At 42.4% G+C, this 72,089-nt stretch overlaps 2 protein-coding genes across 2 annotated transcripts; both read left to right on the top strand.

The window, feature by feature from the left end:
- Window positions 1-15,921: 15,921 nt before the first annotated feature.
- On the top strand, window positions 15,922-30,168 carry COX7A2L (cytochrome c oxidase subunit 7A2 like). Its single transcript, XM_075595751.1, has 3 exons — window positions 15,922-16,079; window positions 24,128-24,262; window positions 28,565-30,168. The coding sequence occupies exons 1-3, from the start codon at window positions 16,008-16,010 to the stop codon at window positions 28,706-28,708; spliced, it is 351 nt and encodes a 116-aa protein (XP_075451866.1). The 5' UTR covers window positions 15,922-16,007; the 3' UTR covers window positions 28,709-30,168.
- A 22,969-nt stretch (window positions 30,169-53,137) lies between these two features.
- Window positions 53,138-56,994, top strand: LOC142491936 (uncharacterized). Its single transcript, XM_075594730.1, is given in 2 exon segments — window positions 53,138-53,579; window positions 53,581-56,994. Coding segments are annotated over 2 exon segments (2,343 nt in total). The 5' UTR covers window positions 53,138-53,394; the 3' UTR covers window positions 55,739-56,994.
- Window positions 56,995-72,089: the final 15,095 nt, after the last annotated feature.

The raw sequence follows: 72,089 nt of genomic DNA, 5'->3' as shown, positions 1-72,089 counted from the left end.
TACACATATTTCTCTCTGTCAGCCTTATATATTCAACTAGTCTTCAATAGAGGGTGATGTCCAGACTGACACTGGGGTGTATTATACCTGCACTAATTGGAAAATTAGTCCCCACTGACTCGTATGGAATGCCTAATGCACCCGTTGCTGATGCCCATGTTTCTGATGTCCATGCTCCTGCGATTGAGTTGAATGTACCTATTGGGAAGTTCCTTCAACGCCCAATGTACCAGTTACTGGTCCCTGCGCCATCGTGGTAGGGACAAGTTTTTTCCCCATCAACATATCACCAGAGGTGGGTCACCCGGAGTCTGCTTTTTATCAAGGTCTCCAGAAAGAGCCTGGAGGATCATCCGGAGACCGCTCTGGAGAGGGGGGAGTAAGGTCAGGGTCTCCCTGAAATCCTGCTCCCAGCCATAGTTCCTTTCTCTGTCTACCGGGTGTTCTGCTGCTTTCTGGCTACTTTGGTGTTTTTGTTGCTCCGTTCTCTGTCCTTATAGTTCCTGTTCCTCCCTTGCCTTTGTTTTATGTCCAGACTCCAATGCTCATGCTTCTGCCTCTGATCAATTCCTGTACCAGTCCTGCTCTGTATTTGAGTCATGTTCATATTAAAGGCCCTTGCTATTTAACTAGATTGCCCTAGTCTATTTCCTGCTAGCATGTCCCAGACCTGTCCTACCCACCCCAGGAGTCTCCCCCTTGACAAAAGGCTATGTTAGAGCAGCATAAGGTTCTGTTCACGGACATGCTGGGCAGAACACATATCACAGATCATCCAGTGGAGACTAGAGATCAAAGACCTCTGCATAAGCATGCCTATCGTGTATCAGCAGAGGTTAAGGGCAGTATAGAGAGGGAAGTAGAGGAGATGCTGGCCCTAGGGGTAATTTGACCGTCTCAGAGCCCTTGGGCTTGTCCGGTAGTCCTCGTACCTAAGAAGGATTGAACCACTCAGTTCTGTGTGGACTACTGGCAGCTCAATGCTCAGACGGTGTCAGGTGCCTATCCCATGCCCCGCATGGATGGGCTGCTAGATGAGCTCGCAGGGGCAAGATATCTGGCAACCATGGATTTGTCCAAAGGGTATTGGCAAATCCCACTGACCAAGGAGGCACAGGAGAAGTCAGCATTTATCACTGCAAGTGGCCTGTATGAATTTTTATTGATGCCATTTGATATGAAATAGGCCCCAGCTACCTTCAAATGCCAGGTCAGTAGGTCACTGGAAGGGATGCAGGGTTATGCAAGGGCATACCTGTACGACATTGCGGTATTTAGCAGTTCGTGGGAGACTCACTTAGTTCATATAGCAGCAGTGCTAACAGAATTAGGGAAGCAGGGCTGACATTGAAGCCCACAAAGTGTCTAGTAGGTATGGTGGAGGTATTGTACTTAGGGCACAGAGTGGGTGGTGGGCACCTTAAGCCAGAACCAGCTAAGGTAGAAGCCAAAGTTCAGTGACCTGCTCCCAAAAATAAGAAGCAAGTCATGGCTTTTTTAGGCACCGCTGTCAATTACAGAAAGTTTGTCCCGCAGTGTAGTGCCATTGCGAAACCCCTGACTGACTTGACTAAGAAATGACTCTCGGTTCTGGTAGCCTGTTCTCCTGCTTGTGAAGGTACTTTCCAGGCATTGAAAATGGCACTGGCTAGTGCCCCTATCTTGACAGCACCAGATTATTCAAAGAAGTTTCTGGTACAGACCGATGCCTCTGACTATGGTATCGGTCTGTACTCAGCCATGTAGGGGAGGAGGGGGGTGAACATCCTGTGGTATACCTAAGCAGGAAACTGCTCCCCAGGGAAGTGGCTTATGCCACAATTGAAAACGAATGCCTGGCCATTGTTTGGGATTTAAGAAAACTGCAGCCCTATTTGTATGGTAGAACATTCACAGTAATCACGGACAACAACCCACTAAGTTGGCTACAGAGGGTATCGGGGGAGAACGGCAAATTGCTTCGCTGGAGTCTTGCATTGCAGGAATTTGACTTTTCCATCCAACACAAGAAAGGCAGCTAGCACGGCAATACTGAAGGACTCTCCCGGTAGGACCTGCCTTGTGAGACAGGAGCCTCAAGGAGGCGTCAGGCCATTGGAGCCACTGGACGTGGTGACTGCCATAGAGCCTTTATCTTGAGGGGGGAGGTGTGACGGTGAAGGGGTAACAAGGCCACCAATAAAGGTATTATGCCCGGTTGGTTACCTGTGAACCATATTTGTGAGTTTAGAGTGTCAGCTCTTGGACCCATTGGTTGTACATGAAATGTATGTGATTGTGCAGCAATAAAGAATTTATGTGTGTTTTACCTTTCCAGGTGTGCTAACCAGTGAAGATTCACGGGCTATGAGTTTCAAGTGTGGGGGGGGGGGTTTGCGCTAAAAGTGTTGTCACATTGTTTCTAGGTAGATGGGGCTCAGAGTTGCTGGTCACCTCAAAATGTATCCGGGAATCAAGTCAGATTCCCGGGGACATATAGGCACAGACCTCTAGTCAAAATCCTCCCTTGAAAACAGTTACATGACTCACAACCAAGTTCCCTACTTCAGCACAACCCAGGAATGTAAACAGGGCTTAGGGATGTGAGGTGTCCCTGAAACAGTCAAGGGGTCCCTAGGTTAATGGGGATACCCAGTAAACGCCCAGGTCACCCAGAACCGGTATAAAAATTCTGGGGGGTACTCCAATCAGCTACAAGATTGTGAGGGGACGTTTAAAAGTCCAGTCCTAAATTTATTGTATAGCATGTGGGGAATATGGCTAGTAAGAAATAATGTGCAGCAACTTATTCTATTTCCCATAACCAAAAGACTTAGGATATTTTTAAAGTGTATATTTTAGGGAACAGTGTGTTTTAAAACATATGTTTGTGCACAGTATAATGGGCTTGGACTCTCAGACAGTGCCACTGTGTCTACTCATACAGTGCGGATCAAAAGCCAGAGAGGAAGTCTAAGGCGTCAAAACCATTCAGACAGTAGGAAAAAAGTCAAGTACCCACGTCCTCAGATTAATGGACGCTCTTTGAATTTCCATTTGGCCCACCAGACTGGCCGGGGCCTGTCACCGTGGGTGGCATTGAGGGAATCAAGGGCCAGAAGTGACAAATTGCAGCACAACTTGGAATTCAGATTTCCAGGTAACCCTGTGCATCCTACCAGCTTGTCTCTGATTAGCTCCAGAGATTTTTCTCACGCTCCTGATAGGGGAGACAGTAATCTGTTTGGTGAGAGGTATTATAACCCCTTGACGCCATGAGATAGTTAAGTTCTCCAAGGTTTTCCAAAGTGTTCTCCAGAGTTTTTCAGTTGTAAGTCTCCAGAAAGAAAAAGGCTGCTTCAGCAAAAAGCTGCCTGGAATATTTTCTGTCCTGTTTTGCAACTGTTATCAGAGATAGGATTCCCTGCAGCTAGGAGAGTCTAGGTTGTTACCCCATTTCCCAAGTAAGTGGTCTTTTTGCTGTATTTTGTGTAACATTGTGTGTTTGCCTATTCCTGTGAATACATTTACAATTTATTTCATTAACTCGTTTTGCTCAATGCATGATCTCGTTAAAAAAAAAAGTGTAAATTGCCTGGTCTCCGTTACAGAAGCTTAATATATTAGCCAGTTTATTGTGGATTATTATCTCTGAAATATGTGAAAAATATTCAAGGACAATACACAGGCAGTGAATCAACGTTAGTCCGTTACTAACCCCTTTTTATATGTATTGCTGTAAGAGATGTGTGCCGGGGTTCTTATAATGGAGACCGATTTGGTGAAATTATATCTTGGCTTTATTGAGCCTGTTCCTTTATCCAGGCAAAACATACAAAAACAACAAAATAACAAACCCTTATCCCTTTGTAAGGGCTAACATACTTTCCCAGACCCTATCTGCGGGACTGGAGGGATATTCCCATTACCAGCATATCACCCCAAAGTCTCAGGAAGTACCTTAAGCAGGTGGCCCTCCATGTCAGTCTCTGGTAGGTTCCTGGGTCCTCTGTATCCTCTGTGTCCAAGAAATATAGGTCTCTGGGTGTCTGGGTATCTTGATCAGCACAGCATTTGTGCTCAAGACAGTGTCTGTGTGCAGACTTCTCTGCTATCCTTCTGTCAGCCCAAAAGTGAGCCAAGGAATCTCTCCCGTGTCTCACATTAGGCTTTTTCTAAGAGCTCTCATTAGTCCAGGTGGAGACTAGTTAATTGAGTGGCTGCACTTAACTATCTCTCTGCTGGATTCTCAGAGCTCTGGGCTGCTTTATTTAAACTGGGATATGTCCTGTTACAATAGCAAAGTGGTTTATAGGTACCAGTGAGACAACTGCTTAATGAGCTACAAGTGCTAACCTTTACTGAAAATGCCACTTGTCAATTAGTAAAGGGATGGTGGCAGATTACTGAGCCTTTCATCTTGTTCCGGGATCTCAGTATGTACAGAACAAAGAGTTGAAACCCTTTTCTTGTTGCACATCCAGGCACCATCTAAACTGCCACAGAGAGCATGCATTCTTTTGATGTTATTTTTGAAAAAGAGAATGTTGAGTAAAGTAATCTATATTGCTTTCCTATGACTTTTAATGCCTAGTAGGTATTATAAAATGTCTGGGAAATTCCAGGCACAAAGCTATAATTTCTGCATTATCTCATGAATATTTACATGGATGATTGTACGGACTGTTATTTTAATTGATCAACTTAGGCTGTCATGCTATAATTTAATTGAATAAATATGCATTAAACACTGTAGAAAATGTTAAGCGCTAAGCACCGATAAGCCACTTATCGATGCCTTATCGCCAAAAAGGCTTACAGCGATTCAGTAAGCCCCGATAAGTCAATGATAAGAGACCTTTTCGACAATTTTTTTTTCCACAAGAAAAAAAAAACGCCAAACAAGCGACAATAATCCACTTATCGGCAGGTTTTCAAACTGGTGCAATTCTAGTAGCCCCGATTAGCTTATCTAGGCTAATTGCGGCTCTAGAATAGAGATTTCCTCCCAAAATCCACCCGCCAGGAAAAGTTGGCAGGAAGGTGGTGAGATGCTGATGAGAAGTGGCGAGACAGGACTTAGAAAATAAAATTTATTTTTCCTGCATCGGATTGATGCCGGGAGCCTCCTGAGCTGATATCCATTAATATCAGCACTGGAGATACCAGGCATCAATCTGGTGCAATAAAAATGCATTTACAGGCAACTTCATTACCTTAGAGACTAACCGCTAAGGCAATGAAGGGGTTAAAGAACAACAGCAGCTTTATTGGGAGCAGAGGGGTTGAGTGAAGCGGGTACTTGGCCCTTCATTCACCCCCTCTGCCCCCAATAAACATTACAATATGTACTAACCACCAATACATAACTCACCCACCACCTGAGCCCCCACATAAAACCATAATTTATTTTTTTATACACAGGATTGATACCAGGGGTCCCCGGGTGGTCCACGCAGGTGTCTATGGTTCTCAGGTGGTCTCCGTGGGTGTCCGGGGGTCCTTGGGTGGTCCCCGTGGGTGTCTAGGGGTCCCAGCTGGCCTGCGGTACTAATCCGTGTGCAAAAAAAATTAAAAATTGGAATATATTGCAATAAATACACCTCCCCTCCCCCTGAATTCCCCCCCCCCTTTCCCACAACACATACAGTACAGTAATGGGCAAAATAACTATTATCCAGATATTGATAATAGCTAATTTGCCCTTTTTTTTAAATCAAACATTAGCCAGCCAGCACAAATAAAGTAAATAAACCTTTTTACCTACCCCTGCCATCATGAAAGGTGTCCTCATCAGCATACTGCAGGTCCATGTCCTCCGATGCCAGCAAGAATACATAACAAAATAAAATCTAATGGTCCCTAACCCCTTAATCACCTTAGCGGAAATAACCACTAAAGTAATTAAGGAGTTAACCCACTCTCCCTGCTACCCTCCCTGTAGGCCTAACCATTCACCCTGGGTCCACTATACCCACCAGGTACCCATTTATTGGCAGTGGTACTTCATACCTATATATATATGGACATGTGAAGCTACTATAGTAGTCAATAGTCACCCTAATAAAAAAACACAAAGGCCAAAATTACACAATAAAAAAAACATATACACAAGCACCTAAACACCACAATTCAATAAATAAAACCACTAGGCAACAAATTAAATAAATAGAAGCACTAATCAACCAATTAAATAAAAGCATTAACCAACAAAAGAATTCATTAATTTTAACCAGTAGACAAAAGAATCTATTAATTAATAAAACCACTTGCCAACACATCAATTAAAACCAGGAGCCAGCAAAAGAAATAATAAATTAAGAACGCTAAACAATCAGAAAAAAAATAAAAACAAGCCATCAAAATTACAAACAATTTAATCCATTAAACAATAAACAGAAATAGAAAATATAACACTCAATAGAAAACAAGTATAACAGGTCTTCACCCACCCTCTGGGAGATTACTCTATTACAGGGTGTCAAGTGCTGGTTACCTGGTGGTTCACAGAAGCTCTGAGGTTCCGCCGTTGGTAGTGGGGAAGACAGGACAGGCTTTTGGGGGGATGGTTGTTCATTTCTCAATGGTACGGCGCCTCCATCTCTTGCAGGCTCCAGGAGTGCTGGAGACAATCCCTGCAGTAGAACCCTCTGATACTCCCCCTGATAGATTGCAGTCTCAGGCAGGAGTATATTTTATAAAACAGGAACGCTTTATTGTCCAAACTCACAGGATAAAACCTTTAACTGATTCCCTGGTCTCTTCCTTCCTCCGGATGGTCCATGGACTCAACCCTAGGGCTTGAGGCCTCCAGAGTCTATCCTGATCTCTTCTGTCACCCCCTGGAGGGATGAGGGGTTTAGTCCCCACTCCCCTAAGGAAGGGGATGGAAGGTGGTCAGAGCCCTGCACACATGCTTCCTGGGACAGTCTCTCTCAGGGGAGAGAGCACTGACAAAACTTGCATGTGCAGGCCATTAAGTACCCTGGGGGAGGGTCCCAGATCTAAACCCCTGAATGGACAGGACGTAGACCCTAGGCCCACCTCTCCCTGTCACTCAAGGGAGCTGCTTACTGCAGGGGAAACCCCGACTTGAGCCTAACACTTCCTGCATTGTGCCAAGACTTACATGTTAGGCAGGACGGATTAGTAACCAAAAAAAGAAGACCTGGCTACACAAGCATTTGCCAAAAAATGCTTTGGCTATCACTGTATTTATCTGTACCCTAAAAAAGGTACAGTTTAAGACAGTCAATGGGCAAAGAAAAACATTAAATCAAAGCGTTTCAGGTCAGGAGACACCCTGCTCCCGCACACTATTAATAAAAATTACATTAAAGCAGGTTCATTACCATAGCAGATAGCCACTACGGTAAAAAATTTGTTTAATTTTTTATTTGGGTTTTAATTCTCTCCAGTCTTGATTACTGTAATCTCCTGCTGTCCGGCCATCCTGCCTCTCACCTATCTCCCCTACAATCTATCCTAAACGCTGCTGCCAGAATCTCTGTTCTTTCCTAAATCTGTCTCTCCTCCTGAAATCCCTCTCCTGGCTTCCGATCAAATCCCGCATCTCACACTTGATTCTCCTCCTCACTTTTAAAGCTTTACACTCTTCTGCCCCTCCTTACATCTCAGCCCTAATTTCTCATTATGCACCATCCCGACTCTTACGTTCTTCTCAAGGGTGTCTTCTTTCTACCCCCTTTGTATCTAAAGCCCTCTCCCGCCTTAAACCTTTTTCACTGACTGCCCCACACCTCTGGAATACCCTTCCCCTCAGTACCCGACTAGCACCCTCTCTATCCACCTTAAAGACCCACCTTAAGACACACTTGCTTAAAGAAGTATATGAATAGCACTGTGGATATTCTGAACACAAGATACAAAAAGCTTGGCCCCCTGCAGACGCACCTACCAGAAATCCCTGCTACTGTCTCTGTACGTTCTCTATACCTACCAATTAGACTGTAAGCTCCTCGGGGCAGGGACTCCTCTTCCTAAATGTTACCTTTATGTCTGAAGCACTTATTCCCATGATCTGTTATTTATATTATCTGTTATTTATTTGATTACCACATGTATTACTACTGTGAAGCGCTATGTACATTAATGGCGCTATATAAATAAAGACATACAATACAATACTAGTGTATATTGTAGCAGGGGGTCTCCGGAGCAGAACCTCGTTGCTTTGAGATCCGAGGATCCTCTGCTTCCCGAGATACAGGCCCTGTTATGGGATGCCGGTGTCCCCTATGAAATGTATTCCCACGGTCTAGAGAGGGGGGTGGGGGTAGGGGGTGGGTGAAGGGGGTAGCTTCACCGGGGAGGATGGTTAGGCCTTCTGGGAGGTGGCGGGAAGGGTTAACCCCTACATTACCTTAGCGGTTAGTAACGCATTGCATGGCAATACTTTACTAGCCACTAAGGTGGGCATGTAGTGTAGTTTAATGTTATTTATTCATACGCCTGAGGAAGTGACGAAATGAAACGCCTAGGTCGTGGCGACTTTGGAAAAGCATATGCGCAGTGTTCTATGCGTGAGGTTATTTCCAACTACTAAGCGACTAGGCGAACAGCCGCTCCTCCCCCCGGTCTAACAAACTCAGTCATTGATATACTGTACATCAAAGAGTGCACCGGTGATAGTGGGACAATCTGCAGAACCCCCCTCCCCAGCAACGGCGGAAAAAGCAGGAGCTGTTTGCCACAGTTGGACTACCGCAGTTATTATTACTGCTGTGTTGTAAGTAGGATTCTGGTTTTACCACCGGACCGCCTACAATAAGCCTTCTCCATTTTTTATTGATTGATTTTTATTGTAGCTGTATTTTATCAAATCAGTTTAATTGTTCCTATTAGCTTGTTGTTGTTTGTGTTTTGTATGTTGATTATTGCTCTTGTCTAATGTGTGTATGTTTGTTGTTGCTCATTGACTATGTTTAGGAATTTTCAGTAGCAGTATACATTATGAATCTTTTCTGTGTTTGATTTCACAGATCACATGAAGCCATCCACAGAACTTTCAAGCTGGTCTAGAATCTCCCTATAAGGATTCAATACTGTTCATCTATCAGCTCATTTGGACATTCACTTGGACTTTATCTTTAAGGTGCCGGTTTGCATGTTTCTCCGCATCTGTTTTCTGATCTGATTTGGTCAGTTTTTCCTGGCAGCCTTGGCTCATTAGCATGCGTTTACATTGCACTATTGTATCACTTGAGTGTAATTAATATTGTTTTAACTGTTTAATTAGCTTGGGCGCTTTTCCAACACCTCCTTTTTTTCGTTGTAGTTTTGTTTATCTTAACCCCTTTGTAGTTAGCTAGTCATGGAAACCCATGACTAGTTGACTCGTGGGCAACTAAGGGGTTAATATGTAATTTAATGTATTGTAATAACTATTTTATCATCTATTTCAGTTGGTTTAGAGTATTTTGCCTATTTATATAATGGCCTTTATATACACAGGTGTAACCCATATTCCCCCCCCCCCAATCGCAGATAAGGTGCATATGAGGAGAATCTATATGTATTACCGGTGTGGTGCTTTACCTGTTAGGCACGCCAGTAAGAGCCTGGGGTGTATCCTCTGGAACAATACTATATGGTACAGCGCCTCCACCTGCGATGGCTCCCAGCAGAGCGGGAGTTGTTCCTCGCAGGACACATTCAAATGAACACATACACTAGACATATATATATATATATATATATATATATATATATATAACTGTTTACTATATGGGCAAAACAATAACATCACATCACTTCACATAATAGCAACACAGCCGTGTCACCCTCTGCCACTAGCTGGCAGCTATAACCCTGCCCCTAACTGGGCTATACCCTTACACCTTACTCCTCCCCAACACCGTGTACCCAGAGTCCCACGAGTCCTTTAAGAAACCCAAAACCTATAGGCGGGATCAGCACCTGATGTAGCGGTAGGTTGGTGCACTTAAAATATGATACCTACCCCAGTGCTCCAGCACCTGGGGCTGCAGACACGTCACATAGGATCCGCCGCTCTGCGATCTCCTCAGCGATGTCCTGTAACTCTGCCTCGCGGTGGGTGGCTCCCGCATGGAGTGATCCACCTTTAGAAAGTCTCTTATCTCTGCAGCCGCAGAGAGTGATTCACATTCAAAGCAATACCAGGAGATCCACGCTTCCTGGTTGTACCCTCACTTGTCTGGGTTCTACAGGACCCTGTCCTTGTCTAAGGGGAGTCCCTGTAGTAACCACAAGCTGAGGTGATTGGGACCTAGCTAGGGCCTAAGGGGGAATGTCTGGCCTAGTGTATGAGCCACTTGCTCTCTACACTTACCCACCCTCCCCTGTCTGTGTCCCAGCTTTTTCTGCTTCCTCACTGCAGCACACAACAATGTATCTTTCCTCTCAGGGAAAACTGTAAACCTTATTGGTTCCCTGGTGTCAGGTGGCCTGTCTGCCTCTAAGCACTCTGGGGGCTGTAGTCCTCCATGGCTCTCTTTTCTATTGGGGCCGCGTGCGCGATCTGTAATGGCTGCCGCTACTCTCTGCTGAGCCTGCGCAACATTGTAATGGCCGCCGCATCGCCCTAACTGCACATGCGCGACTGTGGGCCATCCCTGCCTCCGCTGCCACTTCTCCTTTACCAACATGGCCGCCGCGTCGCTACTGCGCGAACCTCCGCGACACAACCAAGATGGCGGCACCCTGCCTCCGACGCCGCCGGGAGCCCCCGCAGCAGCGAGGGTAAGGGGGACCAGGGGGGACCCTTCTACATAGGTAAGACAGGGCCTGGACTAGGTGCTAAAATATTTGCGGTATTTTTGCCGTTCTTCCCTTTCCGATGTATGGCAGTTTTTATCGAAAAATGTGGTATGTCTGTTTTTTTATCCGATCCAATTACTGTAATGGATCTGATAAAAAGTGCTTTATTTTTGGCAATGCAACGTCAACACAACATTTATTGCACAATAAAAATAAGGCACTTTTTTGGTGCTAATGCCGCATTTTCAGGTTACTGCAGCTTGAAGTATCCGGTCCGGTGTGTAATTTAATATATGTACTGTATATGCTATACATCGAATTTGTGAATAGAGCAGAACATTTTGCCTGCACAAATCATAACTTGCATATGCAAATAAGGATCCAACTTTTTTACAAAAGTTTGAAGCAGCTAGATATTGCCTAGATCTGTGTTCTCGCCTCAGTTTCCTGTGACAGCTTTCACACACCTGCATGTTGATCAATGTTAATGTTGGTTTTCACCTAATTTCACAAGTTGCAAGAATTCATTTTGTTCCTAGAGGTGGAAAAAGATGACAGCTGCACTTTGCTGTCATTCCTGTTTTCTATTTTGTTTAGCTATTTTTAGCCCATTCCTACATGAGTTGAAAAAGGACTGAAAGGTAAGGACAGTTGTCTACTATTACCTATTTGAAAGATCTGGCTTAGAAACATGTTATTAGAATCATTACACCATGATGTCTGAGTATAAATGCCTTCTATTTCACCTTTCCTATGCGCCTTTACATGATTATACTGCAGATTCTACAATAGTGGAGATTTTGGAATACAGCTTTGCCTTATCATTTAGGTGCATTTGAATGATGAGGGTTTATTCTGGGAGCTTGGAAGTTATAGTGTTGTTTATGCATGCATGAATAAGTGTGTGTGTGTGTGTGTGTGTGTGTGTGTGTGTGTGTGTGTGTGTGTGTGTGTGTTTGTGACACTGCAAACTTCTCCATACTTTTTTCTTCCCATCATTCTGGTACAGGTTGATCTTAGTTTCATCTGTCCAAAGAATGTTGTTCCAGAACTGGGCTGGCATTTTAGATATTGTTTGGCAAAGTCTAATCTGGCCTTTCTATTCTTGAGGCTTATGAATGGTTTGCACCTAGTGGTGAACCCTCTGTATTTGCACTCGTGAAGTCTTCTCTTTATGGTATACTTGGATAATGATATGCCTACCTCTTGGAGAGTGTTCTTCACTTGGCTGGATGTTGTGAAGGGGTATTTCTTTACCATGGAAAGGATCCTACGATCATCCACCACTGTTGTCTTCTGTGGACGTCCAGGCCTTTTTGTGTTGCAGAGCTCACCAGTGCGTTCTTTTTTTCTCAGAATGTACCAAACTGTTGATTTGGCCACTCCTAATGTTCCTATCTCTCTGATGGATTCTCTTCTTTTTTTTTGCAGCCTAATGTTGCCCTGTTTCACTTGCATTGAGAGCTTCTTTGACCGCATGTTGTGAGTTCACAGCAACAGCTTCCAAATGTGAATGCCACACCTGGAATCAACTCCATACCTTTTACCTGCTTAATTGATGATGAAATAACGAAGGAATAGCCCACACCTGTCCATGAAACAGATTTTGAGTCAATTATCCAATTACTTTTGGTCCCTTGAAAAAGAGGGGGCTACATATTAAAGAGATGTAATTCCTAAATGGATGTGAATACCCTCAAATTAAAGCCGATAGACTGCACTTTAAGCCCATATTCATTATTTAACTGTAACTTGAATTTATTTTGGTACACAGCCGAAATAACAAAACTTGTATCAGTGTCCAATTATTTCCGGACCTAACTGTATAAGGTACAGTAAAAAAATAGCAAAAGGAGGAGCACACCACAAATATGCAAAAAATAAAAATATTTTGTTAAAGTCAGTGGGTAGCCGAAACGATTGGCCAATAAAATACATTGATTTGCATGGTGTGCCTATCCCTCTGTTATATATATATATATATATATATATATATATATATATATATCTTAGACCTATCAAAGACATGTGAATGTGCTCACAAGTGATGTTCTTTATTGGCTCCAGGGACTGGAGGTGCGGTCCTGACACTAACCTCCCACATACAACTTCTACTTCTTCTGGTGTCAACCCCTCACACATCCCCTGTGCTTGATCCCTTTCCAACAAGTTCCTCTCTGTGCACGACTTCTTTTTCTTTCACTCTCTGCTCATGATTGCTATAACTGAGACTTGGCTCACTCAGTCTGGCTCCTCTTTGCTATAACTGAGACCTGGCTCACTCAGTCTTACTCTGCACTGGAAGCTGCCTCTCTTATGGTGGTCTTTCTTTCTCCCCCACTCCATGCTCTGATGGTAGGGGAGGAGGCGTGGGGATACTCCTCTATTGCCGTTAGCAAACCCTTCCTACTCCTCCTTCCCCTCCTTTGAGGCTCACTGTCCAGACTTTTTTCTCCTCTCCCTGTCCACGTGGCGATCATCTACCGCCCACCTACCTCTACTCACCCCCCTTCTGTCTATCTCTTTCACTTTGAATTCTACTTGGGGGCTTCTACTGCCATATTGATGACCCCTCTCTCCCTTGGGCTTCTCGCTTTTTCTCTCTAACCTCTTCTTTTGGCCTTCACCAATGGACTGCTGCCAGCACCCACAAGGATGGCCAATACCTAGATTTGGCTTTCACAAAACACTTTTCTCTCTGATTTCTCCATTTCCACCCTTCCTCTCTCTCTCGCACGCACACCAGGAACCACCACTACACTAGTGAATGGTGAAAAGGTGAATTTATTCAAAACAAATCAACGAATCAAGCTCAATCGGTACCTTTATCAAGATAAAAGGGTGTACGAACAACCCACCTTAAATACCCCAGTGTATACAAAGGAAAAATACATTTGCAAATGTCTCGAAAGTGGACGTCACCAGTTATATCACTGGTGATCACATACATGGTGTCTACTAATAAGTGTCAATAAAGGGAAAAAAGGGGGGGGGGGAACACAGAACATAAAGTGTGTTTTTGTAATCAAAGCATATGAAAAACCATCCAAAAAACATGTTTCAAGAGGAAAATAAACACATGAAACTGTATATTGGTGAAGTGACAGATATACTAACCATTATACAGAATGTATTAACTTTAAAAGAGTTGTTGAGAACATGTGGATACATTGATAGTATGAGTACATCTATAGATACCACAAACAGAGCATGATGAGTAAAAAAAAGGCAAAGACAGAGGTCATTACACTCTGCTCATATTACTCGACCTCTCTGCAGCATTTGACACAGTGGACCACCCTCTTCTCCTCCACATTCTCCATACTCTAGGTATTCGGAACAAAGCTCTATCCTGGATCTCATCCTACCTCTCCCATCGTACTTTTAGTGTCTCTTCTGCTAACACCTCCTCCTCCTCCTCTATTGATCTCTCTGTGGGGGTACCCCAGGGCTCTTTCCTGGGACCTCTTCTCTTTTCTCTGTACACACTCTCTCTAGGTGACCTAATAACATCTTTTGGGTTTAATTATCACCTCTATGCCGACGACACACAAATATACTTTTCAACACCTGACCTTACACCTGCTGTACAAACCAAAGTTTCTGAATGTCTCTCTGCTATATCATCCTGGATGGCCCTCCGACGCCTTAAACTCAACATGGCTAAAACAGAGCTCCTCATACTTCCTCCCAAACCTGGCCCTACTACCTCCTTCCACATTACTGTTGGAACTACAATCATTCACCCAGTAGCCCAAGCACGCTGCCTAGGGGTCACACTCGACTCCTATCTCACATTCGCCCCTCACATTCAAAACATTTCTAAAACTTGTCGCTTTTTCCTCCGCAATATAACTAAGATACGCCCTTTCCTCTGTTGTTCGACTGCTAAAACTCTGACTCAGGCCCTCATTCTCTCCCGTCTTGATTACTGTAACCTCCTGCTGTCTGGCCTTCCTGCCTCTCACCTGTCTCCCCTACAATCTATCCTAAATGCTGCTGCCAGAATCACTCTACTCTTCCTAGATCTGTCTCAGCATCTCCCCTCCTGAAATCCCTCTCCTGGCTTCCGATCAAATCCCGCATCTCACACTCCATTCTTCTCCTCACTTTTAAAGCTTTACATTCTTCTGCCCCTCCTTACATCTCATCCCTAATTTCTCGCTATGCACCATCCAGACTCTTGCGTTCTTCTCAAGGATGTCTTCTTTCTACCCCCTTTGTATCTAAAGCCCTCTCCCGCCTTAAACCTTTTTCACTGACTGCCCCACACCTCTGGAATGCCCTTCCCCTCAGTACCGACTAGCACCCTCTCTATCCACCTTTAAGACCCACCTTAAGACACACTTGCTTAAAGAAGCATATGATTAGCACTGTGGATATTCTGAACACAGGATCCATAAAGCTTGGCCCCCTGCAGACGCACTTACCAGAACTCCCTCCCCCTGTCTCTGTACGTTCTACCTACCTACCAATTAGACTGTAAGCTCCTCGGGGCAGGGACTCCTCTTCCGAAATGTTACTTTTATGTCTAAAGCACTTATTCCCATGATCTGTTATTTATATTATCTGTTATTTATTTGATTACCACATGTATTACTACTGTGAAGCGCTATGTACACTAATGGCGCTATATAAATAAAGACATACAATACAATACAAAGGAGTCATACCAGTGGCCAATTGTATTGCCGTTATAGTATAAAGCAAATGGTTAACGATATTTAAATAAGACTTTATCAAATCAACGATAGTGTCTACAAAACGCCAGTGTAATTGAGGTATTGGGGCGAGAAAAATTGTCTTTAACAAAGGAAGTGCTGACCATAGTAACAATGTATAAATACATAGAGAAATGCTACAGTCTGCAAGTTACCACATGGATCAAAGTGGCCGCTTTCTGCTAAATGGCAAACCTAATGTATTTTCACCAACTAAATTCATTTCGTTACAGATAAGTTAATATACTGGCTGTGCGTCGCGGCGGCGCAATGTGCTTCACTTTGACAGCGCAAGGTGACACAAGGCTGCCCTTGATGTTGCCTGTTCTGTCCTTCCCACCACACGTAATTCAGCTTGAGACCAGGGATATTCGTCCCCCAGCGTCCAATGCACATGAACTGCCACAATCCAACTACCGCTTCACTTGGCTTCCCAGTAGGCAATGTGACGGCCTGCCTTTGACGTCATCACGCGTCGACACCCACCCCGGGGTCCTTTCCTCTCCTGGTTGCCAGACGTCCCGCAGTGAGCCTGAGGTCGGCAATATGTATTATAAGTTCAGCGGCTTCTCCCAGAGACTGGTCGGGGCGGTCCCGTCCGAGGCCTACATCCCGCAGGTGAGGGGGGGGTCGTTGGTAGTTGCCATGGTAGTTGGGGGCAGGAGGTAAGCGCGGTGATGAAGGTTGGAGAGGAGTCCCCGTCACTGACCTTCAGAGGGACTCGGGCTATGCAGGGGAGCCTGACACGAGGCTGGGTCTGCAGACACTGAGCATCAAGCACAGGAAGACCCGTGCTGAGAAACCGTCTTGTAGTGAAGGAGTTAATAGCTTAACCCTCTCGCTGCCAAAGGCATCGAATGGGTTACGCGGTTGTATCTGCACATCATGGATGTTAAGCAGTGGTTTGCAGTCCCATCAGACCACCAATGTAGTGATGGCTAAAAAGGACTGACAATGGGTATTATAATTATAACACTATGTATAATAACTTTATTATACCATGTTTCTCCCAATGTGACTCACTTCACGCTTACAGTATAGTGCGCGGTACGCAGCACATAGGATTTTTACAGACACAGTCCCTGCCCAAGTGAGATTACATTCTATGAGGCACAGGGAGATTGTGACTTGCCCACGGTCAAAAGGAGCTGACACCAGGAATTGAACCAGGCCCCCCCCCCCCGATTCAAACTCGGTGTCATTGTTTTACTGCGTGTGTCTTTAGTCAATGAGCTGCTCCTAGTCCCTTTATGAATTACAGTGGAAGTTGGTTTTATCAAATTAACATAAGTCAAAATATGTGGGGGGAATAAAATGCATTTCACAATAATAAATCCCTTTATTTAGTTTTTTTAAATTGTTTTTCTGTGCAAAAGTGTCATTTACAAATACACAATACATACATTACCCTCCCCAAAAAACACATACACGGCCCCTAGTACACACATTAAAAATATATATATATATATATATATATATATATTTATTTACATTGGGCCTCTCTCCTTCACTATCCTGCTGGGGGGGAGGGTGTGGGGGGCCGGTGCGGCTCTCTGCAGGTTGCCGACCCATAGCTGCTGCCTCTCCCTCACTATCCTGCTGCGAGAGAGGGGGGGCGCTGGCTGGGCCTCTTGCTGCTGCCGCCGAACCCAACATCTCCCCAGCTTCTCTCCTGTACTGCCCACGCATGGCTCTGTGACTTCGGCTCTCGCCAGAAGTTGCCGCACGCACTTTCGGTGCGCACCGGTGTGGGACAGTACAGTAGAGGCAGGCAAGCAGCTGGGGAGACGCTGGATCCGGCCGCAACAAGAGGGCCGGGCCCCACCACAGCCAGGACAGTGAGGGAGAGAGGCAGCAGCTAGGGGTCGGCAACCTGCAGAGAGTCGCAAGTAGGATCAGAAAGATCCACAGGTTGCCGAACCCTGCTCTAGGGCCTTTGAGTGCACTGCAATAAGGGCTTTGTTTGAGACCCTTTCTTGGATCCTGATTTTTTTTCACTATACGTTATCCCTTGGGTGCACCCTACTCCTTTTTTATACCATTACATTTGTGTTGATAGGTGGTGTAAGTAGCTATTTTATTTTATATAGCCTAAGCAAGGTGTCGCAGACCTCTCTGGCTGTGAGTGGGTAAGTTGGTAATATTATGTGACATGGAGTATTAATCAGCAATTTAGAGGCTTTTTTTGGCAGTTAAGAAAATAATTTCTAGAATAAATTAGATTGGGTATCTTTAAAGAATAAGCAATGTTTTATAGACCCCTCTAGCAGTGAAGTAATTGCAAATGGAAACTGCACTGAGTGATGTAATGAATGTTATTTGCAGAATCGGGCCCCGTGGGCTATGGAGTGGAAGAAATTAGCCCTTTGAGGTTCATGGTGTGTGTGTGTGTGTGTGTGTGTGTGTGTGTGTGTGTGTGTGTGTGTGTGTGTGTGTGTGTGTGTGTGTGTGTGTGTGTGTGTGTGTGTGTGTGTGTGTGTGTGTGTGTGTGTGTGTGTGTTAAGTTATGAGCATACAGTTGTATTTGCATATATATATATATATATATATATATATATATATATATATATACATACCCCGCATTAACGTACGCAATGGGACCGGAGCATGTATGTAAAGCGAAAATGTACTTAAAGTGAAGCACTACCTTTTTCCCACTTATCGATGCATGTACTGTACTGCAATCATCATATACGTGCCTAACTGATGTAAATAACGCATGTGTAACAGGCTCTATAGTCTCCCCGCTTGCGCACAGCTTCGGTACAGGTAGGGAGCTGGTATTGCTATTCAGGACGTGCTGACAGACGCATGCGCGAGCTGCCGTTTGCCTATTGAGCAATATGTACTTACTCGTGAGTGTCCTTAAACCGGGGTATGTATATATATATATATATATATATATATATATATATATATATATATATATATATATATATATAGTGGTTGACAAATCACCAAAAAATCTACTCGCCACACAAAAAAATCTACTCGCCACCTAGTACCAAACGTGTGCTGCTTGGGCCAATATTTACTCGCCCGGGGGTTAAATCCACTCGCCCGGGGCGAGCAAATGTATAGGTTTGTCGAACAGTGTATATATATATACACGACATCCCTTCTATGCTTGTGAAACCTCCAGTGTAATTTGGTAATAATAAATTATACTGTTTGGGATATTAAATAAAATATTATCTACATTTTCTTTTGGCTATCATTATTTTTTTTTTTTTTTTGTGCCGAAGGACACTACATGCTCTGGTGCTCCCGTGAATGTTTTTTCTAGCGATGGTCTTTTCTTTTAAATAAGGCCACGTTGCTGTCCCAACCTTAATTGTTGTTGCCATACCTGGTATGTGTGATATTGCAAAAACTAGAAAAATAAATGTTACATTTTGGAAAGTATTCTACAGCAATGCTTTTCAATAAACTAATACTTCTGTCTACACCAGGTTTTTTTTTCCAACAGGGGTTTCTAGTAACCCTTGGGTTCCCCGGGCATCCCTAATGGGTTCCCTTCAATATTTAAATAATTTGAAAATTGTTCCAAATACAGAAGAATTTACAATGCATCTGATCTCAGATGCACTATACGAGAGGGATAGGGTTATGCGGAATTTCACAAAATAATTATAGGGGTTTTTAACAAAAAAAAAAAGTTGGAAACCGCTGGTCTACTGTTATTTTTTTTTTCTACATCTATGATTTACCAACATACACCACAGCACAATGTTATGAGGGTGTGACAACATAGGATTGCTTTCAATATTGGTACTTTTTTTGTGATCGTAGATACTTATTTTGTTTTAAATACACTGGAAAAAAGCCATAATTTACAAATAAAGAATGAAACTAATATAAATGAAAAAAAAGTAATTTTTCAAAGGAGCTTTGCTATAAGAAAATACTTGCTCTGTAACTACAAAAGTAGACCTGTATTTCTTTTTCTATGCACTTATTTTAGTTTGCTATATTTTCTTAGGCTTGGGACATAGTGTGTTGGGGGGCTCCTGCTCTGCCTCGTCTGCTGAAAATGGGGCTTTTCCTGTCCTTGCAGGCGAGGCAGTGAGAGCGCTCAGGGGTCGGGGCGGGGCCTGCCAGGAGGCGGGGCTAGTCCCCCGCTCCAATTGGATGGGAGCGGTCACGTGACCGCTCCTCCGCTTCCCCGAGCGGCAAATTTCGAAACTGCCTGTCTCGGGGAAGTTTCTCAGACTCCGCACGCATCAGCGCGCATGCGGAGGGAGAAACTATAGCCGCGCTGATTACAGATGCAGGGGCTTTGTGCATCTGTTCAGTGCGACTCAGCCCGCCTCAGCGACGCTGATTGCACTATGTCCTAGGCCTTAGAGTTGAAAGGCATATGGTAAGAAAAGTTATTAGGCTCTACATAATGCAACTGAAAGACAGACATGAGCATCTTTTTTAGCCTGACCATGATCATAAAGTAGCTACAGTACTTTTCTATTTTCATAAGCACTAAAGGTAAAGTGAGTGATATAACGGAATTTACAGTAGCTGACTTCGGAGTCTTGGTAATGGTTTACTTATTGCAGTACACTTTATTATCAAGTGACAGCCTTGGCAAATGAATATAATGTTAATATCTTGCCCCCGGAGCACGTCCTGTGGTGTGTTTTTTGTATTTATTTTTATTTATTTTTATTTTGAGTTGCTACATTGCTGTAATTGTCTGCCAAGGATGTTAATTAGTTATGTGAAAAATTATTTCAGTTTTGTATTCAAATGATGCATAAAGCACCACACATCACTTAAACATTTTAACTTCGTGGAATACATTTTGTTTTTGCTGTAACCTCTTAATTTCGTGTGGATTCAGCACAGTAATGTTTACCTTTGAATATATACATGTTCTACTCTGGAGATACTGTATATGCTTCTGTACAAAAAGGCCCCTTTTTCCTCTTCTGAGAGATAATGGTTCACTGTAACTAACCAGGGTTAGTTAACATTATGTGGTTTTCACAAAGACATTAAAAATAATACATTTAAAAAATATAGATATATTTTTAACAAAATTGTCACAGTTCATATAGCCGTAGGTAAAAACTAATACATTTGCTTGGTAAATACGTGTTGTGAATCATCGTTTCTACACATACACCAATCTTGGTTTTTAAGGAAGTACACAAAAAGAGGAAACATCAATATTTTTCTGATTGAGTATCCTTTGGACAAGTCACACTTGGTCAATTATTCGTTCAGGCTAATTGGATAAAATTATATATATATATATATATATATATATATATATATATATATATATATACACAGTGGTTGACAAATCACCAAAAAATCTACTCGCCACACAAAAAAATCTACTCGCCACCTAGTACCAAACGTGTGCTGCTTGGGCCAATATTTACTCGCCCGGGGGTTAAGTCCACTCGCCCGGGGCGAGCAAATGTATAGGTTTGTCGAACACTGTATATATATATATATATATATATATATATAACAAAACATTGTTTAGCCTTTTTGATGGTGGATTTTACCCAATATGTGTTTAAAACATTTAATTGGTTACGTACTTTTGTGAAATTGTTGACTTTTTTTTTCCCCCTGTATGGGATGGGAACTGAGGGCTCCTCAGAGTTGAACCGTGCTATTTCCAGTTCCTGGAGCCCCCTGGTCCTGAGAACTAGCTGATGTTTCGCTAGTGGAATTTAAATGGCCGTCCAATAGAAAGCTGCAAACCGATGACGTGGCTTCCTGTTGGCCTGCAGTCTTATGCTCCAGTATCTCATCCTGTAAAAGTGTGGAGGGATTTAATTCCGGGGGGACCCATTGTTTATAGTTTAAAAAAAAAACTGCTTCAAAGGGGTAACAAATGTAATTGAAAATTTAAGCTATTCACTTTTCCACATTTAGCAAGAGCTGTGGAGGGTTTTATGTCTTCCAGTCATCAACTAGAGGTGAATTGTCTGATGTTTAGGAATTTGGAAGAATCGTTGGTCAGATAAACATAAGAAGCTGCTGAGCTTCAATTCAACAGACCCAAAAGGATTAAAAAAAGCATATTTATTTTGAGCAGGGTTAAAACAGTTACTTTAAGGACAAATTAATGAATAGGGGTTCCGGTTCTCATTTTTAACCGAATAACACTGGAAAAACACCACCAATCGATCATCCTGCACTTCCAGCTAAAATCAATTCAAACCTGGAAATTAAGCATCATTTCCTTTTAAGCTCCACCTCCTTGTAGCAGCCCAGTCACAGGTAAGAGACAAAGGCAACACAAAGGGAGTATGGACACTGAAAAAAAATAGCACTGAGGAACACCAAATATTTTTCTGCAGTAAAAAGAAACAATATTTACTGCTACATATTCTTCTGGGAGCACTTTTTTTTGTAAAGAATATTTCCACAGTTGTAATTATATTTTTGAGAGAAAAATTCCTTTTCTGGTCTCCTCCTTTTGACAGGCATCAAGGTTACCTTGACATTGGTGTCTCTTAAATATAATTTCACACCTTCATGAGAAGTGTTGTACAGCAGTGGTGCTGATATTAACCACAACAGCAAGTGGCATTTAGACATAAATAGGCCTTTCTTTCTGGTGTTTTGACAAGTGGTTACAAAAGAAGTGCACGTGTTTTGTTTTTGGGGGCAGAACTGACTAATTCAATGTTAACATTCTGAACACAGACAAAGATTCCCCAATGAATGCACTCGTAGTAATCAGTGTGAGAAATTATTATTATTACATTAAAATCCTTTTAATGGTTAAAACTCAGCAGCTACTATGTATTCTTATATTACGACGGTAACATTATCTATTGTTGCAGTTTGCAGCTCAAACTGCTGGGAAGATTGGCAACAAATTATCACAAACAGGAAAGGGTTAAAAAGATCTTGGGCGGCTAGGAGGGCTAAAACAAACAAAGGATAATCCGTATATTAAAACTCATTAAAAATGGCATTTAGAGCATAAAATAAAAAAAGTAAGTATTATCTAATACTGCAAAACTGATTTTATAAATATGTAGAATATTGCATGGATTGCTCCTGCAAGACACGACGTTCATTCAGTGTTTTATTTATTTATTTTAATGGCAGATATACATGGTAAATATGAGGAGTATGTGCTTGACACTGGAGGTTGGCAGTCTTAACATCTTCTTCTTCTTTAAATCCACTTGTTTTTTCTGCGTAGGTAGAAATAACGTCCGTAGCAAACATGTTTGTTTGGTTTTTTTTTGTTTTTTTTTTAAACACACTATTGGGGTTTATGAAAAAATGTTTGTTAATCTCCAATGTTTTTTTTTTTATTTTTAGCAATATGCAACTGATTAAATTGCCACAAATTTGTTTTGTTTTTTTTTTCAGCTGTTGTAGGCAATTTTCTGTATTTGAAAACAAGCTTGGTTTTTTTTTTTTCTTTGGCTGAGGTTTATGGACAAGGTCTCCAGGTGCCATATGTTCACGTCGCAAAAAATCAGTGTTTTGTTTATCATGACTGGTACTAGGTTGACATTTTCCTGTGAGACACGGATATGTATAGCTAGTCAGTCACGATGACTAACAAATGAGAGCCCAAAGGTTGGAAGTATATTTTTTGTAAACAACCTGTTTTATAGGCAGTTTTAGTAGATGGAGGGAAATGGTTTTCATAAAAATATTAGCATTTTTACAAAGGCTTTATTACCTCATTGCTTTTTATCAACATCTTGGTGTGTTCGAATATCACTTAATAGTACAACTTGTACTTTATGTTGTGCTGCTGTATGCAGAGTACATTTTCTTCATTGAGAAGAGTATTAATGTTGTAGGATAAAGAAATGAATATATTTCACCTTGACTGACAATTTACAGCAGGAAAGCGCAAACTGTTGAAGCTGCGCCCCCTTGTCTTCCCTTCCCCGGCTCTCGCGCCGCCCCGCTGCGCGTGTGATGTCATTTGACGCCATGTTGCCGTGACGACACGTCGCGCAGGTGGCTAAATCCCGGTATGTGGAGTGTTGCAGGGGCCTCATGCGATCCCCCGGTATTTAATTAAATGCCTGGTGGGAAGTGCGTAGGGCATCTGAAACCACCCGCGCCTCCCCAACAAAAATTCCCCCCAGTTTGCGCACCCCTGATTTCCAGAACATTGTGGATATGGCCAGCATGTCCAATCCTTTTGTAAAGTATATTTAGTGGGGTTTTTTGTTGGTGTGTGTGTGTGTTGGTTTTGAGAACTATTTAATTGTTTTGTATATTATATTTAAAGATATTTCATGGTTCACATTATGGGTGCTTTTCAAAGCTACTTGGCCCTGCAGGCTAATAGGAAACTGTGACGTCATCCTGTCTGACTTCCTATTTGCCCATGTGACTGTGGGCTTTAAACTGCAGTAGATACCGGCACCCCGTTTGGAGGTAAGTATTTCTGGAAGCAAGAGGTCCCTGGAGCTTAACTTATCCCTGTTCAAATCTATATAAAAAAATGAAAGTGGAAAAAAATGGTTTGATTGCTCCTTTAATATTTCATTGTGGATGGGCTGTAAATGTTCCTGTACATATACCCCTGCTGCAAAGCCTAGGGGTACCTTCAATTACAGAAAAGAATATGGGGAAGAAGTGTTTGTAGAGTTAGAACATAATTTTGGAAGGCGCTAACGTAAATGATGCACACTGGTTTTATGCTTCCTTTATTTTCTTTGTAGGGGCTCAGACCATCCATTTCCTCGGAAGGACCAGCCACTATTTTTGCCACACCAACAAAATTGGCCTCTGAATCGGCAACAGCTGCAGAATACCTGGGGAAAAATAGAGTGCCAGACCTACAGAAACTGTTCCAGGTAACTACGGAAGAACGTTGGAATATATGTTAAATGTTTATACAAAACAAGATAGGAATCAGCACTCCTTTTGAAAACGGAAGAAAAGCAACGTACTGGTGCAGGGAACGCAACCCTTCTCTTTTTTTTCTTTTCTTCCTGTGCCCACCCTCTTACCTTGATTCTGACGTCCTGGCATCATGACATCACGTTGTCATGGCAACGTGACATCATTTGACGCCGCATTGCCATGGCGATGCGTCACCAGGAGCGTCTGAATCAAGGTAATTAAGGTTTGCGGGGGCCTATGTAATCGCCGTGCCCCCCTCGCAGTGAATCTCAGGGGGCGCGTCCACCACTTTGCGCACCTCGGCTGTATATTATTACTTGGCTGGCAAGAGAGAGCATCGTTCTAACTAAAGACTACTCAGAATTAATAACCACTCTTGTAGTCGCTTTGAAACTAATTACCTATCTCAATATGCTTTGACCCCCTACTATTCCAGCTCCCTCAAAGGTGATCTTCTCAAGTACTATCCTATACCAGAGTACTAGGAATAGTGTGTTTCTAAGCTTTATTTAAATATAGATTGCCTCAGAAAGAACAAATATTTGTCCAGCATATAACAACTAACAATACTACTTTACCTCACAGGCTGCTCCTGTATTGGTTTAGCTTGATCATTATCACGATTAAAAATGACCACATGTTGGTCTATGTTCTTTGTTACTAAGTTCTACTATTAGAATTGCGTGAGCACAGTTGTATGTCTCCCCTCTTTAAATAGAATACTTAATTCATGTAAAAATCTATTCATATAACCAGGGCTTGACAAATTACCCAAAAAAGTTACTTGCCATCTGGCCCAGCCCCCAATTATTTTTAAATGGAATAAATTCCTAATAAGAAAAATTCTGCGTCTCTCTGCACCATTCTTTTCCCATTGTTTTAGGAAAATAAAATCTGTCACATCTGTAGTGGCACAAGTCTACAATTCTGCATCTCCTCCCTCTCCCTCCATCCTTCCTCTCCCCTCCATCCTCGCTATCCTCGCTCTCTCTCCCCCCCTCTCCCCTCCATCCTCGCTCTCTCCCCCCCTCTCCCCTCCGTCCTCGCTCTCTCCCCCCCCTCGGTCCTCCATCTCTCCCCCCCCTCTCCCCTCCGTCCTCGCTCTCTCCCCCCCTCTCCCCTCCGTCCTCGCTCTCTCTCCCCCCCTCTCCCCTCCGTCCTCGCTCTCTCTCCCCCCCTCTCTCCCCTCCGCCCCCTCTCTCCCCTCCGTCCTCGCTCTCTCCCCCCCCCCCTCTCCCCTCCGTCCTCGCTCTCCTCCCCCCCTCTCCGTCCTCGCTCTCCTGTCCTCGCTCTCCCCCCCCTCTCCCCTCCGTCCTCGCTCTCCTGTCCTCGCCCTCCTCCCCCCCCTCCCCTCCTGTGTGTCCGTGTCCCGCAATGCCATCAACACCTGTCCTCTGCCGCCACAGTACGCAGCCACATCCACCGCAACACTCCTAGTGGCTTCTGCCTGACGGCACTCCGCCCCTCCCACAATCTTATTGGATGTGGCCTCAGCCACACAAAGCTCCTCTACCCTGTCCACGCAGGCGCTCTGTTCTATGCTCTATTCTTCCTACGCTACACAGATAGCGTAAGAACAATACGGGTGAATGATGGGTCGCCTCCGGCTAAAATGCACATGCTCCAGGCGAGTGCATTTGTCAAGCCCTGCATATACACATGGTGTGTGCTAAATAGGATCTCTTTCTCACAGATTTTAGTTTTTGCTGTATTTTACCACAAGATCCTAAGCAGCAACTGCTTTTTTTTTTTTTCCCCCTCTCTTCTTCATCTGAACTACCCTATCCGTGAGCAAGATATATCCAGTTCACAACTGAACACCCTTTTATTTTATGCTAAAAATAGGAGCTTAAAATAAACATTCACAATAGTAGCAACATGACAAATGCAATGAATGAAATTAAATACAGGTGGATGAAATTAAATGCAGGTGGAGGTTCTGGTAAAAAAAAAAGGTGTTTAACACTGGGATATGTGAACGAAAAACCATAAAAACATTACTCAGAACAATGCAAAGGAAAAATAATACTACAACAAGTGGGGCAATGTTTCGAGGAAAAACGCAATCTTTAGGTCCGTTCCCGACAGTCCTAAACCCCTACATTTCTTCCTGATCTGATCCCGTGACGGACATTGCTATTTTGCTAGGTATACACATAGGCGACCAATAAGGGAAGTACCGCAGTGTTTTAGAACCGTTGGGAAACATTGCCCCCCCCCCCCCCCCTTACCCCTTGTTTTAGTATTATTTTTCCTTTGCATTGTTCTTGTGAGTTGTTTGTGAGGTTTTTTTGGTTCTTGATTTTGGTTCACCTATCCCAGTGTTGCGCACCTTTTTTTATAAGCACCACCTCCTTTTTCTTTTTTTTAGTGTTCTTGGACTGCGAGCTTAGGGCCTCATGCAGAGAGCATAGAATTTTAAAAGTGGCGAATTTCATAAAAAGTAGCTTTTTTGGAGAGTTTTATTCTCCATATGCAGAAAAGTGCGAATTCTGCTATGTTTAACATGGATGCGTGTGGCGAGTTTAAATTGGCGAGATGCGCGCTTCAGAAACATGTAAAAACAAATTCGCGCCTTTTTTTTCCCCTTTACTATAGGCGGCGAGCGCCATCTTGCCATCTTTTCCTGGCGCGGCAAAAATGCGAGAATCGCGCCATTTTTTGGCGCGAACAGCCGCTACATGCCGTTTGCACCTTTCTGCATTCGGAGAGTTTTAAAAATGGCGAGATGGAGGTTCTCGCCAGCCGCGGGGCGAGTTTTAGACATAGGAAAAAAAAATTGGCGCGTTTTTCGTAACTCGCCATTTTCTGCCGTTTTCTGCGCGAAATTGAACAAAAAATGGCGAGTTTTGAAATAACGATGCTCTCTGCATGAGGCCCTTAGATAGAAAATACTTATAATTTCATTTGTTGCATTTGTCATGTTTCTATTATTGCGAAATTTGTTTATTTTAAGCTCCTGTTTTTGTTGTACATGGTGTTTGTTTTTTTCACATACAGTAAATGACATTCTGATTTTCACTTGTTTCTATCTTGAGTGCGAATTTCTACTTTTCTACTTTTCTAGTGTTTAGTGTGATATAACACAAAATATATATGCACCACAAACAGTCTGACAGGCACAGTATTGGAGATATACTGAATTGAAAATTGACTGGGGAACTTAATCATGCACATTCTGCCCCCAAATATATGAACCACATGGCAGAATTTCAGCATAAGGGTCACTGTAACTGAAGAGGTTAACAGTACTCCCTTATTATACCCAACAGTTCCACAGTTTTATCAGTCGCCTGTCTCTCACTGTATACACATCACTAGTGTCAGCAGCTGGGATTCCTGCCATGTGTCAGTGACCACAGCAGCTCCCAGGTCCCCGTTCTCTCTCTTCAGCTTCCAGTCCCTCCTTTGCTTCTCTCCTGTCCTCTTACCAGGGTGTGCAGACCGGGCAGGCTTCCCTGGCATCCCTGAAAGGTTTGGCAGTGAGAGGCAGTTGAGGAGAAGGGGCTGCAGTGGGGGGTGATCAGTGGCTTGGGAGATGTGAGTAAAATGGACATGAAGAGGGAGGCTGCAGCCATGAGCCGTGCACACTCCACTTACTACTAGCAGTGCCTGCAGCTCGCCGACTGCTGGAGACACTGGGGGAGGGGGACGGTGGAGAGACAGACGGAGGTTTAGCACAGAGCAATCCCAGCTCTCCCCTTCCAACCAACGTGGAATCCCTGATTGCGACAGCCATTTTTTTTTTTTTTGCGATCCTTGTTATAACGTGGTTGCCTTATGTGGACCCCAAGCACCGCGTTATAACAGGGCTCAGCTGTATATGCGATGATGGGGATGAAATTAGTCCCTTTTTTAAATAGCTGTAGGCATATTAATAAAATAGTGGTGATCTGAGGCTGGAAATGTAGTTGTGGTAGCATCACACTTTGAGAGAGATGTTTCAATTATTTTTAAATTCTTTAATTCATTGTATCATACATGCATTTCCTGAGCAGCTTTCTATTGGGCGGCCCCAGCTTTGATTTTTACTTTAATTTTACTGTCACGTAAAAAAGTAAATCTCAGGAATTGGCCCCCTGATTTTAAATTCTAGATAAACAAATGCTAAAAATATTTATTTTAAGTGGAGTATTCTATAATTGTTATTGATTGCAAGCATAAAAATATATATTTGTTTATGGTGGGTTTTTGTTTTTTTTAATGTGTATATGTATGTTTCCGACCTACTTTTCTTTTTCCCCCCTCCAAAGAAATCTGATGGGCTTCCTGTACATTTGAAAAAAGGCGTTCCTGATCGACTACTGTATCGGACAACTATGGCATTAACCATTGGAGGAACAATCTACTGCCTTGTAGCTCTCTACATGGCAGCACAACCCAAAAACAAGAAATAACTGCTACAGAGATGTGGACTGAACATTTGGATCTGTCACGTTGAACATCAGCCAATAACCTTCTGTATTTTTGTTTCTTCATTTTTGTTAAATTTTTGTCCACATGTGTTGCATAGATAAAGGTTTCCTGTTCCGTTCACACAATTTGGTAATTGCTTTATTACATAGGTAGAACAGGGTAGTTCAAATTCAATCGTCCGAGACAACAGGCAAGATTTTCAGAGCAAGACAAAGATGCCCTAGAGATAATTGGGCAAAGGTTAATTATGGATTATTTGGAATAATCTTTAAAATCTGGCCTGTTGATTAAGGACCTTGGCTTGAAAATGTCTCCTTGGCTCCTGCAAATCCAATAGTGGGAAATTGCAGAGAGTAAAATTCAGGCAAGTTACAGTGTTTCTGTCAGTTCTTTGCTACCTGTTTTATTACCGATCGCTACTTAAAAATTAAAGCAAATAAATGTCAAACAGCATGCTGGAGGTGTATTCACTTCTATTAGAAATCAAAATGAACTTCCATTCCATGTGTCCTTCTTAATGGGCTGATGTTTCTATAGCATTAAAAGGAAAGCATGAATGACTTTACTCTCCACCGCAACCCTTTTCCCCTGCTTCTGTTGTACAAACGCTTTTTATTCTTCTGGTTTCGTTACTCAATATATAAAGAAACTGAATAATAAAAGATGCAGGGGAGTATTTTCCATATATAATTACTTAGTGTCAGAAAAATGGCCTAGATCCATTTTTTTTTTTTGGGTTGTTGAACAAAAATTAGACCTGACAGACAGATTACTATTTCAGTTTCCCTAAGAGTGAATACACCTTTAAGAAATAAACTATACAGAACCTGGGAATGAGAATGCTTTGTGGGCCCCCCCCCCCCTTTTTTTTTCATTTTGATAATATTGCAGTACACATTCATTTATCATATACTTTTTTGTATAGAAGGTTATTACTGGTGTTCAGTTTTATCAAACAAATACGTGTACTGTATTTATTCCTTGGAAAACGCTTCTGGTAGCAGTGTTACACTATTGCTATATATTTTGTGTTGTAGCACAGTTTAAGGAGCCATTCTTAAAGACAACCATCACTTTATCCTATACATGTGGCATTAATATTCATCAGTTATCGCCCCTCCTTTCTTTTTTTTTTACTGAGGGGAAAACAAAATGCTAATCTTCAGAAATTACAGTATAATGGTTTGTGTTATTACTGTATAACATTGCAACTTAAAGTTGTCATTCACTTATTATTGAAAATATGTTGTGTGATATGAAACAAATTTTAAACAGTTATGCGAAAAATATTTAGTATTTGAGGATCTTAAGTTGTCTTGTGAATGGCTGTCTTCACAGTTTATCTTGGTGTTTCACCTTTTACTTTTCCAAGAAATTATATTTTTAAGTCCAGAGTATCATTTATTTTTATTATGAAATAAATACAGCCATAGTGTGAGAATATGTAGTGATGTTTGCTATTTCTGCAGGCTTATAGACCTTGCATGAACAACTAGGATTTTATGTATTTTTTTTTTTTTTTTTTTTTTTAAAACGTGCATTTCAAAAAAAGATAAATTTGATTTAAAAAAAATGTATAACGTAATTAATGCTCAGTGGAAATTATGAAATAGGCCCTTTAACGTTTTACACTTATGATGTACCTAGAAAGCCTAATGACTTTGCAGGTAGGTCATGAACACTTCTTTTGGGTGTATACCAAGCTGCCTGCTCTTGAGGGAACCATATATTGCAGAAGAGAACGCACGCATTTTTGCTGCTGAGTACCTATTCAAAGGCCGGTATTGTAGCTGCGCATTCAGATCAGGCTTCTATTTTAGAGAATGGAATTGCAAGACTGGTGTGCCAGTCTCTAAATAGAAGCCACTGACAGAGGCCAGCCGACTAGGAACAGAAGTGGAGCCGCCTTCGCTTCATTATCCGGCCACCAGCCGTGTTCTAATCGCTCCAGGAGCAATCACGCTACACGCAAGTGCTTGGTGTCACTTTGGTCCTGAAGAAATAGAAGCCGATTCTCAAATCTCTCATTAGGGCCTTAATGCAAATTGTCCCCTCCTTACATACCACTGAACTTCTGCTCTCTCCTCCCTCGCACCCGCCCATCTCTCATCTTGTCTCTCACATATACAAAGATTTAGCAGATGTTATTGCACCAGTTAACGCAATGCTTTAACACTACCACGATAGTTATTGCAATAAATACATTGCTCTATTGAAAATAGTTATACGTGCTTTATCTCTTTAAAGCATGCAATATTTTTCTTGTTTCTTGCGTTGAGTGGGGGTAATGCCTTCTACACCTGTGTGTCTCTTCCCTTGAAGTATAATCATGTTGCCCTTCACTGCTTTAAATGAATGAGCATTTGAAACTAAAATAGGTTATCTACTTCTGCAGATCTGTACATGTGAATCTGCATATATGCTCACAGATAGCAGTCACTGTAAGTATATAAATCCAGAGCATACTGACAGCTGTAGTTTCGTGTTCAGCAATGGTGGAATAGGAAGTTACAAATGCCAATATAAGAGACAGCCTGTATGTATGTATGTATGTATGTATATTTAAATGGCCAAATCCTTTAATAAGCTATGGGGAAAAATTACAAAATCGCAGAACACATCACAAAGATGGCACGTGTGCAATGTCATCAGATATTTAATTTTTTTAACTTGCCATTTTTGGCAAATTTCACTTGATTCACAAAATTCTATAAAAAAAATTGCACTTATCAAGTAGTGGGAAACGGTGACATAGGGATGAAGTATAGTCCACCTGCACAGAAAGAGATGAACAATGAAGTGGCATCAAAGGAGAAGGGCTCATGTGAGACTTAAATCTATCCGTTGTGGATTTCCTTACTGCAGGCCAAGGCAGAGCCATTGTCGCCCTAATTTTCTGCCGGTGACCTCTGGGAAGCAATATTGTTATTTACAGACGTGCACTATGGAGGAGAACCTAAGGGTTAAATCAGACTAAAAGCGTTGGACATTTAGGAGGGCTACCATTTAGCAATACAAATTGGCTTATAGGAAAGTATACCTTTTGGCAAATGACAAAACGAGAGAAAAGTGCGTATGAATATCTTGAATTATATAGCGTTCAGGATTCAAAGGGAGCGTAGCATCCGGATTACCCCAAAGATAAGAGAAAGGGACAAACATAGTGTACCACTGTTTGGTAAGTCTTGATATAAAATGAGTCTTGGCTCCTATAGAATGCCTACTTACAATGTAGTCAGATAATATAAGCATTAAGAGATAGTTGGATGGTATATTGCTAGCAGGTGATGTGGTCTGGTATTGATGCAGTAAGGGATTACTGGATCAGGATACAGTGTTGCTGGTCACACTCGAGACATGAAAGAGGAAAAAAAACAATTGTGAAGACCAATACAAATTTATCTTTAAAAAAGCTGAACGATATATATGTACTCACATTGTGTGCATATAAAATGGACACATAAAAAACTGTAGGGCGCCCGAGGACGTCTCGCGCCGTGGAGGTAAAGTGCCTGCCGCTTCCCGGTCCCTTGGTTCACTCTCCACGTGTGTTTGCTGTTCACCGGTTCCGCGTCTCGCGTAACTTCCGGTTAGAATTACGTCACATCCGGTCTTTTTGGAGCAAAGAGAGAGGGACAATCTCGGATCGGCGAGTCCTCCTGGGCACAGCGTCACGGCACTTAGCAATGGCTCTACGCGTTTCGCTGAGCTTGTCAGCTTCGTCATTAATGTACATTATGCTTCACAGCAGTAATACACGTGACAATCGTATAAATAACAAATAATACATGATGTGAAGAAGTGCTTCAGACATAAAAGTGATGTAAAAAAGTCACCCGATACTCTAAGTGTGTAAAACAATATAATATAATATATATATATATATATATATATATATACATACATACATACACCAATTAAATGTGACAGTGAACGTTTTACCCTCATGAGATCCTCCTATAGGGTCCCTAACAACAGTGAAGAGAGAAAGTGGGGGGAGTGCTGACAACAAGGACAATACTGTGCAAATAAGTGCAAGTGCGATCAATGAATGAAATACAGTAGAAAACAGGAGCACAGCCGAAATCCAGACAATACAGTATTGCAGGGCAACTCCGACTTCAATTGAAAAATGTATTACAAATCAACTCACAATAGCGGTAAAGAAACGCACCTATGCGTTTCATCCAAAGGGACTTTATGAAGGTGTGAATCACAATACAAATGCTAACATTTTTAAAGGGAGCCGTTCGCGCCACTGACTGCCAGAAATGACGTCATCACCGCGCGACTCAATCGGACGTAGCGCTCATTCCATAGGTCGGGGCTATCAGCTGACATGATATAAAAACAAAACAAGCTTTATTTAGTCCGTAAACGGATAAAAACAACTCAGCAAAGATAAAAAAAAAAAAAACAGAAAAGAATAAAATTAAAAACGTTAACATAACACTGGTGGAAATAAGGCACATAAGTATTAAGTAAAAAGAAATTAATATTAACTGAAAACATATACATATAATAACTATCCAATCAATAAACAAATATAAATTAACAAAATATTTAATTAAAGAGCATTATATAAAATCATTACTATAACAAATGTGTGCAAATGAACCCAGTGTTGATTATTACTGAAAAACACATAATACTGTAACTCCAAGTAGAGGATTCTCCAGGTCAGCAGACTCTTTGTAGACCCTCATATGAAGAAAAGAACATAAATGCAGAGAGTATAGTGCATTATCATTTACTTAAGATGACAAACAACACAGAGGGGAATGGTAACACACACACTTTCCCCGCTGGTAAGTAAACAAGAAGTGTCTTTGGGCGCATCCTTAGATGACAGCTCCCAATGCGACCGCTCCACTTCTCAGTCAGGAAAAAAACGCAATTGCCTCCGCCAGCGTCTCTCATCCGCAGTGGGGGCACTCCGCCGCGTCACGGTCGTTTCAGCAGTCTCCTTCCAATCAGGGTTTCTCAGGAGATTGGGTACGGTGGCCTCAAAAGGGCTTTTCAGTGCTAATCAACGCTGGGTTAATTTGCACATATTAGCTGTTTTATCACTTTGCGCCACAAACACTGTTTTGTTTAGGTTATCTTAATTTGCGGTTTTGGGGAAAACCGCGGGTGTTTAGCCTGCAGCTTGATTATATCACATTATTTGTTGCGCATTGTTATAATTTTATAACAAATGTGCATTATTTCAAATCCAGCCAGTGGTATACCGTATCCCTATCTTACACCAAAATAGGGTACTGTATACTGGTTAGGTACCCCCGCTTCAGCTTGTAGTGAATGGAGTGGTGCTTCAAGGGGCAATTTATAAGTAACACTAGAGACACACAGAACCCCTATATAGCACTCTCTTCCTATGTGAGATGATGAGTAAATTTAAAAATATTTTATTCATAAACAAGGTTAAAACAATGGGGTTTAAAACAAGTATTAAATAGTAGTAACAAGTGTTTTGTACTCTTTGGATGAATATCTCCCAAGGAGTGTCAAATAGGGTAATAAGGTCCAGTGTTAGTGAACTCACTGGCCCTAGCAACCTTCATGTGGAGCGATTGGCTAGAGGTAGGTGGTTAGGGAACGACAGTAGTTATCATATATGTGGTGCCACAGTAGTGGGTACTTATTGGTGCACAGGATAGACAGGACCTATCACTGTACTGCTAAATATTGCAGTCAGGTAAAGGTATAAATGTATTGATATACAGTTATTGGTAGGTGTGCACCAAATATGTGCCAACGCCAACTTGGATCTGTCGTGCGTGAGCATAGAATATGAACCATAGTTTTCACGTGTAAACTTTGGATCTGAGTGATGCAGATCTTTGGTTGACACTAGTACTCAGTGAATATACTGTTATTTGTTGAGACACTGCTTGAACTCCCAATTGTAACAAATTAGGAGTTGTTGCTAAGAGCTGCACCTTTAAGGACCAGGAGACAGGTTAGTAGTATACAACCCTTGCCTGATTGGTGCTTCTCTTATACATAAATGTTATAGAACTGGCACTCCAGGTGTGGGTATCTGGTTGGGGTACTAAAAGCTGTTAATATAAAATCCTTTATACAAATATAGTACTCGGATGTCAGCAGGATAGTATTCCATTGAACATATCAATGTACTCTATTTAGCCAGATTAACAGTTAAGTTGTTCCCTTGTAGTGGCTCATAAGACCATCAGGTCTTTATTAAGCCCTTGAATGTGCCGCCGCCGAGCCGCGCTGACTGCCTCTAATCACATGGAGTCAGCGTCTGTGAACGAGGGCTCTGCGCGTGCACGTGACTGCGTGGTGCCGACGCGCGTGTTTCGCTGGTATGCTTTTTCAAGGCCTAGTATTAGTATTAGACTTAACTGTTAATCTGGCTAAATAGAGTACATTGATATGTTCAAGGGAATACTATCCTGCTGACATCCGAGTACTATATTTGTATAAAGGATTTTATATTAACAGCTTTTAGTACCCCAACCAGATACCCACACCTGGAGTGCCAGTTCTATAACATATATGTATAAGAGAAGCACCAATCAGGCAAGGGTTGTATACTACTAACCTGTCTCCTGGTCCTTAAAGGTGCAGCTCTTAGCAACAACTCCTAATTTGTTATAATTGGGAGTTCAAGCAGTGTCTCAACAAATAACAGTATATTCACTGAGTACTAGTGTCAACCAAAGATCTGCATCACTCAGATCCAAAGTTTACACGTGAAAACTATGGTTCATATGCTATGCTCACGCACGACAGATCCAAGTTGGCGTTGGCACATATTTGGTGCACACCTACCAATAACTATATCAATACATTTATACCTTTACCTGACTGCAATATTTAGCAGTACAGTAATAGGTCCTGTCTATCCTGTGCACCAATAAGTACCCACTACTGTGGTACCACATATATGATAACTACTGTCGTTCCCTAACCACCTACCTCTAGCCAATCGCTCCACATGAAGGTTGCTAGGGCCAGTGAGTTCACTAACACTGGACCTTATTACCCTATTTGACACTCCTTGGGAGATATTCATCCAAAGAGTACAAAACACTTGTTACTACTATTTAATACTTGTTTTAAACCCCATTGTTTTAACCTTGTTTATGAATAAAATATTTTAAAATTTACTCATCATCTCACATAGGAATAGAGTGCTATATAGGGGTTCTGTGTGTCTCTAGTGTTACCAAAATAGGGTAACCTAATTAAAAAGTAATACAAAGTCTTTAAATGAAACCAAAGACTATGTAACTAGCATAAAGTATAATTAATTAATTGGTATTATAGATACATGAATTACCCAAAACGATATATAGCACAACTGCAAAGAAATGTAAAACCGGAAATTGAACTGTGAATAAAGATCATAATGAAAAGACAATTTCCAAAACTAATGAATAAATATATTAACAATAAAGGTACATATAATGATAAACAAAACATGTGATCACTGTTAGCAAATCAACACACAACCTACATAAAATATTGAAAACTAAATCAGACCCACTAATAACCTGGACAATAGAGATGTTATGAAAATATAAATTAGAAGAGATAAAAAATTAATCAATTTCAAATTTCATTAAACATAATAAAAGTAAAACATGTATATATTGAAGTGTAGAAACTAACATAACATATTGTCCATAATGTAACAAATTATAGAAAGTGAGTAAGATCCCAGTCTATATTCTTCCCATAGGGCATTCTAGTCCTCAATGTGAAGATCCAGAAAGCCTCATGTTGATCCAACATTTTAGTTCTATTGCCTCCCCTTGGTAGGGGTAGGACAGATTCAATGCCCTGGAACCTAAAGTTCTCTATTCCACCTCTCGGGCAACCAGAAACATTTTTTGGGACTGGATGATTAAGATCACTTTTTGATATCAGCCGAAGGTGCTCCATCATCCTGATTTTAAGACACCTAGTGGTCCTACCCACGTATTGGTGTCCGCAACCACATGTTATTAAGTAAATAATAAAAGAGGAATTACAATTAATAAACAGGATTTTATGGACCACTCTGGTTACTGTGGAGCTAAATGTATTGGAGGAGTTCATTCTGGTGCAAATTTTACAATTATTACACTCGAAAGACCCCTTAGGAAGGTTAGATCTGGTCTCAATCCCTGATGTAAAGAGAGTAGGGGGACATAGAATTGGCCAATGTTCTGGCTCTTCTAAAGACAACATTAGGACCTGAGGAAACAAGAGGCTTAAGAATGGGGTCTAGAGAGAGTACTGCCCAATGTTTTCTTAAAATAGATTTCATTTGCTCAGCTTGGGCACTATATGAATAATGAATAATGGTGATTCATTCAATAACGGTTTCTTAATGGACTGCTTAAATAATTCCCCTCTGTCCATAGCGGAGACCTCCTGAATAGATTTAATCAGATCCCGTTGATTGTAACCTCATCTAAGGAATCTATCGTAAAGACCCTTAACCTGAAGATTGCTCAGTTGAACAGTTGTGCCGGAAGCGCATTAACTGTCCTGGTATGCCCTTCATGAGGGCTTTGGGGTGACAACTGCTAGCTCGTAAAAAGGTGTTACGTGAATTGGGTTTGATGGAAACAAGTGTTATATCTCTGGCGCTCGGCCCATAAATAAATCATACATATATAAAAGATATACACAACCAGAATCGATGGTGCTGGCAGATCCAATGCAGAACTCCACGTGTAGGTGATCAGACATGAAATAAGAATGAACAAAAATACATAGCGTATTACTGTATATAACCTAAACAAATACACAAATGAACAAAAACAAACAACAAATGCTGAGAACAAACAGGTAACTGATAATTATAAAAACCCCATTTAATAAAAAACAATCAATAACACAATTGGTAAGTACAATAATTAAAATATGAAGTAGGTCCCACTGATATAATCCTGCTAGGACTGAAGTGCCCGCTTACCAGAAGGGAGAAGATAACTGGCAGTGAATAATTTATGGCCGGTCTGCTCCGAGCACTCCTCCCCGGCATATACAGGGTGCTGGTGTTTGGCGTCGGCTTCCAGGTAGAGCACCCCCCTGCTCTTGCCAGGACAGACCTCTGCAGTCCTGTAGCTCCAAACCTCACCGCTCGTCACGCCTGTGGATGTTGAATCGCAACTGCAGATTCTCAGCCGCAGATTCGCCAAGCCTCTGTCCAACAGTGTCGCGCGGATGGTAACGGCAGATTCGGTCATATTTCGATCAAATGAATGACCCAAATAGTGGTTGGCGGGAAAATCAGCAGATAGTTAAGCAGAGTGTAAGCGGGACCACCCTACGCGTTTCGGAAGATGCTGCTACCTTCCTCAGGGGTGAATTGGGTTTGCGATATGTGTCAGTTTGCATGTTAAGTGCAGTATCAATGTATAAATATAAATAATGTATGTGGTAATGATGATTAAATGTGTGAGTGACGTGAAGGTTGTAGTCGTTGGTGTTAAGTGTATCAATAAAGGAAAGAAGTGTAGAGACGTCACCATCTCAAATTAAGAGAAAATCGTCAATGAACTGCCTATAGAATAGAATGTGCTCCCTATAAATGTTCTAATCTCCAAACACATGGAACGACTCCCACAACCCCATGAAGAGGTTGCCGTAGGAAGGAGCTCGTTCCACGTGTCTGGAGATAATAAACCGCATCAAATAAAAAATAGTTGTGGGTGAGAAGAAAAAGAATAGAATCCAACATGAAAGTGGTGTGCTGGTGACAAGTCGGAGCATGAAAGAAAGTAACATGCAGCTGTCAACCCCAGTTGGTGAGAAATAATTGTATATAACGAGGTTACATCAAGTGTAACGCATATAAGGTTACATTTCCAGTTGATACCTTTGATTTGTTTGAGTAGGTCTCCGCTATCAAGGGTGTGAGAGGACAAAAGTCGCACCAGGGGTTGGAGAAAACGGTCCACGTACAGTGAGACACCATTTCCCAAATATTCAATGCTGGATATGATAGGTCTCCCAGGAGGGGAGATCAGCAATTTGTGAATCTTTGGGAGAAACACGGCCGTGGTAGGGGTGGCATTGTAAATATATTCCATATCATTTTCATTGAGAAGTCCAAGCATGGAGCCCTCATCAAGGAGTTCCTTTAGTTCACTCTGGAACCCCCGGGTAGGATCTGATCACAGTTCAGCATAGGAACAAGTATCACAGAGTTGGCGGAGAGGCTCCCTTTGATAGTTATCCCTATGTTGCACTACGACTGCTCCCCTCTTATCTGCATTCTTAATTATCAGAGATTTGTTAATTTTAAGATCCCCTGGGGCCTGAATTTCTACCTGAGTCAAATTGTTCTCATGATGGATATTATGAGGTGAATTAAAGCTGAAACCCTTATGCAGTAGGATAAGATCTCTCTCTCTACTAAACTTTCAAATATTGAAAGAAATTTGCCTTTGACAAATGTAGGAAAGAAATTTGATTTTCTTTTTTAACCTGAATCCTTTCTGCCTAGGAATCTGTCTGGATCACTGTCCTCAATACCAATCCTACCTAATTCCTCCATTATCCTGAAGAGCACAGTGGTCTCAAAAGAGAAATTATTAAGAGGATTAATTAAAGGTTCTTCGTCCTCACAATCTGCAAGAAAGTGGTATTAGAAATACTTGCATCTTTTGTACTATAGAACTTCTTTAAGGTACACTCTCACAAATTTGTGAAGATCAACCCCTGTGTTGAATACTTGAAAATTAGTTTCAGGGGCAAATTTTAGCTCTTTGTTAAGTAGTGATAATTCATCTCCAGTTAGTTCAACATTGGAGATATTGATAAACCCACATTCATCATTCAAAAGTAATTTTTTCACTTCATTGGAACCCCTTTGCTTCAATCTCTTGTTGCCCCATCTTGTCGCCTTTCATTTTGATGAGTAATTAGTCGATGAGTGTGAATAATGTCCATCCCGGGATCTACCACCCTGATCCTTGTGGCCTTTCCCCCAATAGGTCTTTCCTGTTGAGAATGGAGGTGATTCTCACCACAATCAGTAAAAAATGAGACTGAATGACTTAATGTATCTGTGTCTGATACAGTAAATCAGATTCTACATTCTGTAAATCATTAGGTGATGGCGTCTTCTTTAGAATAGACTTTTGAGACCACAAACTAGTCCCAGATTTATTAATGGGTGGGGAGTGACCTGATTGTGGCCCCTTGCTTCCCCTTCTAGTTTGTACAATTTTCTCCCAAGCATAGACTTGATTACGCTCGTAATCATGCCTATCTCTTTCAAATGTTGCCTGTTTTTTTCTCATGATTTCCTTTTCCAGATCTTTCAATGAATGGTCAAATCTCACAGAGTGTTGAAGCAATCTCAACCGTCTAATGGCGATGAATGTTTTTTTCCTGTAATGCAGATGATCTTATAGCATAAAATCAGGCAGCAGGTCTCATAGGGACTCGGATGGTGGTTCTTCGGATGTGGTATTCATATGTAATAATATGAGAGACATACCATATGGGATCATATGGTGTGTCTCTCATATTATTACATATGAGTACCACATCAGGAGAACCACCATCAGACATAAAAGTAACATTTAGGAAAAGGAGTCCCTGCTCTGAAGAGCTTACAATCTAATTGGTTTGTAGGCAGAACATACGGAGACAGTAGGAAGACGTTCTGGTAAGTGTGTCTGCAAGGGGCCAAGGTTTATGTATGAGGTGTAAATGAATAGGTATGTGCAATATGTATGAATATAAATACATGCAACATACCAGAGCAGAGATGCGGCCTCTGTGGAGCAGAGATTGGCTGCAAGGCACAGGCGACAGGTGTGTGTACTTGCTTGCAGATGGGGAGCGGTGCACGACATCACGAGTGCGTGCCACGTGCGAGAGACACGCGACGGGGGCAGAGCCAAGCTCCGTGGTACAGGTAGAAGAGCTGCGTGTGCGCGTGCCCTCTAAAAAGAGCGGGGGATTGAGATGCAGCAGGTAAGGAGGGAACACGCCGCAGGGGACGTGTTCCCCGATTCCTTACATCAAGATCGAGACAATCTCAGTGCTGAAGTACCCACAAATATGTCAACCCTGATCCTGGGGATCCCACGGCTGCCACCAGAAATAAGTATTTCACGGTAAATCAGATTTTTACTGGGATAGCAAACACCAGGAGGACGAAAGAGTTAAATGAAGGTTTACTTTGTCCAGAGCCAACAGGGAGCAACATAATATACAAACACGGCAACAACTCACCAAAACAGCGGGTTATGGGGGAGTACTACAGTAGCTTGCAACTTGCAGGTTGCTGCCGGAGCAAGCCTACCCTGGATGCCTCCTCGTTCCATCGGCCCCAGAGTATCCCAGTACCAGCGAGGGATCACAGCCTCTTGGTCCACAGTTAACTTTTCCAGTGGCCTCCAGTCAAAGAGACTAGTCATGAACAACTGTGGAGGCCTGATAGGCTTCGGCTTGTATATTTTCCTGGCCTCCATCTGAAACATGGAGAACAGTTTGCCAACTAATCAGCGAAGTCCTCTCCTCTGCTGAGCCAATCAGGAGCTGGATGCTCAACCAGACAAATAAATCAGGGCAGAATACAAAATTTATTTTTTTTGGACCTCATTTTTTTTAATGTTTTGTATATATGAGGACTTTTAATATTCAAACTGACGTTTATTTCAAGGAAGTTCCAGCTAATAGTTACCTGCTTGCCAAGAGCTGTCATCATAGAAAATGGCTTAAGAATATTCCACTGAGCCAGTTCAGTAGGCTGAGGAGAAATTGCACTGTGGAATCCAATTTGACCAGCAATATGTAATATCGGTATTATATGCTTTAAGTAAAACTATTAAAAGTTATATCCTAATTGTCAGTGGTGTGTATTTAAGTGAAGTTTTCCTTTGAGCACACGGTCTCCTGTGATTACCACTTTACTCATACAATAGATACTCGCACACTGGTGTGATTCACTGGTTCCCATTGTTGTCATACCTGGTTTCTTTTAGCACAAACATATAGTTAATAATTCTCCCATATTGACTCTAGGTCTACTCTGGACACTTTTTATGAGTTTATTTGTCTGCAGCTATGTCCCCTTCCCCCATAGTTATCCTGAGCATCCTTATTGCTTCATAATATTTCTCTACATGCTCACATGTACAGATCAAGGTTTCTCTTTTCAATTAACTATAGATATTCTTTTGTCACATCTATGTACAGTATGGTTCCTAACTGAATGTAGCAAAAAATATATTATGTATGCTTGATTGACTACTTTACTGTTATATACTCTCTTTGCTAGTATTATAAGTCTCATCTTCAATGTAGATATATCTTAATATATAAAATCGAATGGTTAGTGAGGTTAGTGCGGTGAATCTCATTTTTCCGTGACTGTCATTGCCCAAGAGGTACGCCCCACTGTGACATCACCTCCTTCACTCTCACACACTTGCAGTCACACCACACGGCCAGAACCTCTGACGACTCCTTGGTAAGTTGACATGTCACACTCTCACCCCCCACACTCACACACAACCCCCCACACTCACACCCCTCACACACACAGTGGGCGAGTGTCACTCGCCCCCCACACTCACACACAACCCTGTACACACAGTCACCCCCTCACACTCACACACACTCAGTGTCACTCACCCCCCACACTCACACACAACCCCCCACACTCACACACAACCCTGTACACACAGTCACCCCCTCACACTCAGTGTCACTGAACACTGTACACACACTCACTGTCACACACACACACTGTCACCCCACACACACTCAGTGTCACTCACCCCCCACACTCACACACAACCCTGTACACACAGTCACCCCCTCACACTCACTGTCACTCGCCCCCCACACTCACACTCACTGTCACACACACACACTGTCACCCCTGTGCACACACACACACATCTTACACACATCTTACACATTACACACATTTACAATTCTCCCTCCGCAACGACAATCGCCCATTACCGTTACTAAACTGCCGCCCATTACCTTCATTCTCCCTCCGCAACGAACCGCTCATATTACAGCGGCCCTTACACCGCACCCTCTCTGCCCACCTCATATATGGCCGGCTCTCCCTCCGCAACGACAATCGTCAAAACCTCACATATTACAGCGGCCCATTACCGTTACTAAACTGCCGCCCATTACCTTCATTCTCCCTCCGCAACGAACCGCTCATATTACAGCGGCCGTTACACCGTCCGCTCTCTGCCCACCTCATATATGCCCGCCGCCGCGCACATTACACCGCCCGCACGCGTCCATTAACTCGCGCGCACATTACACCGCCCGCCCGTAGCCCTACTACTTCAATGTCTGTGAAAATACCCGTATAAACCGCCACCCACACCGCACTCTTTGTACATTTTTACTAATGCCCGACAAACTCTGGTACTATTCAAATGTATTTCTCTTTCTACAATGCCGTGCACCTACGCAGTGTCAATTCTATTTATAAAATGCCCGACACACTTAACATTCTACATCATTCACACATCAACTACATACATTTAACAAACATTTGCCTTTTCAACTACTAAATACAAACATTTGCCTCTACAAACACATGGACGCCGCTCACCGCCCACCCGTACCTACTCTTTATGAACTTCAATTTCTTCTCAAACTACTCACTTACAATTAATTTATATCATTAAAATGGCGTACTTTAAGTTTTTTATCAATACTATTCCCGCCCCTACCTTCGCCTAGCCACTCTTTTTAAATGTTTTAAAATGCCCGACAAAGTCTGTTACTATTCAAATGTATATCTCTTTCTACAATGGCGTGCACCTACGCAGTGTCAATTCTATTTATAAAATGGCCGACACACTACATTTTTTTTCCTATTATCCATTTATACAATATTTTCATTTATTTTCTTTCTTTCATAGCCGCTATAATACTTTTTATTTACATTACCCCCGCTTTGCTAATGTATTTTTTTTATCCATTCTTATAATTTATTCCTTTCTTTATTTTTTTACATAGCCGCTATATCATACTTTCATTTTTACTCAACTTTGCTTCATTCACACATCACCACACATATTACATTAATACATTCAACATCATTCACACATCAACTACATACATTTCAATCTTCCAATGCCCTCCGCACGCCAATCTCTGGATGCGCTCCGCACACATCACTTTCACCAACAACTCATTTTAAACTTTTTTTTTTTAACATTTTTTTTTTTCTGCCAACATTTTTAACTTTATTAACAAACATTTCTACAAACATTTTACATCTACCAATGCCCTCCGAACGCCAATCTCTCGATGCGCTCCGCACACATCACTTTCTGCACAAATGAATTTTAAACTTTTCTTTTAAACTAATTTTTTTCTTTGTGCCAAAATATTTTACTTTATTAAATACACATTTTAACAACTTTTAATAAAAATACATCATATTTACTGTTCATTACTGCTATTTCCCAACAGCCACACACCCTTCCTCTTCCCACACCCCCACACACCCACCCTTCCTCTTTCCACACACCCACCCTTCCTCTTCCCTCACCCCCCCCACCCTTACTCTTCACACCCCCCCACCCTTCCTCTTCCCACAACCCCACCCACCCACCCTTACTCTTCCCACACCCCCACCCACCCACCCTTACTCTTCCCACACCCCCACCCACCCACCCTTACTCTTCCCACACCCCCACCCACCCACCCTTACTCTTCCCACACCCCCACCCACCCACCCTTACTCTTCCCACACCCCCACCCACCCTTACTCTTCCCACACCCCCCCACCCACCCACCCTTGCTCTTCACACCCCCCCACCCACCCACCCTTACTCTTCCCACACCCCCACCCACCCACCCTTACTCTTCCCACACCCCCACCCACCCACCCTTACTCTTCCCACACCCCCACCCACCCACTTTTACTCTTCCCACACTCCCACCCACCCACCCTTACTCTTCCCACACCCCCACCCACCCACCCTTACTCTTCCCACACCCCCACACACCCACCCTTACTCTTCCCACACCCCCACCCACCCAACCTTACTCTTCCCACACCCCCACACACCCACCCTTACTCTTCCCACACCCCCACACACCCACCCTTACTCTTCCCACACCCCCACCCACCCACCCTTACTCTTCCCACACCCCCACACACCCACCCTTACTCTTCCCACCCACCCACCCACCCTCCCTCTTCCCACCCACCCACCCTCCCTCTTCCCACCCACCCTTACTCTTCACACCCACCCTTACTCTTCCCACACCCCCACCCACCCTCCCTCTTCCCACCCACCCACCCTCCCTCTTCCCACCCACCCTTACTCTTCACACCCACCCTTACTCTTCCCACACCCCCACCCACACACCCTTACTCTTCACACACACCCACCCACCCTTACTCTTCCCACACCCGCACACACCCACCCTTACTCTTCACACCCACCCACCCACCCTCTTCCCACCCACCCTTACTCTTCACACCCACCCACCCTTCCTCTTCCCACACCCCCACCCACCCACCCTTCCTCTTCCCACACCAACACCCACCCACCCTTCCTCTTCCCACATGCCCACCCACCCACCCTTCCTCTTCACACACCCCCACCCACCCACCCACCCACCCACCCACCCTTCCTCTTCACACACCCCCACCCACCCACCCTTCCTCTTCACACACATCACTTTCTGCACAAATGAATTTTAAACTTTTCTTTTAAACTAATTTTTTTCTTTGTGCCAAAATATTTTACTTTATTAAATACACATTTTAACAACTTTTAATAAAAATACATCATATTTACTGTTCATTACTGCTATTTCCCAACAGCCACACACCCTTCCTCTTCCCACACCCCCACACACCCACCCTTCCTCTTTCCACACACCCACCCTTCCTCTTCCCTCACCCCCCCCACCCTTACTCTTCACACCCCCCCACCCTTCCTCTTCCCACAACCCCACCCACCCACCCTTACTCTTCCCACACCCCCACCCACCCACCCTTACTCTTCCCACACCCCCACCCACCCACCCTTACTCTTCCCACACCCCCACCCACCCACCCTTACTCTTCCCACACCCCCACCCACCCACCCTTACACTTCCCACACCCCCACCCACCCTTACTCTTCCCACACCCCCCCACCCACCCACCCTTGCTCTTCACACCCCCCCACCCACCCACCCTTACTCTTCCCACACCCCCACCCACCCACCCTTACTCTTCCCACACCCCCACCCACCCACCCTTACTCTTCCCACACCCCCACCCACCCACTTTTACTCTTCCCACACTCCCACCCACCCACCCTTACTCTTCCCACACCCCCACACACCCACCCTTACTCTTCCCACACCCCCACACACCCACCCTTACTCTTCCCACACCCCCACCCACCCAACCTTACTCTTCCCACACCCCCACACACCCACCCTTACTCTTCCCACACCCCCACCCACCCACCCTTACTCTTCCCACACCCCCACCCACCCACCCTTACTCTTCCCACACCCCCACACACCCACCCTTACTCTTCCCACCCACCCACCCACCCTCCCTCTTCCCACCCACCCACCCTCCCTCTTCCCACCCACCCTTACTCTTCACACCCACCCTTACTCTTCCCACACCAACACCCACCCACCCTTACTCTTCCCACACCCCCACCCACACACCCTTACTCTTCACACACACCCACCCACCCTTACTCTTCCAACACCCGCACACACCCACCCTTACTCTTCACACCCACCCACCCACCCTTACTCTTCCCACACCCCCACACACCCACCCTTACTCTTCCCACACCCCCACCCACCCAACCTTACTCTTCCCACACCCCCACACACCCACCCTTACTCTTCCCACACCCCCACACACCCACCCTTACTCTTCCCACACCCCCACCCACCCACCCTTACTCTTCCCACACCCCCACACACCCACCCTTACTCTTCCCACCCACCCACCCACCCTCCCTCTTCCCACCCACCCACCCTCCCTCTTCCCACCCACCCTTACTCTTCACACCCACCCTTACTCTTCCCACACCCCCACCCACCCTCCCTCTTCCCACCCACCCACCCTCCCTCTTCCCACCCACCCTTACTCTTCACACCCACCCTTACTCTTCCCACACCCCCACCCACACACCCTTACTCTTCACACACACCCACCCACCCTTACTCTTCCCACACCCGCACACACCCACCCTTACTCTTCACACCCACCCACCCACCCTCTTCCCACCCACCCTTACTCTTCACACCCACCCACCCTTCCTCTTCCCACACCCCCACCCACCCACCCTTCCTCTTCCCACACCAACACCCACCCACCCTTCCTCTTCCCACATGCCCACCCACCCACCCTTCCTCTTCACACACCCCCACCCACCCACCCTTCCTCTTCACACCCCCCCACCCACCCACCCTTCCTCTTCACACACCCCCACCCACCCACCCTTCCTCTTCCCACACCCCCACCCACCCAACCTTACTCTTCCCACACCCCCACACACCCACCCTTACTCTTCCCACACCCCCACACACCCACCCTTACTCTTCCCACACCCCCACCCACCCACCCTTACTCTTCCCACACCCCCACACACCCACCCTTACTCTTCCCACCCACCCACCCACCCTCCCTCTTCCCACCCACCCACCCTCCCTCTTCCCACCCACCCTTACTCTTCACACCCACCCTTACTCTTCCCACACCCCCACCCACCCTCCCTCTTCCCACCCACCCACCCTCCCTCTTCCCACCCACCCTTACTCTTCACACCCACCCTTACTCTTCCCACACCCCCACCCACACACCCTTACTCTTCACACACACCCACCCACCCTTACTCTTCCCACACCCGCACACACCCACCCTTACTCTTCACACCCACCCACCCACCCTCTTCCCACCCACCCTTACTCTTCACACCCACCCACCCTTCCTCTTCCCACACCCCCACCCACCCACCCTTCCTCTTCCCACACCAACACCCACCCACCCTTCCTCTTCCCACATGCCCACCCACCCACCCTTCCTCTTCACACACCCCCACCCACCCACCCACCCTTCCTCTTCACACACCCCCACCCACCCACCCTTCCTCTTCACACACATCACTTTCTGCACAAATGAATTTTAAACTTTTCTTTTAAACTAATTTTTTTCTTTGTGCCAAAATATTTTACTTTATTAAATACACATTTTAACAACTTTTAATAAAAATACATCATATTTACTGTTCATTACTGCTATTTCCCAACAGCCACACACCCTTCCTCTTCCCACACCCCCACACACCCACCCTTCCTCTTTCCACACACCCACCCTTCCTCTTCCCTCACCCCCCCCACCCTTACTCTTCACACACCCCCACCCTTCCTCTTCCCACAACCCCACCCACCCACCCTTACTCTTCCCACACCCCCACCCACCCACCCTTACTCTTCCCACACCCCCACCCACCCACCCTTACTCTTCCCACACCCCCACCCACCCACCCTTACTCTTCCCACACCCCCACCCACCCTTACTCTTCCCACACCCCCACCCACCCACCCTTACTCTTCCCACACCCCCACCCACCCTTACTCTTCCCACACCCCCCCACCCACCCACCCTTGCTCTTCACACCCCCCCACCCACCCACCCTTACTCTTCCCACACCCCCACCCACCCACCCTTACTCTTCCCACACCCCCACCCACCCACCCTTACTCTTCCCACACCCCCACCCACCCACTTTTACTCTTCCCACACTCCTACCCACCCACCCTTACTCTTCCCACACCCCCACACACCCACCCTTACTCTTCCCACACCCCCACACACCCACCCTTACTCTTCCCCCACCCCCACCCACCCAACCTTACTCTTCCCACACCCCCACACACCCACCCTTACTCTTCCCACACCCCCACCCACCCACCCTTACTCTTCCCACACCCCCACCCACCCACCCTTACTCTTCCCACACCCCCACACACCCACCCTTACTCTTCCCACCCACCCACCCACCCTCCCTCTTCCCACCCACCCACCCTCCCTCTTCCCACCCACCCTTACTCTTCACACCCACCCTTACTCTTCCCACACCCCCACCCACCCACCCTTACTCTTCCCACACCCCCACCCACACACCCTTACTCTTCACACACACCCACCCACCCTTACTCTTCCCACACCCGCACACACCCACCCTTACTCTTCACACCCACCCACCCACCCTCTTCCCACCCACCCACCCACCCTCTTCCCACCCACCCTTACTCTTCACACCCACCCACCCTTCCTCTTCCCACACCCCCACCCACCCACCCTTACTCTTCCCACACCAACACCCACCCACCCTTCCTCTTCCCACATGCCCACCCACCCACCCTTCCTCTTCACACACCCCCACCCACCCACCCTTCCTCTTCACACCCCCCCACCCACCCACCCTTCCTCTTCACACACCCCCACCCACCCACCCTTCCTCTTCACACACCCCCACCCACCCTTCCTCTTCCCACACCCCCACCCACCCACCCTTCCTCTTCCCACACCCCCACCCACCCACCCTTCCTCTTCCCACACCCCCACCCACCCTTTCTCTTAGCACACCACCACCCACACACCCTTCCTCTTTCCACACCCGCACCCACCCACACTTCCTCTTCCCACACCCCCACACCACCACACAGCCATCCTTCACACACAACACACCCATCCAAACAACATTCCTGTTCCCTCACACCCCTACCCTTCCTATTACACCACCCACCTTTACCACCACCACCCCCACATAACTATTTTATTTTACACACTTTCACAGGTCACAACAAATACTATTTTTCTACGTAAACACAGCACAGGAAAACTTAAACTCACAAAAGGTAACTTATTACCTTTCATGTATGCATTCTACAACAATTATATTTACATCATACCTACACATATTACACACACCCATCCACCCTTCCTCTTACCACACCCACACACCCTTCCTCTTCAACCACAATTCCTATTACCCCACCTTTAACACACACCCCCATACAAACACTTTTTTACACACTTTCACACGTCTACAAAATACATATTGTTTCAACATACCCACACTAAATTTTTCAACACCACCACACTGACATCCTTCACACACACACACCCTTTCTCTTCCCCAACACACCCATCAAAACAACATTCCTCTTCCCTCACACCCCTACCCTTCCTATTCCACCACACACACACAATTACTCTTCAAACAACAAACCACCCACCCACCTTTACCACCACCACACCCACATAACTATTTTCTTTTACACACTTTCACAGGTCACAACAAAACAAATTTTTCTACTTAAACACAGCACAGGAAAAATTAAACTCACACAAGGTAAGTTATTACGTTTCATGTTTTCATTCTACAAACATTTTATTTACATCATAACTACACATATTACACTTTTTATTACATACATTACACCATTATTAAATACTTACATACATATACACCATTATTATATATCACTTTTACATTTACTAATTTACAATACACATTTATCAATTACACTAACATTCACATTTACATCTACAAACACACATTCATTAACTTTTTTGCTTCTTTTTACAGGCATCAACAGTACCGGCTTTCACACTTCTACAAACCCCCCTTAACCACACCTCCAACAAAATACATCCTTCCTCTTCCCTCACACCACCCCCCATTACTCTTCACAACACAACCCCACCCACCCTTCCTCTTCCCACACCCCCACCCATCCACCCTTACTCTTCACACACCCCCATCCACACACCCTTCATCTTCCCACACCCACCTCCACACACCCTTCCTCTTCCCACACCCCCACCCACACACCCCCACCCACCCTTCTTCTTCCCACACCCACACACACCCACCCTTACTCTTCACACAATCCACAACCACCCACCCTTCCTATTACCACACCCACACCCACCCACCCTTCCTCTTCCCTCACCCCACCCGCCATTACTCTTCACAATACACCACACCCTTCCTGTTTAACACAACAACCTTACTCCACACCCATCAAACCACACTTCCTCTTCCATCAACCCCCCTGCCCTTCCTCATCCAGCACACACCCAACATTCCTCTGTTACACCCCAACATTACTCTTTATCCCCTGCACACCATTACTCTTTTTACCTCTTTCACTACCCCCCTCAAAATATAACTCTTTTATTTTACACCCTTTCACAGGCCACTAAACAATTAAGACTCGACAACTACAAATACATTCCACTCACACAAGGTAACTATGTTTCCATTTTGTATACATTACTAAAACACTTCCATCCATTTACATGTTATAACTGTACTATATTACTTTTGCAGGACTCAACCACAGCAGGCACACAAATCATCACCCACTTTGGAGCGTCTACACCTCAAACATCTTCAACTTTGGACCGTGTACACCTGGAACATCTTTACAGCCACAAATCCATGCACTAAATATAAGGTCAGTATGTTACATACAGTACATTTACATGTACTATTTTTATTACTTTTTAACATCTATTTATTTTATACAAATAACATATTCTGAACACCATCACAATTAATATTTATGAACACACACACTTACTCTTTATCCTCAACACACACCATTCCTTTTTACAACCACCACACTCACACCTTTACTCTTTGACTACATCACACACACCCTTACTGTTTACCAACACCACACTTTCAACAACACCACATCCACCCTTACACTTTCTCACACAACACCTCTACACTTTCTCTTTAACACCCAAAACACACACACACTTACTCTTTCACACTACCACACACAACATTCCTCTTTACCACAAACACAACTCATCACTCTTCAAATCCATCTCGAAACACAATCATTACATTTTTTTAATATTTATAGAAACATACGTATGAGTCAATACTTTTTTAAAATACAACATCATACATGCCTTTATCACTACAACACACACACTACAATTTTTATACACACAACACAGTACTATTAAAATCCACTACACTATGTTTTTTAAACAATCATCACATACACATAATAACTATATCAACACTACAAAATAGACTATAACTATAATACACTATTATTAACCTTAACATGTCCCTCTGCAAACAACACTAACTACCATTTTTTACACACTTTCACAGGACTGTACACTGTCGCCATTCAACCATCTGGACCTGTGACATCTGATTACATCTTCACAACAGGTTGCATGTGTGAACTCTAATAAAAATACAATATTATAACTTTATACACACACACACACACACACACACACACACACACACACACACTACTTACCTTATAAATATGCCTCCAAAAAAAACACACACAACTACACACAACTACACTGACAACAGCACACAGTACATCACAAACATGCAATTACCAATATGACACACAACAACCATCAACATCAACTGCAACAACATTAGTACAACAACAAACTGATAGTACAACAACACAATACAAACATCTACTAAAACTACAACAAATGAGAGACCGAGCCAAAGTAAGAAGAGATACACAAACACCAGAACAACGAACTGTACAAAATCAAAGACGCAAGAATTCACTACTCAAAGAAACTGAAGAACAATATCGAATACGCCTTGAGACAACAAAATATAAAAACAAGAGCAAACAAAAAAAAAGTTAAGATTCATAAAACATCTACTACTTTACAACAACACCCTACAACATCAACTGCTGCTGACACAACAGAACAACATGAAATATGCCTTGACAATTCTACACAACAAGAAACACACACTGTAATACATATAAATTTAACACGCAGCGCTTTCAGCTACCAACCTCATATACAATACCAAAATCATCAACACGTCAATATAGGACACCTTTCCACTATTTGTCCATACTGTCAAGCAAAAAGATTCCCTAACGAATCTGCAGGAATGTGCTGTAGAAATGGAAAAATTTTACTGCCACCAATACAACAAACACCTAATGAACTGCTTTCATACATGTCAGGAACTACAAGTGAATCTAAACATTTCCTACAAAATATACGCAAATACAACTCATGTTTTCAAATGACATCATTTGGTGCTACATCTGTCATCAAACAACATGGATTTCAATCTACTTTCAAAGTACAAGGTCAAGTTTACCACAGAGCAGGATCTCTACTTCCATTGCCAAATGAAAATCCTAAATTTTTACAAATTTACTTCATGGGAGATGAACAACAAGAAGCCGATCAACGATGTCATTATATACCAAACATAAGACGTGACATTGTTCTATCCTTACAACAAATGTTACTTCAACATAATCATCTCATTAACACATTTAAAACATCACTGCAACGCATGCCAACTGATGAATATAAAGTAGTTATCAGAGCTGACAAAACACCAGTGGGTGAACATCAACGTCGCTTTAATGCTCCTCAAGTTACCGAAGTTGCTATTGTTATAGCTGGACAACTATTTGATAAGAGAGACATCATTCTTCAAAGGCGCACAACCTCTCTTCAACGCATTTATGAAACACATCGCTCATATGATGCACTTCAATACCCTCTCATATTTTCTCATGGTGACGATGGATACCACTTCAATATAATGCAAGTAGACCCAGCTTCACAATCTAACACTAAGAAAACAGTTTCATCTACGCATACAGAATAATGATAAGACATGGAACACAAAACCACATATTACACTGTAGACAACTGTTTCATCAATTTGTTGTTGACATGTATGCTAAAATTGAAAGTGAACGTCTTCTATACATACGTTTACATCAAAAAGAACTTCGCGTTGATCAATACATACATCTCAAGGATGCTGTTGTAGATGATGGAAACATTGATAACATTGGAAAAATTTTTAATTCTACCTGCAAGTTTCACAGGAAGCCCTAGGCATATGCACGAATATGCTCAAGACGCTATGTCATATGTTAGAGCATATGGACGACCAGACTTCTTTATTACATTTACATGTAATCCATCTTGGACAGAGATAAAAGAAGAACTATATATTGGACAGGCACCCAGCGATAGACACGACTTAGTAGCCAGAGTATTCAAACTAAAGCTACAGAAATTGATGAACATCATAACCAATAAACATATCTTTGGACAAACACGATGCTGGATGTACTCAATTGAGTGGCAAAAACGCGGACTTCCACATGCTCATATTCTGATATGGCTAAAAGAAAAACTACATTCAATACATATTGATAACGTCATTTCAGCTGAGTTGCCTAATCAATACGAAGACCCAATACTATTTGCAATCATCACTAAAAATATGATTCATGGACCATGTGGAAACATTAATATTAATTCACCATGTATGAAGGACGGAACATGCACAAAAAAATTTCCAAAACAATTCCTTTTGGAGACACAAAGTGGAGATGATGGATATCCTCGCTATCGAAGACGTGCTCCATCAGATGGTGGATATAAAGCAACAATACATCTTCGAAACAACACTAATATACAAGTCGACAACAAATGGATTGTTCCATATTCTCCACTTCTTTCTAAAACTTTTAACGCACACATTAATGTAGAATACTGTAATTCTGTTAAATCTATTAAATACATTTGCAAGTATGTCAACAAAGGAAGCGACATGGCCATTTTTGGCATCACTAATGACAAGATCAAAGATGACATTTCCCTATATCAGTTGGGACGATATATTAGTAGTAATGAAGCCGTTTGGAGGATTTTGTCTTTTCCAATTCACCAACGTCATCCAACTGTTGTTCACTTAATAGTTCATTTAGAAAATGGACAAAGAGTATACTTCACACCTCATAACGCTCACTCACTTGCAGCTCAACCACCAAACACAACTTTAACTGCCTTCTTTCAATTGTGTGAAAATGACTCTTTTGCTAAGACATTACTATATCCTGACATTCCTAAATATTACACTTGGAATTCATCTACTAAAATTTTTAACAAAAGGAAACATGGAGTACGTATTACAGGAGAAGACGCCGTACAAAGTGAAGCATTGGGTCGTGTATATACAGTTCATCCAAATAACGCTGAATGCTTCTTTCTTAGAATGCTACTTCATAATGTTCCAGGACCAACTTCTTTTACACATCTCAAAACTGTGGATGGACACCTTTGTCAAACTTATCGCGAAGCTTGCCAAAAACTTGGATTACTAGAGGATGATCAACACTGGAATACTACTTTATCAGAAGCTGTTTTACATTGTTTACCTAATAAAATAAGAAACCTTTTTGCTATTATCATTACCACCTGCCACCCATCCAACCCTAACACTCTATGGGATACATACAAAGACTACATGAGTGAAGATATACTGGCAAAAGCACAAACAGACAACCCAACACTACACTTAAATTTTTCTCCAGAAATTTACAACGAAGTACTAATTTTGTTAGAAGATAAATGCCTAGCTATTAATAACAAAACACTACTTCAATTAGGAGTACAATCTCCTGAACGTCACCACCGCGATATACTTAATTCAGACATTATGCGTGAGAGAAACTACAATATTATACATCTGAAAAATTATGTTGCATCAAAAAAACCTATGTTAATTCCACAACAATTACAAACATACCAAAACATTATGTCTCACATCACAAAGGAACAAGGTGCCATTCTTTTCCTTGATGCTCCAGGGGGAACAGGCAAAACATTTCTCATCAACTTACTCCTTGCCGAAATTAGAATGGAACACAACATTGCACTTGCTATTGCATCATCTGGAATTGCAGCCACTCTTATGGATGGAGGAAGAACTGTGCACTCTGCTCTTAAATTACCTCTAAACATTGCCAATGAAGAAAACCCAACATGTAATATAACAACAAATTCTGGACAAGCACGTGTACTACAAACTTGCAAACTTATTGTGTGGGATGAATGTACAATGGCTCACAAAAAATCACTTGAAGCCCTTGATACAACATTAAAGGACTTACGTAACAGTCAAGACATCATGGGAGGAGCTGTAATACATTAGCTGGTGATTTCAGACAAACACTTCCTGTTATACCAAGATCAACACTTGCAGATGAACTTCATGCATGCCTTAAATCTTCTCATCTATGGCACAATGTTAAACATTATCCTTTAACTACAAATATGCGAGTACAACTTTTATGAGAATCTAATAGTCAAGATTTTGCAAACAAGCTTCTTCAAATTGGTGAAGGTACTTTACCTACTAACTTATCTGGAGAAATTGATTTTCCAACACAATTTGCACACATGATGACATCACTTACAGACCTCATACATCACGTATATCCAAACATCATACAAAATTATAACAATCACCAATGGCTATGTGAACGAGCCATACTTGCAGCAAAAAATAATTGCGTTAATGACATTAATCATCAAATACAAGATATGATTGCAGGAAATATTACAGAATACAAGTCCATAGATACCGTCGTAGATAATGATGAAGCCGTTAACTATCCCACTGAATTTCTTAACTCACTTGAGCCGCTTGGAATGCCACCACATCGCCTTAGAATTAAAATTGGATCACCCATCATGCTAATTCGCAATCTCAACACACCTAACATTTGTAATGGAACAAGACTCTGCATCAAAACCTTAATGCCCAACCTCATTGAAGCTACTATATTAACAGGAAAGGCCACAGGAGAAGATGTCTTCATACCCCGCATTCCACTCATTCCTACTGACATGCCCTTCAATTTCAAACGCCTACAATTCCCAATCAGACTGGCATTTGCTATAACCATCAACAAATCACAAGGACAGTCAATTAAGTTCACTGGAATCAACTTACAATCACCATGTTTCTCCCATGGACAGTTATATGTGGCATGTTCTAGAGTAGGCTCTTCCCATGACTTAAATATATTTGCTCCAAATGGATCAACCAAAAATGTGGTTTATAAACAAGCATTACAATAAACATTTACTATTATCATTCTTACACACATCCACTTACATTTACTACAACAATACTTTTACATTTACACACACATATGACGGATGTTCATCCAGGGATTGTTCCGATTGCCAATTGTTGGAGTCAGGAAGGAATTATTTTTTCACCTTAATACGGTTTTTTTTTTGCCTTCCTCTGGATGACAACGTATGTTGACACATACAATTACTTTTCTCTTATCAACTTGCATTTAATAACAACAATAATTTATTACTATACCAATTATTATCACATGGACTCTTACATATGTTTATTACAAATTTATATACCACTTTTTATTCTTCATCAACGACAATAAAAGCTTTTTAAACATTTTATATATTACTCTTTGTTTTCATTGTATTTCATTCATATACTTTTTATTACAAACAACATTCTTTTTTATTTTATCCTTTCACATTCCGGGCAACGCCGGGTCTATCAGCTAGTATATATATATATATATATATATATATTCCTCTATTACAGGGACTCGAAAAGACACAGGAAGACTAATGATCAACTGAGTCTCTTAACTAATAGACCAAATAATATTGATAATAATTGTGAATAAATGGCAGGTGCACACTATGGATAGGCTAAGCTAAATCAAAACAAAATAGAGAACAACTAGGTGGAGGATGGAGATGTGAGAGAGACTGAAGGAGATGTAAGGGGGGCTGAGGGAGATGTGAGAGGGGGCTGAGGGAGATGTGAGAGGGGGCTGAGGGAGATGTGAGAGGGAATAAGGGAGATGCTATAATGCTTTGGCCAAAGGGTTTAACTAAATTACTCTTTTTCAAGAGAATATATAGGTATTTCACTGTGTATTTTTTTCATATTGGATGTATCTTTGGGCTTTTCTGTCTTTTGTTGACCACATAGGAAGAAACAGACACGCCACAGTGGGCCATATGCAGAAGGTTCACAGGTGTCAGCGGATCAGCTGTACAGATCTATCTAAGTATTCTCCTCAATCAGTAGAGAAGTTGCAATTCACAGTCCAGAATGGCATATAAACGGTACCGTCTCAGAACCAGCTGGGATCCCAGTAAGGGCCCACAGTAGATGGGGTATAACAGATGTTATTCCAAGGGGTGGGGGTGGGGGCAGTCCAATACACAAAATGTAATCAAGTAAATACTCCTCCTTATGAGTGTTAAGAGTGGGCAACTTGGGAAGCACTGTGTTAATGAGTAATTCCGAGTATATAAAATACCATACAATTTTGTCTAGTGTGTGATGTGTACCTGTGTCTGGGGAAGTGAATAAAGACTGAAGTTGTACTACAAAAGTTCGTAGAGCTCATCATTTTCATTCTTGCTATCTCATCGTCCAGCCACCTGAATCCTGAACCCAGGTTTAAAGTAATCCATTCTGAGTAGCCAAATACTGTGCACCGATGTAAACTTCCTGTAAGGAATGGGGGAACACGTCCCCTGCGACATGTTCCCTACTTACCTGCTGCATCTCAGTCCCCCGCTTGTTTATAGAGCGCACACGCAGCTCCAAGCAAGTACACATACCTGTCTCCTGTGCCTTGCAGCCAGTCTCTGCTTCCGCAGAGGCCGCGCCTCTGCTCCACCTCTCAATCCCAGTCATGCATCTCCTATTTAAACCCTGCTCTTTCACTTCCTCATTGCTGAGCATAACCTGTGTAGCCTTGTGTTCCTGCGTTCTGTTTTGCTTTGCCTTGTGCCTTGCTGCTTTCTCTCCAGTTGCTTTCACGTGTGCCGACCCGGCTTGACTTTTTGACCCTCTCTGGATAACGACCCTAGCTTGCCGCTAACTACCCGCACCTCTCCATCCCTGACCACTGATTTTGGACACGCTACTACTCTCCCAGCTTCAACCCTGTGACGATAGCTTCCACAGGCTTATTAATATTACACAAAAATAACTGGGTTTGAACTGAACGAGGCTTAAGATATAATAAATTGTATTTATTCCTTAGAATAAAGGTGAACACAACAGATAATACAGTAACAAACAAGAAGTACACTTACTTAGGGGTTGGGGAATGAGAAGTTAGATGTAGCATTTCTCTCAGCAATCAGGAAATCATTCAGGTGATATCAGGTAAACATATCAGCAAACGAAGACCAAGGATATATGGGTGGACAGCAGTTTATAAACCTTTTGTCCCTCTATCTGTAACATTAAGCACCGGTGATTGGTTTTCAATCACCTCCAGCCAATCTTTAACATGGGAACATATTTCAACACATGCCCCCCTGCTAGCTGGCACAGGCGCAGTAGAACTCTGGGGTCTCATTTCTGTAGCCCCACATATGCAAATGGAATGCCAGCCAGTCTACCCATTTGGCTTTCTGGCAGGAAAACCTTTGTTGGAAGGTGTTAAATGGAACACTTAAGAACTGCTCTGGTTTGAGCCTCGGATAAACAGTGAGGGTGACAAAACTCTTTGAACAATACTTAAGTCCTAGACATTCGGTCGTCTCTCGGTCCATCTGCTACATTATGGCCAAAGAAATTTCCTCTGGAATTTATCCATACCTTAGAATACAGTATTACGCATAAAACATAGACGGATTAAAATATCCGGTTCCGTTTGGTCTACCAGGTCCAAACTTCCCAGTTCTCATTGCCAGTACTGGGACACCATATGGTCCAAAAAGCGACTTGCTACGATCTAAGGAACCGGAGTTACACAAATGCACATTAAATCATTTTAATACAAAAATCTCCACTGAAAAAGAAATCTCAGCTTTTAACTAAATCCCCATTGAAAACAACGGGCAGCTCCGCCATAGACTTTCAATGGTAAATCGCCGCCATTGAAGTCAATGGGGTTTTTCTGCCATTGAAGTCTATGGGAAAAGTCCCGAACTTCAAGGGGGTCCATACTCCGTCGGGTTGTCCAAGCGGCTCAAGGATGGTTCTGCAGCGATGCCGGAGCAGTGGCTACAGATACCCCAAACCCTGATCCGCTGGACCCTCCGGAACCGGAGCTATGAAATACCAAAATTCAGTTTTTTCCACTTAGTCATTTTTCAGAGCCGTTTTTGCCGCCGCCAGCAAAGCCTATGGCGTGACCCGCTCTATCTGGTTCGACCCTTAGCGGGGGTCCAGGATTTGGGGACCCGGTGGTGGTCGAGTGGGGGGAAGCCTCGGAACTAGGGGCAAAAAGATTTTTATTTCTAGGTGCCCTAGAACTGTTTATTCCCACGCTAATTGACGTTGAACTAGACTCAAGTGATTTTAACTCTTTTAAAGGACATTGTATCCGCTTTGCGGTTTGCGGTCTGGACGGCAGCCAACTCGTTCTTCGAAAGGGTACCTCGAGGCATCTCCATTGAAGTCAATGGGCCCATTGACTTTCAATGGGAAACCGCCGCTCTCCCTCTCGGACGCCACCTGCTGGTCTTTACAGGAAACAGGACTAAAACAGCACAATCTTCCATTGGAATGCATTGAGCCCTAATGGCGGCCAATGGGGACCTGCAAAATGGTGCCTGAAAAAGCGGGAAAACTACACAAAGAGCTATAATCATTAAAGAACTATAAACCCTTGTGCTCCCGGATGGATTCTAGTGTGTGTGTGATGCAGACACTGATTAACACAGACATTACAATGGAACAGGGGAAAATACATTTACAGGTCATAACAAGGGTTAAATCACATTTCTGGACCTCAGTCCAGTTAACCCCTTGTCTCCCTGGTGCGGTCAGGGGTTGCCAAATGGGGTGCAACCCCTTTAATACCGGGCCACCCCCTTTCTCCCTCTACAAACCCCACAGCACGGCACAACGGACATCGACCATTCTACTGGCTCCACCCCTGGACCCCGACAAGTATCTGGACTAACCCGATATCTATAACCGAGACCCGGCTACGCTGACTATCCACCTTCCAGGCGTGCCTCCGCTGCTGTGGGTGCGTTGTTTCCTACTTTCCCACCTCAGTACCGGGGTCCTGCCTTGTTCGTGGTGAGCGCAAGCGTTTCACTTCCTTGGAGCCGGGCAGGCAGGGATACATGAAGAATTATAAAGTTTGTGCAAACATTTGCTTGCTGAACTTTGATAAGTTTGCCAATTTCTACTGCACAGTAATGTTAACAGAATAGTCGTTAAGTGGCAGGCACCTTATGGATAAGCACTGCTTAAAAGACATGGCCATAAGTTCCTGTTATCTTTAGGTCAAGTTAAGAAAGTTAACATATGTATGGCTACATAAAGCCGAAGATGTGTCCAACGCATCATTTTTAGAGATTTAAATTCAAAATACTCATCAATCACTGTTTTAAAAATAACTGCTCAATTACGCGATGTCAAATTTACATTATAAAGAAGATTGTTAGCTCTTTGGAGCATGGATTGCCTTTTCTTTTGTGCACCTGTATATTTGTTGCATTTGTGTTATAATTTATTGTATTTTGTTTTTTATTTTTTACAGTTCTGCATACATTATTGGTGCTATATAAATACAAATTAACATATGTCATTTGTTCCTCTTATAGTATTTGACACAGTGAATGCATTATGCACCGTAAATAATGAATGCAATTATAATTGTAAGAAACGTGTATTGAAAAAGGCTGTATACAGTATGCTGATGAGCAAGAATCATGTGGAAAGGTCTCTGAATTCATTATCTCGTGTACTCTCTGTGAGTTCCTACTGTAGGTGTCTCATTCATCTCTATATTCACTGCATGTACTAAAGGGGAGATACTATATATATATATATATATATATATATATATATATATATATATACATACATACATTACTTATTCAGCTTACTTTATATATATGACATACAGATGAGCATACAGTTGTATTTGCATTTGCATATTTGCTTTGCTGTGGAGGGTTTTTGTCACTTTTTTTACTCACCATAACTTAACTCAGTATTATGGTTGGCCCATCCTTTAGCTTCTTTGCTTACCCAGTTAATCAACCCCACACTGATGAGACCCATTAAGGTCGAAACAGCTGTCTGTGGGTGGTTTTCTGGGTATGCACCTTAACCAGCTGTCTGTGGGTGGTTTTCTGGGTATGCACCTTAACCCTGGCTGTGCTCAAAGCTGTGACCATGCACCAAGCTTAAGCCTATAGGGAACCATGTTAAAAATGGTTTTTGAAGCAAAAAGTGGCACTGTGTGCTCATTTGCATGTCATTTCCCAGAATCCCTTGCTGCAGTGGAAGTGCTGTGTGCTGGGTGATAATGTTGAAAGGCGGGGTTGCAGACCTGCCTAAGACATGCAGATGAGCATACAGTTGTATTTACATTTATATATATATATATATATATATATATATATATATATATATATATATATAAATATATATAAATATATATATATATATATAAATATATATATATATATATATATATATATATATATATATAAATATATATATACACACACACACACACACACACACACACACACACACACACACACACACACACACACACACACACACACACACACACACACACACACACACACACACACACACACACACATACATACATACATATATACAGTGTTCGACAAACCTATACATTTGCTCGCCCCAGGCGAGTGGATTTAACCCCCGGGCGAGTAAATATTGGCCCAAGCAGCACACCTTTGGTACTAGGTGGCGAGTAGATTTTTTTGTGTGGCGAGTAGATTTTTTGGTGATTTGTCAACCACTGCATATATACATTAATTATGCTGCTTACATTACTTATGCTGCTTACTATGATGCTTTAATGGCCATCGGATTAACACAGCGGTGGTCCCTGCGTTTGAATGGGACTCGCAGCCTGTTAGGAGTCACACAGTGCGAGTCTCATTCAAATGCAAGGACCTCCACTGTTAATCCGATGGGCTATTACAGCGTCTATGGACTGTGCTGAGGATTTTCCCCGACATGATCCTCAGAATCTGGGCCAAAACCGAGTTGCATCTGTACTGAGATATTGGTCCATATTATTCAAATGAGCTATACTGAAAGCTAGCCAATGCCTAATAGACCAGAGTATATTAGTCCATATTGTTCAAGTGAGCTGTATTGAGAGCCGGCCAGTGCCTAAAAGAACAAAGTGTAATGCGATTTTAGTCCACAATGTATTATAAGAAGTACAGAGTGAGATATAATAGAGTAATATTCTACTGTAATCTGAAATGTGTTGTATACTGAGTCTATTGGGCATATAGAAGGACAGGGAATAAAAGGATTAAGACCGCTCACTGTTCTAGGCCCTGAAGACCACACCCTAGCTTCAAGGACTGCTAGAGTACAGGGATCATTTCCAATCAACTCGTGACTGGGACTGGGGTTTAAAAGGGAGCAGCAGACTCCATGCTCAGAAGCACACAAGCCTAAAACAGAGCAGGGTCCCAGAAGACTTATCTAAGGGAAACAAATAGGAAACCCTCCCGGTACCAAAACAAAGAACATGTTTGTTTAGTTGTAATTACATTTTTAGTTTTTACTGTTTTAAACCACTGTATAAGTGTATTGCAACCTGTTTTACCCCAGTACTGGGAATAAAGGACTATTCTATGAACGCATTTGGGGGCCAATTCTATAAGCCTTCATAAAAAAACCGTGGGCTGTTTCGCTGCCTGTTTTTTGAACATTGCTACCACGGTATGTTGAAAGCCTCGATTACCTGTGATAGCAAAATTCCTAAAACGGGCAAGTGGCCAGTGATTTGATGATCGCCTTTCTCAAAAGAGTTTACCCAGCGATTTCTTTCAGCTGCAGAGAGAGCTACACAGAAAGAGCTGCCTCTCCCTGTGCAAATCTAGCCAGCGATCGAAATATTTTAATATCATTTTTAATACGTGTAGATGATCAGGGGGTCTCCGGAGCAAAACCGTATTGAATTCAGGTCCGGGGACTCCATGCTTCCTGAGATACAGACCCCATTATGGGGTGTCGGTATCTCCTATTCATTTAAATGTCATGCGTCACATGACCGTGGGAATAAAATGCATAGGAAATACTGGCACCCCATAACGGGGCCTGTATCTTGGGAAGCAGGGGGTCCCCGGACCTGAAATCAATGCGGTTCTTCTCCAGAGACCCCTGCTCATCTACAATAGTAATACAATTTATGTTAAAACAGCTTCATTACATTAGCGGCTAGCTGCTAAGGCAATGAAGGGGTTAAACCTCCATAGCTTGTTTCTTGGAGCAGAGGGAGTGGATGAAGGTGGTAGGAGTTTCCAAGGTGGATGATTAGGCCTGCCTGAAAGGTTGTGGGAGGAGTTAATACCTTCACTACCATATCGGTGGGAACCACTATCATGATGAAGAGGTCCCGCTACCCCCCGGAAGGCTTAAACATCCATCTTTGGGGCTACTACCCACTTCACCCAATCAAAAATAAACACAAAAACCCTACTATCCACCTCCTCTACCCCCAACATTATAAAATCAAATATTAGCCAGCCAGCATTAATAAACTAAATAAAACGTTCAATTTACCACTGCCATCATGAAGGGCATTCTCATCAGCATACTGCAGGTCAATGTCCTCTGATGCCAGCAAGAATACAAGAAAAAATACAATCTAATGGACCCTAACCCCTTAATCACCTTAGCAGTTAATAAGTACTATAGTATTTAATGTGTTAACCCCCATCCCCTGCTACCCACCTGGGAGGCCTAACCTCCCACCCTGGACCCACTATACCCACCCTGTACCATTGATTGGCACATTGGTATATCATACCCATATAATATGGGCATGATAAGCCATTATATAACTCAATGGTCAACCTAATACAAATCTTTAAGGCCAAAAATACACAATAATCAAAGAAATACACAAGCACCTAAACACCCCAACAATAAAAGAACTAAAAATTCTCAACTACACATCAATTACATTAATATATCAGTAAAAAAAGCAAAAGAATTACAATTATTTTATTCCAAAACCTAAGAATACTAATAAATATCTATCCAACCAATCAATTAAAGAAATAAAACAAGTAGCCAAATCAATTAATTAATTTAAACCAATAGCCAACAAATCAATTAAATAAATAAAACCACTAACCAACAAAACAAATAATTAATTTAAACCACTAGCCAACAAAACAAATAATTAATTTAAAATGCTAACCAATCCTAAAATGTACTAAAAACAAGCCATCCGAAACTAAAATAATTTAATCCAAACAATAAAAAGAAATCGAAAAAATAACAATCAATAGAAAACAAGCATTTGCCAAAAAATGCAGTGGCGGACAAAGTATTTATCTGTACCCTTAAGGGGCACAGATTAATACATTATCAGTCAATGGACAAGCAAACATTTAAAATTAATAAATACAATGAAAAAACCTTTAAAAAGACAATTACATACATACAATATTTATCTTACCTTTAGAAGTCTTCACCTTCCGAATCCCGGCGTATCTGGAAGCTCTCGACCCGCGACGTCATCACCGGCAATCCCTCTCCATCCACCTTAAAGATCAGGAACAGGTAACAAAAATCTTCTTTCACCTTCTTCTATCTTCATCTATCATTATTTTCATCTTCTATTCTATCTTCTTTCTTCATCCGTCAATCCAAAGTGCCCCATGGTAAATCCAAACGGATGTTGCCACGTCGACTTCTTCTGCTAAAATGAGACGCACAGGCCTGTGACATCACATTTACGTGTCAGATGGTACAGCTGCAATCTGATTGGACGCTGTATCATTTGCCCTCCTCTTTTTTTTTTAAGGATATGACGTCATCTCCAAGGGAGGTACGTCACATCTTTTAAACCACATGGCTATATCACATGGTATTACAGCCAATGGGATTGAAGACAATCCCTTCAGTTGCTGTACCATGTGATAGGTCACATTAGTTCAAAAGGATGTGACATCATCCCTTAAAGTGATGTCACATCCTTTTGAACTAATGTAACCAAGATTAATGTAATACTTAATGGGTATCAGCTCCGGAGACTCCCGGCATGAATCTGATGCAGGAAAAATGCATTTGTTTTCTACTGTATGTCCTCTCTCACCGCCTCTCAGCAGCTTCTCACTATGCTCCTGGCATGAGGATTTTGGGATACACTCGCCATTCTAGAGACGCGATTAGCCGCGATAAACTAATCGAGGCTACAAGAATTGCACGAGTTTCAGAACCTGCCGGTGAGTGGCATATCACCGCTCACTTGGCGATCTGTTTTGGACGAATGAAAAAATTGGGGATTTATGCCTTTATCACCCACTTATCGAGGCTTACAGAATAGCAGTAGGCATTTTGGGTGAAAAGGCCTCACAATAAGTGGTTTATGAAGGCCTATAGAATAGGCCCCTTAGAGTTTGTTTGATAATGCAGATAGAAAAATCAAAATGCATTCAATCACACGTTGCGTTCTTCAGAGGTGCAGTCATCCTTAAAGAGACCCTGTCCACTTAAATAAATAGGTACATACAGTAGAAGAGATTTAATGCCTCCTGTACAATTCATATAAATGAGATTGCACATATCTAGGCTAATAAAATGAAAATGTCTAACATCCAGATAGTAGCAAGAATATTAATCTACAAATAATAATAGTGCTTGCTTGTCAAACACAGTTATACATGTGTAATCCCTAGAGCAGCAGAGGTGTCACCCATTCTCTTTATCTTTTTTTGACGGCTGAAAATGTGGATGATTTATGCCTTTATCGCCCGCGTATCATGACTTACTGAATAGCAGTAGGCATTTTGGTCGATAAGTACTCGATAAGTGGCTTATCGGGGCTTATAGAGTAGGCCCCTTGGTGTATGAACTCCTTACTGACCCTACCTAGGAGGCCGCTCTGTCACATATATTTATGTTGATCCCTATATAAGTCATAATACAAATATGTGAATTATTCATTATTAAGTTCTTCCTCTCGATATTTCAAATATGCGTCTGGTTGCAGAAAAACAGATTTGATATTTCAACTGAAATATTGTATTTGAAATACAATCACATCCATTCAAACTGAGTATCCCATATTTGTGCCAGTGTTCAGTGCATGATGAGCAGACCTCAGTGAATGTCAGGTTCGGTTAATACCCACATCGTTCTGGGGAATCATAATATACTGCACATAGTATATAGTAATCTTAGTCACCAACCTTTAAATGATGTATACAAGAAACCCTCATTCATACCCTCAAGGGAAATGATTACTAGTGCATATATCCATCTTGACTTGGACCTTAGCAGAGTGCTATCCCAGTCACCTTTCCGAATCCTTAATGGCATGTGCTCTATTTCTATTTAAGAAAAGTAGCAATGAGACATAGATATGTTGGAATGTAAAAAATTATTTGTTTGGATTGTAAACCCTAATCGTTCTATAAGAACATGTGAAAATAGGTTTAATGAAAAGGCTGTTTGCTCTAAAAATAATGGGAGCCATTTTTTAATAATATTCTCCATAATCCAGTCATGGATTCTTTGGAAATTAGTGTTTCTGATTTCAACATATGATTTCTCACCTTTGTTAAGAGCTCCTTACCAAGGAACATTTTATTCTATCATTTTTTAAACATTATTTATTACTGCCATAAAAGATTTGTTCTCACATTAACATTTGGCCTATTGTACTGTAAGTGTTAACCTTTTCTTCCAGTTCCCACCTTATTGTCCAATTCTCATGTTTTTTTACTACCGTAGTTTCCATAACTAATGCTAGTACCACTGTTATTTTTCGATGCACCTTTCCCATTATACTGCTTTCTTCCATGTACCCAACTCCTCACCTAGCGTACAACTTGCTTCTTACTGCCTTTGTTGCCTTCCATTATCAATATTTTGTCCAAATGCTCATCTTGTCTCCCAGTGTTCACCTTGTGTCACTTTGGCCAGGATTCTCTAAGCACCGATGCAGGGTATCGCACCACATTTTGGCGTTAACTGCCACTTACTTATATGACAGTTAATGGAAAATTAGGGTCCGATTAGGGCATTGGTGCTTAGGGAATCTCCCCTTTATATTTTGTTATCGATTTGTCTACAATACCCCACTTTTCTCCGTTAACTGCACTTCCCAAGAGTTTATCTTGTTGTCACACTTAGACACAAATTTTGGCACAAAGACCTTGATACAGCGAAGCAAAGAGATACAAGATTAAAATGATGCAATTTGCTCCCCACGGAACGTTACTTTCTCCATTGGCAATTTCTATCCACCGCACACTAAATATTTGAATTGAATATTATATACATGAGTTTGCATAATATAAACAGTGGAGAAATGACAATACAAGTAAAACAAAACAGTTGTATTACTGTGTCTCTGCAATCGAAAATGTACAGTTAAATCCAGTATACAAAACTGAGTTTTGTTTAATGTTGCAAGAGTAGATAATCTGTTAGAAAATCCTGTGATAATTCCCAGACTATTTCTCCGTAGTGAAAAACATTTCTTAATTCCTTTTTTTTCTCTTGATTAAAATGGGTCAAAGTGGGATATGGGCTTAGGTGAGGATATTTGATCACTGCATCTGTAATCTTATCATTATAAAATACAATGAATTCATATTTAAAAGATTCTCTCATCACTAAGAAACAAATATTAAATCAGTCAAATAATCCAACTCAAATGAATAAAATAATCTTGTCTGAAAGTGATCTTATACTTCAGAATGTTACAACACCAGTTTGAGAAAGTCTCTGATACAGTGTGCAACTTTCATACAGAAAATCATTTCTGCATAATTATTATAACATTCATATTAGATAATATTTGTAAACTACAATTCACAAATGTCAATAAGAATGTGCAATTACAATAATGTCAGATTCATTATAAACATGATTACATTTATTGATTTTTGTGACGGTGATGGGGTAACCAGGCTCACAAATAAAGTTTAAGCCCGTTTGGTTACTGTTACCTCTGATCCATGTTATGCGGTTCAAGAGTGTCAGCTTTAGCCTAACTGTTGTACAGTGTATACGCATGCTATGCAATTAGGCGACAATAAATAATGTTTATGTTTTTGCTTTTCCTGGGATGCCAGCAAGCAGGGATTGCTAGGGTATGCGTTTCAAGGGGAGTTTTGCAGAGAAAGTGTTGTCAGAATGTGTCTAGGTAGTCGAGGTCCAGTGTTGCTGGATACCCCTAAAATATACCTGAGAATCATGCTTGATTCCCAGATATATATAGGCACATTGTTCCTGCATTATCTCCCCTTGAAAACGCTTGTGCGACTCACCGCTAGGGTTCCCTGCTTCAGCACAGCCCAGAAAGGTAAATTGGGCATAGGGATGCAAAGTGTCCCTATAACTATGAGGGGTCCTTAGGTTAAGGGGGATACCCAGTTAATTCCCAAGTCACTCAGAACCAGTATAGAGGTTCTGGGGGTGTTCCAACCATATACAGTATAAGTTGTGAGGGGATTTTTAAAGTCAAGTCCTAGTCTATTGTATAGTGTGTGGGTAATATAGGCTAATAGAAAATAAAGTGCAGCTTTTTATTCTATTCCCCATACTCAGAGACTTAGGACATGTAACAGTATCCTTTTATTAACATTTGGGTTTCAGTATAAAATTAACTGTTGTGCACGGTATAATGAGCTGGGACTTTCAGGTCCAATGTTCTGAGTAAACCACTGGGCTACCAACTTGGTGCCAGTAAGTCTGCTCAGACATCGGACATGAAAGCCACAGAGGAAGCCTGAGGTGAGAAGACCATTTGGGCAGGAGGGAAGGGCTCAAGTACACACGTCCTGGGATGAATGGAAGTCCTACGGACTACCATTTGTCCCACTAGACTTTGAGGAGTCTGACCCAGCGGGTGGCATCTGAATTGCAAGTGGCTAAGGTGGCAAACTTGTGCATGCCCTAGGCTGATTCAGAAAATCCACTTGCCTGGCTTCACAGGACCGGCTTCGCCCTGATTGGCTGGTATGAAAGTTACCACACGGTGATTGGCTACAGTATTTTGTGAATGAACTCCAAAATACTATAAAAATTCCTCAGCCAAACCGGTCATCAGATTCTAAGCGCCAGAAGTCAAGCGGGAATTTCAAAATGACCAAAAGATGCTCTTGTGGAAATAGCAAGAGACCAGCTTCAGAAAAACCATGGCAAAATATTTTCTATGTTCCACTTTTTGCGTCCAAGTGCTGAAAATTTAACATAGCGGTCACAGCTGGGATTTCAAGCCGATTTTAGTTCCAGGACATTTTGAGCTACAGTAAGTCCTGGTCAAGCAATTTCAAGTCCTCCGGAGAGAAGGGAGCGGTGGCGTCTGGAACTTCATGCCGATTTGGGTTTCAGGGCATTTCTGGCTAGGTCCCGGTCAACTAAAGACTCTTGTTTTATGTGCCAAATCTCTAGGAAAATCTAGTTTTTTACCCCAGGTCCCAAGTAAGTGTGTCTCTTCTTATGTAGTTTGTGTTCCATTGTGTGTATGCCTTTTCCTGCGAATAAATTTACCATTTATTTCACTTTACCTGTTTTGCTCAATGTATGATCCTGGTAAAAAGGTGTAAATGCCTGGTCTCCCGTGATAATTTTGTAGTTATAGATAACAACACAGAATATTTATTTCATATAATTAAATAAATTCCTTAGAATTCTTTACAATATAACTGGTATTATAAATTGTGGGGGAAAATGAACATTTCTAATTTAACTGGAAGATGGTACTAAAGATTTGAGACATTATCATCAGTTCTTGAGTACTTCACTATTAGGTGATACACTTTTTGTTTGGACTAATAACTGATTTTTTAGAACAAGCTTTTCTCAGTTCTACTCTCTGATCATTTATGAAAAGTTTCTCTGAGTTTAACACAGATGTAAACACGATAACCATGAAAGAGCCATGTATACTAAGCACTGTTAAATCAGTGCATAAAATGATACCTAAAAAAAGTATTGAGACTTATTTTCCCTGAGGTTGCCATGTATCCATAAAGCTAGTTATAGGCAACAAATAACTATGCCCATCAGTATACAGTATATACTGTACCTTCTCCAGTGCAAATGTCATATCCGCAGGGATTAACAGCAAGATATCCTGTGTTCTGCTGGCCCTGAATCCTCTGCAGATCTGAGAAAGTCAAACAAACTGTTCTAACCCATGCAGTCCCTACAGCTGGACCAGAGAAGGTAGGGACTTGCATAATTTGGGGGGCAGTTTAGAAGGTGAGGGTCCCTTCCCCCACCACCCTGACCTTTGATTCCCCTCCCCCCCTAAGGGAGAGATCAGATGGCATGGGGTGGCAGGAGGGAACCTAATCCAAATTTGAAGCAGAAATGTGTTTTGGTTATTTCTGTCTCTAATTTGCATGTATGTGGGTCTGTGCACATATCTGAAAAGTACCTTATTGCAAAACAAATAAATGAAAAAAATGATGATTTTGCCAAACAGTAGAAAACTGTCAACATTTTGTCAAAATTTTGTACAGCATAAAGTAAACCTAACTTTAATTCAGAAGATTATGTTGTAATATCTGTCCTTATGTACTGTATGAAGCAGGGTAATGCACAGCTATTGATGCAGTCGTTTTTATGTACTCGAAAAAAGTTGTTGATTGTAATTTATTAATTAAATGAATGCTGTATTTCATGACTGTAGGAAGATTCTAATAGCTGGAGAAGACAAATGCTATCCTGGGCCAAGCACAGAACATAAAGCAAAGTCAGTACAGTCCTCGGTCAAGGCAGGCTACAAACAGGTTAATGTTACACTAAAATTGGAAATAGCTGCACACCAATAAACAATAATAAAGAAAAGATACAACTACCGGTGCTCCTGGTACAGGAATCTCTGCGTAATATCCCAAGGGTAATCAATGAAGGCGGCAAAGCACTGCAGATTTCTATCAAGCTATTTATTGCCAAGGAGTTGACGTTTCGACCTCAGAGGTAAAAAGGCCCTCTGAGGTCAAAACGTCAACTCCTAGGCAATAAATAGCTTCATAGAAATCCGCAGTGCCTTGCCTCCTTCATTGATTACCCTTAGGCTACAAACAGGGACACGGGATAGTCAGGGAGAGTACAGTACTAGATGGCAGGGCAGGAGCACTTGGAAAATGGGCCATGGTCAAAGCAGGTAGCAATCTAGATGGCTCAGAACCATGCCAAAGTGTGTGTCTGAGAGGCTGATTGTGAGCGGGTGCTTTGACGAGCAGATTGAACAAGTCTGCTTGCAGAGCTTAAAGGAGCACAGAGCAGTGGAGTTACTGTATTCAGCTACTGATTTACCTCATAATGCTGCCACCTCTGACTGTTGAAACTACAATATGTGTTCAGAACTTGGAAGCCCTGACATTCTTTGACTATGTGTTGCCTCACTTCTCTTCAAATTCAATAAGTGTTTTTCAGAGGTAACATTGTCCTTTTTGGTAATTGCAAAGGAGCATGCTATGCAGCGGCCGTTATTCGAACAAATCATGCCGCCGTTTTCGTGTGCGCTGCTGTACTC

Source organism: Ascaphus truei, chromosome 4, assembly GCF_040206685.1.
Source record: "Ascaphus truei isolate aAscTru1 chromosome 4, aAscTru1.hap1, whole genome shotgun sequence".
NCBI classification, from domain to species: domain Eukaryota; kingdom Metazoa; phylum Chordata; class Amphibia; order Anura; family Ascaphidae; genus Ascaphus; species Ascaphus truei.
Note: the sequence above shows the minus strand (reverse complement) of the source record. Positions and strands in the feature narration are given on the sequence as shown.

Coding starts and splice junctions, on each gene's coding strand:
- COX7A2L (XM_075595751.1), top strand. CDS start 16,008: ATGTATTATAAGTTCAGCGGCTTCTCCCAGAGACTGGTCGGGGCGGTC. Junction 16,080..24,127: donor CCGAGGCCTACATCCCGCAG/GTGAGGGGGGGG, acceptor TTTTCTTTGTAG/GGGCTCAGACCATCCATTTC. Junction 24,263..28,564: donor ACCTACAGAAACTGTTCCAG/GTAACTACGGAA, acceptor CCCCCTCCAAAG/AAATCTGATGGGCTTCCTGT.